Source organism: Lathyrus oleraceus, chromosome 6 (assembly GCF_024323335.1).
Source record: "Lathyrus oleraceus cultivar Zhongwan6 chromosome 6, CAAS_Psat_ZW6_1.0, whole genome shotgun sequence".
NCBI lineage: Eukaryota > Viridiplantae > Streptophyta > Magnoliopsida > Fabales > Fabaceae > Lathyrus > Lathyrus oleraceus.
Genome location: NC_066584.1, coordinates 506470248 through 506542336, shown reverse-complemented (window position 1 = coordinate 506542336; position 72089 = coordinate 506470248). Strand labels below are relative to the sequence as shown.

Here is a 72089-nt window from a genome sequence, read left to right as displayed (position 1 = left end):
TTGCTTCGGAATCCGACATTAGTATGGTGAAGCAATGACCTGTTGATCAATCATACTAAATCAACAATCGAGGTGTGTTTGACGGTCTGAAATTGGCGCATTAGGGTTGGTGACAGCGCAAGGGTTGTGCCGTCAGAGAGTTGTGAATTTAGGGCTTTTGGAACACGTCTGTTGACTATTTCAAAAGTTTTGTTATTTTGGCCGTGACGCTCGTGACAAGCTTGTAACGAGCGTAACATGATGGGCGTGACGGTCGTCACGTGCTTTGTGACGGTCGTCACATTCACAAGTCCAGAAAACTAGGCGTTTCTGTTTTTGGCCCTGTGACGGTCGTAACGTGATTTGTGTGACGGTCGTCACACTCACATTGCCTGTGACGGTCGTCACACGCCTGTGACGGTCGTCACACTCCCAGAGTCAAAATTTTGGGGTTTTTGTTTTGTGACTACGCAAGGGTTGTGTTGATGCAAAACAATGTCCATTTCAAATGAATTGTTCATTAAAATTTTGGACAGGGGCGTTGCCCCTCCAACCCCGCAAGGGCGCTGCCCCTTGACCCCGTCCGCTGATCGGGAACCCCCGGCTAACTCTGCGTAGTGTGATCGGTCGCCGAAATTTAATTTGGTTTTAATTAATTAAAGGAATTAAAATTAATAATAATAATAATAATAATGTGTTTGTTATTATTGCCTTGTTGTGATCAGTTATGGCCTTAGTTATCCTTCATTTTGTTTTGGGTTTGAAAATACGACCTGCGTGTCGTGCCTCTCCTTTTGATCTCTTAATGTAACTTCTTTTCTCATCTCAAATCCTCGTATGTAAAACGAGTTTCTTCTGGAATGTAATGTTATGAAGAAAGAGAAGATTTCAATATCAAAGGAGGACAACCTTGAAGATCTTGCTTGGAGAAGCTTAGAGAAGAATTCAATACTAAAGGAGGACAACCTTGAAGATCTTGCTTGGAGAAGCTTAGATCGTTATTAGGTTAGCTTAGGTTCTCTCATTGGCTTGGGAGAACAATTGCGCTAGGGGCCATAACTGTTTCATTGTGTTTGAATGTATGTTGATGCATGTGAATGTATGTTGATGCATGTGAGAGACGATTTATATGATAAATAAGCCGGTGAGATCACAACAATTACAATTCCATCAAATTAAATATTAAGTTTATGCTTTCCAAGTTTTAACACTCATCAAGACTAGTAATGGATAATGTAGGTTTCGCCTACGCGAGGTGCATGATCTATATATTAGTAAGGTGCGATGGGATAATTGTAATATCCAACTGTTAAAACAATTGGTCAAACTTAACTAAACAAATTAAAATAAGATTATATATATGTTTAGAAGCAAGAGTTGGGAATGATCCATATGATGGATTAGAATAAGGAGTTATTCACCCAACTGAAATTTTCGAGAGTTGTATGAGATACAACTGGAAGGAGTTCCTACCTAAATAACCTAGTTTTGTGTAATCCGCCTACGCGGACTTAGAACGAAGTGAAATATGGATCTCGACCCACTAGAAAATCTTCCAACGGGATTTTTCGAATCAAATGATGAGGGCCATTTGTTTTGAGTAAAATAGTGGGAGCATATTTGATTAAAGGCCTAATTAAATATGTCAATGATACTTATATTTTCTAAATCCTTATGTAGATAACCATGACAGCAAACACCTCTAATAACATCTTGCGATCAATCCTTGACAAGGAAAAATTGTCTGGGACAAATTTTCTGGATTGGCACCGAAACCTGAGGATTGTCCTCAAACATGATAAAAAGTTGTATGTCTCGGAGACACCTGTTCCTGAAGAGGAACCTCCTAGTTCTGCACCTAAGGCAGAAATAGATGCTTATAAGAAGCATGTCGATGATGCCAATGAAACTGCTTGTCTCATGCTGGCTACCATGAACTCAGAATTGCAAAAGCAACATGAGAACATGTCAACGTTCGATATGATCGAACACCTCAAGCTGCTCTATCAAGAGCAAGCAAGGCATGAGAGGTTTGAAGTTTCAAAAGCCCTTTTCCAAAGCAAGTTACCTGAGGGAGCCCCTGTAGGTCCCCATGTACTCAAGATGATTGGGTATGTGGAAAACCTTGAGAGATTGGGTTTTCCCCTCGAAAAGGAACTTGCGACTGATTTGATCTTGCAATCGTTGCCAGATAGTTTCAGTCAATTTGTCCTAAATTTCAATATGATTGATATGGAAAAATCTCTTCCTGAACTGCTCGCTATGTTAAGAACTGCCGAGCAGAATCTGAAGTCAAAAGGGAAGTCCATTCTGATGATCGGAAATGGAAAGAGACAGAACAAAAGGCCCACTAAGCAGGGTGATAAAGGGAAAGGCAAGGAAGTTGCCAAACCCAAACCCACCGTTGCTGCTTTAAAGCCTAGTGGAGGCATAGCAAAAGAAGGCACCTGCTTCCATTGCGGTAAGACCGGACACTGGAAGAGGAACTGCCCAAAGTACCTGGAAGATAAGAAGAATGGAGTAGAGACTTCAACTTCAGGTATTTTTGTTATTAAATAAATTTATCTACTTCTGCATCATGGGTATTAGATACTGGATGCGGTTCTCACATTTGTACATATGTGCAGGGGCTGAGAAGGAGTAGAGATTTGGCAAAAGGTGAAGTTGACCTACGAGTTGGCAATGGAGCAAAGGTTGCTACTTTAGCCGTAGGATCTTATGTATTGACTTTACCTAGTGGCTTTATAATTCAGTTAGAGAACTGTTATTATGTACCTGCAATTAGCAGGAATATTATTTCCATTTCTTGTTTGGACAAGTTTGGTTTTTCATTTATAATAAAGAACAATTGTTGCTCAATTTATTTGAATGATATATTCTATGCTACTGCACAAATGAGCAATGGACTGTATGTCCTTGATCTCGAAATGCCTATTAATAACATTAATACTAAAAGGGTGAAACCTAACGAGTTAAAACCGACTAGGTAAGAATATTAAAACTCTTCGATCAGATCGAGGTGATGAGTATTTAAGCCTAGAGTTTGATGACCATCTGAAAGAGTGTGGGATCCTATCCCAACTCACTCCTCCTGGAACACCCCAATGGAATGGTGTATCTGAGAGAAGAAATCGAACCCTGTTAGACATGGTCCGATCCATGATGAGTCACGCCGATCTTCCAAACTCCTTTTGGGGACATTGACAGCAGCTTACACACTTTAACCGTGTTCCATCCAAAAAGGTTGAGAAGACACCATATGAGATATGGAGTGGTAAGAAACCACATATGTCTTACATAAAGATTTGGGGTTGCGAGGTTTATGTGAAACGACAAATTTCAACTAAGCTTGAGCCCAAATCTGACAAATGCTTATTTGTGGGGTATCCTAAAGAAACAACAGGGTATTACTTCTACAATCCTTCTGAGGGCAAAGTGTTTGTCGCTCGAACTGGAGTTTTCCTAGAAAATAATTTTATTTCCAAAGGAACCAGTGGAAGGAAAGTAGAGCTTGAAGAAATTCAAGAATCACAAAGCATCGACACACCTATGGAGGAATTGGAGCAGGAAACACAAGTAGTTGTGTAAGAGCAACCTGCTCAAGTAGAACAAGACCAGCGTAGGTCAGGCAGGATACGTCACCTACCTGAGATATATCTGATCAAGGTGATGTATTACTCATGGATCAAGATGAGCTTGTGACCTACTCATGGAATCTTCGTTTTGATGAAACAGTAAAACAATATGGATTCATCAAGAACGAAGATGAGCCTTGTGTCTACAAGAAGGTTAGTGGGAGCATGATCGTATTCCTGGTATTATATGTAGATGACATATTACTTATTGGAAACGATATCCCTACCCTGCAACAAGCAAGGTCTTGGGTGGGGAAATGCTTATCTATGAAGGACCTAGGAGAAGCAGCCTATATATTAGGAATCAGAATCTATAGAGATAGATCATAAAATGCTTGGCCTAAGTCAGAGTACATAGACAAGGTGCTGAGACGCTTTAATATGAATGATTCCAATGGTTATGTGTTTTGCTGAAATGGTGGCACTGTGAGCTTGAAAATTTCAAAGTAAGATACAGTTGCTGATTCTACAACCGAGGCCGAGTATATTGCTGCCTCAAATGCAGAAAAGGGAGTTGTTTGGATCAAAAAGTTCATTAGTGAACTTGGCATAGTGCCTAGCATTGTGGATCTCATTGGTCTCTATTATGATAACAATGGTGCTATCACACAAGCTAAGGAGCCTAGATCTCACCGACGATCCAAACACATACTCAGGCGTTATCATCTCATTCGAGAGATAATAGATAAAGGAGATGTGAAAAATATGTAAAGTACCTACACTTGACAATATAGTTGACCCACTGACAAAGCCTCTTGCGCAGCAGAAGCATGATGACCATACTAGATCAATGGGCATACGGGGTATGCCTGATTGGCTCTAGTGCTAGTGGGAGATTGTTGGTGTAAGCCCTAGAGGCCAATACATTTTGGTACTTGTATCGAATAATAAAAGGCATTCTCTTTATTATGGTTGATTAATAAAGTCCCTGGAATAGATAGTCCGTTTAATGTATTAAGTGTGACTTAATCATGAGAACACATTAAACATAAGGACATTATTCCTAAAGTATCCGTAGTCGAGCTTTAGTGTGAAGTGGGATAACATTAAAGCATTAAGACTATTATGTTTGTGGACTGATGATTGTAACACCCCGATAATAATATGATAATTATTTAAATTAAGTTAATAATATATTTATTAATTTAATTAGATAATTGGATTATTATTATTATTATTTTTGGAATTATTGAATTATTATTATTATTATTGGGATAATAATAATTATTGGAAAATATATAAGTGTGAAATAAGGAAAAAGAATCCCATTTGGTAAAAAGAAAGTTTCACGTGAAACAGAGAAGCGATTGAGAAAGTGGAGAAAGGGCAAGCGGAAGAACCAGAGAGCAAAGGTTGGAGAAGAGAAGAGCTTGGAGCTTAAAGATTCGCCGGATTAACTCAGGTAAGGGGGGTTTATCGTCGTTTAATGGGTATTATGGGTTAGCATGTAATGGGTAGTGATAAGCCGTTGAATTGACCCTAATTGGGATTGTGAAATGCTGAAAAGTTGTGATGGATAAGTTGTGTTAAAACTGAAATTGAACCTGTATTTGAGTGTGTTGTAATTCCCCGAACGTAGAGCTTTTTACGGAATTGGAATCGGAGGTCCGGAAGTCCTCCAACGGCGGAAAATGCGGAGAATTCTGCATTCTGCTTTGTGTTAGCGCAGGAACTACTGTTTTGTCTACGTTAACCGGTTAACCCAGGGCGTTAACCGGTTAACACTGTTGCGAATTGTGAAATTACTACTGTTTTGTCTGCGTTAACCGGTTAACCCAGGGCGTTAACCGGTTAACACTGTTGCGTTTGCCAGAAAGTGTGTTTGTGCTGCGTTAACCGGTTAACCCAGGGCGTTAACCGGTTAACACTGTTGAAAAGTGAGAAAATTGACATTTTAATGTTGTGTACATAATTGATGTTTGGCCTATAGTAGCGTATGATGTGATAGGGATTAATTCCCGCTATTTTGAGCAGTATAGGTATTAGTAGAGTGTGCTAATACTGTGGTTAATTATTTGACATGATATGAGGTTTTGATACATATGTTAATGATGTATGATTATATGCATAATGTTGTGAATGTATATATTATGCATGTGTTGTGAATGGACTGTTTTATGGCTTAGAGTGTGAGCATAGGTCCATTGTGGATTATTGTTGTGATGTTGCATGGCTAGGTGATTAGCATGCATATTGTGGCCTTTAGGGTGGTAGCTAATTCCCATGGTGAGGAATTAGTGAGTTAGTCATTTTGGACTGTTGTTGATGTTGCATGCTAGGTGATTAGCGTGCATAGCATGGCCCATTTGGGGTGGTAGCTAATTCCCATGGTGAGGAATTAGTGAGTGAGTCACTAGGTCTCAAATGAGTGGGACTAATGGGCTTGGTAGCCGTGCCTGGATTTGGACGGTGAGGTGAACTATATGTTCACAAATAGTCGGTACCGCATGCATGAAGTCTCATTGCATAATTGATATATGGCGTATAATATGAATGGATGTATTCCAGTATTATACGTGTGTTGTGTGTTGTGTGTTGTGTGTTGTGTTGATGTTGAGTATGATTGAGTTGACATTGCTGTTACTGAATGTGTAATCTGATTTGGGTAATGAAATGTGTTATTTACTTCGCATTACATGATGTTTTATAATGCTTGTTATATCGATTGAGGAACTCACCCTTACAACTATTTTTCAGGTAACGAGCAATGAGTTGAGTAGAAGCTAATGCTTGGAGTCTAGTGTAGTCTCCTTAGTGGGTCGTGCTCTGATAGATGTAACATCGGGATGGGATGTTTTAACTTGTCCTAAATGTTTTATTGTTGGTTATGAACCATTTTACATGTAATGTTTTACATGATTGATGAGATTTCTATCCGTTGCGTTTTATGCAAATGCTTATGTTTTGAATTAATAAAAGAGCATGACCGTTATATTGGTAAATGGTGTGTAGTGTTTGTGTGTGACACCCTTAACTGCATAATTACTCTGAGTTTTATATGTTGTTTTAATTAAATATTTGGGGTATTTTAGAAGGGTGTTACATTAGTGGTATCAGAGCATAGTCGGTCGAGTCGAGTCGTAATTATTCTGTTTCCCCTGTACGGGATGGGTGTTGTGTAACCCTATCAGTACTTATTGTTTAGCTTGTTGGGTTTTCAGAATAGAGATGGCTGGAAGAGGTAGAGATGATGCTGTGATTGCTGAGGCTCTGTGTAACACCCTTCTAAAATACCCCAAAAATTAATTAAAATAATAAACATATAATCAGAGTAATAGTGCACCAAGGGTGTCACACAAACATTCCACACCATTTAAACAATATAACCATCATGCTCTTTTATTTAATTTAAATATAAAGTATTTGCACAATTACGCAGCGGATAGAGATCAACTCAATCATGCAAAACATGTAACATCACATGTAATTTAGTTCAACAACAACAACAATAATAGTCAAAGTGTTCCCGCCCGATGTTACATCTATCAGAGCATGACCCACTAGGGAGACTACACTAGACTCCAAGCATTTGCTTCTACTCAACTCATTTCTCGTTACCTGAAAAATAGTTGTAAGGGTGAGTTCCTCAATCAATATAATAAGCATTATAAAACAACATGTAATGCCAAGTAATTAACACATCAATCACCCTAATTGCAATACACATTCAGTAATAGCTCATTGGCTTAAACATCATACTCAACATCAATATACAATACCAGTATAATCTCAAATCATACTTACAACAACACAACACACGTATAATATTGGAACACATCCATTCATATTATACGCCATACATATTTTTATGCAATGAGACTCTACACATGCGGTACCGACTATTCTTGAACATATAGTTCAAGCTCACCGATCCCTCCAGATACGGCTACTAAGCTCACTAGTCCCACTCATTTGAGACCTAGTGACTCACTCACTAATTCCTCACCATGGGAATTAGCTACAGCCCCGAAGGCTAGACTATGCACACTAATCATCTAGTATGCAAACATCAACAACAAACCCACAATGGTTCACTCACTAATTCCTCACTATGGGAATTAGCTACAGCCCCGAAGGCTATGCCATGCATGCTAATCATCTAGCAATGCAACATCAACAATAATTCAAGAATAAACATATGCTCACACTCTGAGCCATACAACAGTCCATTCACACATACATGCATAATATATACATTCACAGCATCATGTACATCATTATACATCATCAATCTTTCATCACATAAGCATGTCAGATTATGCCAAACAACAACCACAATATTAGTACATTTCAATATTGCATATACTGCTCAAAACAGCGGGAATTTATCCCTATTACACCATAGGCAACATAGGCCAACCCTCAATTAGGTACACCACGTTTAAAAACAATAATTTTTCACTCTGCAACAGTGTTAACCGGTTAACGCCCTGGGTTAACCGGTTAACGCAGGCAAAACTCACTTTCTGGCAAAACGCAACAGTGTTAACCGGTTAACGCCCTGGGTTAACCGGTTAACGCAGGCAAAACAGCATCTTTTCACAATTCAAAACAGTGTTAACCGGTTAACACCCTGGGTTAACCGGTTAACGCAGACCAAACAACAATTCCTGCGCTAACACACGGCAGAATGCAGAATTCCGCCGTTGGAGGACTTCCGGACCTCCGATTCCGATTCCGTAAAAAGCTATACGATCGGGAAATCATTACTCACACAAATACCGATTTAATTTCAACTTTCAGCACAGTTCATCCAACAACATTTCAACATTTACAAATCCCAATTAGGGTCAAATTAACGGCTTATCACTACCCATGACATATTATCCCAAAATACCCATTAATCGACGATAAACCCCCCTTACCTTAACAATCCGGCGAATCTTTGAGCTTCAAGCCTTTCCGTTCTTCAACCTTTGCTCTTCAGCTCCTTTCTCCTCTTCTCTGCCCTTTTCCCTTTTCACGATTTTCTCTGTTTTCACGTGAAATGTTTTTACTCCCCATGGGGCTTTTTCCTTAATTCCAACTTATATATATTTTCCAAATAATAATTATTCCAAAATAATAATAATTCAAAAAAAATAATAATAATAATAAAATTTCCAATTATTTAATTAAATTAATAATTAAATTATTAACTCAATTCAAATAATTATTTTATTATTATCGGGGTGTTACAACTCTCCCCCACTAAAAGAGTTTTCGTCCTCAAAAACATACCTCAAGCGAACAACTCTGGATAAGACTCCTTCATCTTACTCTCCAGTTCCCAAGTCACGTTGCCACCTGCTGGTCCTCCCCAAGCTACCTTCACCAAGGCAATCTCTTTACCCCGCAACTGCTTCAACTCTCGATCCTCGATCCTCATAGGTGATGTTTCAACAGTCAGGTTATCTCTCACTTGTACATCATCTATTTGGACTACATGCGACGGATCATGAATGTACCTCCTCAACTGAGACACATGAAAAACTTCATGCAAATTCGCAAGCGACGGCGGTAAGGCGATACGATAGGCTACTTCTCCTATCCTCTCCAAAATCTGATAAGGACCAATAAATCGAGGTGTCAACTTCTTCGACTTCAAAGCTCGACCAACACCAGTTATCGGAGTGACGCGAAGAAACACATGCTCTCCCTCTTGGAACTCAAGTGACTTCCTCCTCTTATCGTGATAACTCTTCTGACGACTCTGAGCAATTCTCATCTTCTCCTGAATCATCTTAATCTTTTCCGTAGTTTGTTGAACAATCTCCGGTCCAACCACAGCACTCTCACCGGACTCATACCAACATAAAGGTGTCCGACATCTCCTACCATACAAAGCTTCAAACGGTGCCATACCAATGCTCGAATGAAAACTATTGTTGTAGGTGAACTCAATCAAAGGCAAATAACAATCCCAAGCACCTCCCTTTTCCAAAACACAAGCTCTCAAAAGATCCTCTAGTGACTGAATCGTCCTCTCAGTCTGACCATCAGTCTGCGGATGATATGCAGAACTCAGTCTCAGCTTAGTTCCCAAAGCCTTCTGCAAACCTTCCCAGAACTTCGATGTAAATCTAGGATCTCTGTCTGAAACAATACTCGACGGAATACCATGCAAACTTACAATCTTCTCGATATACAACTCGGCTAATCTCTCTAACGGATAATCCATTCTGATCGGAATGAAATGAGCCGATTTTGTCAATCTATCCACAATCACCCAAATAGCTTCAAAATTCCTACTTGTCCTCGGTAAACCAGAAACAAAATCCATACTGATACTATCCCACTTCCACTCTGGAATAGCCAACGGTTGCATTAATCCAGACGGCTTCTGATGCTCAATCTTCGACTTCTGACAAGTCAAACAAGAATAAACAAAACTCGCAATTTCTCTTTTCATTCCCGGCCACCAAAATAACTTCTTCAAATCATGATACATCTTCGTAGCTCCAGGATGAATACTTAAGCCACTACGATGTCCCTCCTCAAGAATACTCTTCTTAAGCTCAATAACATTCGGAATACACACCCGACTACCAAATTTCAAAACACCATTCTCATCAACTCTGAATTCACCACCTCGACCTTGATTCACTAAAGTCAACTTATCAACCAAAAGCATATCGGATTTCTGACCCTCTCTGATCTCCTCCAGAATACCACTCGTTAACTTCAACATTCCCAATTTAACACTGTTGTGAGTACTCTCACACACCAAACTCAAGTCTCTAAACTGCTCAATTAAATCCAATTCCTTAACCATTAACATAGACATATGTAATGATTTCCGACTCAATGCATCAGCCACTACATTTGCTTTACCCGGATGGTAATTCAAACCAAAATCATAATCCTTCAGAAACTCTAACCATCTCCTCTGTCTCATATTCAGCTCTTTCTGATCAAACAAATACTTTAAACTCTTATGGTCACTGAAAACCTCAAATCTTGATCCATACAAGTAATGCCTCCACAACTTCAAAACAAACACTACAGCTGCCAACTCTAAATCGTGCGTCGGATAGTTCCTTTCATGAACCCTCAGCTGTCTCGAAGCATAAGCTATAACCTGCTTATTCTGCATCAACACACCACCCAAACCCAACAATGAAGCATCACAGTAAACTTCAAATGGTTCCGACGAACTCGGTAACGTCAAAATAGGAGCAGTAGTCAACCTTCTCTTTAACTCTTGGAAACCTTCCTCACATTTTGAGTCCCAAACAAACGCTTGCCCCTTTCTAGTCAACATCGTCAACGGTAACGCCAACTTAGAAAATCCCTCAATGAACTTCCTATAATAACCAGCCAAACCAAGGAAACTTCGAATCTCGGCAACAGACTTCGGAGCTTCCCACTTAGATACCGCTTCTATCTTAGAAGGATCAACAGCAACACCACCTCTTGAAATCACATGACCAAGAAAACTAACTTCTTCTAACCAAAATTCACACTTAGACAGTTTAGCAAATAACTGCTTTTCTCGCAGCACTCCTAAAACCACTCTCAAATGCTCAGCATGCTCTTCTTCAGATTTTGAATACACCAAAATGTCATCAATAAACACCACAACAAACTGATCCAAGTACGGATGGAAAATCCTATTCATGTACTCCATAAATACTCCAGGCGCATTAGTCACACCAAAAGGCATTACAGAATACTCATAATGTCCATACCTCGTTCTGAAAGCAGTCTTCTGAATATCCTCAGTTTTCACACGTATCTGATGATACCCAGATCTCAAATCTATCTTGCTGAACACACTCGCACCAACCAACTGATCCATCAAATCATCAATCCTCGGCAAAGGATACCGATTCTTGATCGTCACTTTATTCAGTTGCCTGTAGTCCACACACAACCTCATAGTACCTTCCTTCTTCTTAACCAACAACACTGGTGCACCCCACGGTGACACACTTGGACGAATAAACTTCTTATCCAACAAATCTTCCAACTGACTTTTCAATTCAGCTAACTCAACAGCAGACATACGGTACGGAGCCATCGATATCGGTCTAGTACCAGGTACCAATTCAATCGAGAACTCAACTTCACGCTCTGGCGGTAACTCATTCACTTCTTCCGGAAACACATCAGGAAAGTCACACACCACTGCTAGATCACGAATCACCAGTTTATCTTTAGCCTCTAAAGTTGCCAACAGCATAAACAACTCTGCCCCATCTGCCACTTCCTCATTCACCTGCCTGGCTGATAGAAACAGACTCTGCCCTTCCTCAATCTCAGGAAATATCACCGTCTTATCAAAACAGTTGATATAAACTCGGTTAAACACCAACCAGTTCATACCCAAGATAACGTCAACCTGCACTAATGGAAGACACACAAGGTCTATCCCAAAATCTCTACCAAAAATATTCAAAGGACAACTCAAACAAACCGATGTAGTAGTCACTGAACCCTTTGCAGGAGTATCAATCACCATACTTCCACGCATCTCAGATATCTCTAACTTAAGCTTCACAGCACAATCCACAGATATAAAAGAATGAGTAGCACCTGTGTCAATAATAGCTATAAGAGGAAAGCCATTAATATAACACGTACCTCTGATCAAACGATCATCTGCAGAAGTCTCAGAACCTGATAGAGCAAAAACCTTGCCTCCTGACTGATTCTCCTTCTTCGGCTTAGGACACTGGGGACTGATATGACCCAACTCTCCACAGTTGAAACAAGTTACAGTCTTCAATCGGCACTCTGCAGCCAAGTGACCACCTTTCCCACACTTGAAACACTTCATCTCAGCACTGGTACACTCATGAACACGATGTCCAGCCCGACCACATCTATAACACTGAGCAGGAGCACTAGAGTCTCCCCCACTAGGCCTCTTCATCCCACTCTGCTTCTGAAAACCCTTGCCAGCTGCATACGGTTTTCCACGATCCATCTGATTCTTACCCTTCCTATCAACCCTCTGCTGATAGCTCTCTGCTCTAGCCTTGGAATCCTGTTCAAAAATTCTGCAACAGTCAACCAAGTCAGAAAACACCCTGATCCTCTGATATCCAATAGCTTGTTTGATCTCAGGACGCAACCCGTTCTCAAACTTCACACATTTCGAAAATTCTCCAGCAGCCTCATTATAGGGAGTATAGTACTTTGACAGCTCGGTGAACTTCGCAGCATACTCAGTAACCGACCTGTTACCCTGCTTCAATTCCAAAAACTCTATCTCTTTCTTTCCTCTGACATCTTCTGGAAAATACTTTCTCAGGAACCTTTCCCTGAACACAGTCCAAGTGATCTCAGTATTCCCAGCAGATTCCAACTCAGTGCGGGTAGCAACCCACCAATCATCAGCTTCCTCTGACAGCATATGTGTACCGAACCTGACCTTCTGGTTATTAGCACACTCAGTTACTCTGAAGATCCTCTCGATCTCCTTCAACCACTTCTGAGCACCATCTGGATCGTATGCTCCCTTGAACATTGGAGGATTGTTCTTCTGGAACTCACTCAGTTGACGAGCAGCTCCCATTCCTACAACATTTGGATTCCCTCCAAGTACTCCAGCCAGCATACCCAGAGCCTCAGCAATCGCAGCATCATCTCTACCTCTTCCAGCCATCTCTATTCTGAAAACCCAACAAACTAAAACAATAAGTACTGATAGGGTTACACAACACCTATCCCGTACGGGGAAAACAGAATAATTACGACTCGACACGACCGACTATGCTCTGATACCACTAATGTAACACCCTTCTAAAATACCCCAAAAATTAATTAAAATAATAAACATATAATCAGAGTAATAGTGCACCAAGGGTGTCACACAAACATTCCACACCATTTAAACAATATAACCATCATGCTCTTTTATTTAATTTAAATATAAAGTATTTGCACAATTACGCAGCGGATAGAGATCAACTCAATCATGCAAAACATGTAACATCACATGTAATTTAGTTCAACAACAACAACAATAATAGTCAAAGTGTTCCCGCCCGATGTTACATCTATCAGAGCATGACCCACTAGGGAGACTACACTAGACTCCAAGCATTTGCTTCTACTCAACTCATTTCTCGTTACCTGAAAAATAGTTGTAAGGGTGAGTTCCTCAATCAATATAATAAGCATTATAAAACAACATGTAATGCCAAGTAATTAACACATCAATCACCCTAATTGCAATACACATTCAGTAATAGCTCATTGGCTTAAACATCATACTCAACATCAATATACAATACCAGTATAATCTCAAATCATACTTACAACAACACAACACACGTATAATATTGGAACACATCCATTCATATTATACGCCATACATATTTTTATGCAATGAGACTCTACACATGCGGTACCGACTATTCTTGAACATATAGTTCAAGCTCACCGATCCCTCCAGATACGGCTACTAAGCTCACATGTCCCACTCATTTGAGACCTAGTGACTCACTCACTAATTCCTCACCATGGGAATTAGCTACAGCCCCGAAGGCTAGACTATGCACACTAATCATCTAGTATGCAAACATCAACAACAAACCCACAATGGTTCACTCACTAATTCCTCACTATGGGAATTAGCTACAGCCCCGAAGGCTATGCCATGCATGCTAATCATCTAGCAATGCAACATCAACAATAATTCAAGAATAAACATATGCTCACACTCTGAGCCATACAACAGTCCATTCACACATACATGCATAATATATACATTCACAGCATCATGTACATCATTATACATCATCAATCTTTCATCACATAAGCATGTCAGATTATGCCAAACAACAACCACAATATTAGTACATTTCAATATTGCATATACTGCTCAAAACAGCGGGAATTTATCCCTATTACACCATAGGCAACATAGGCCAACCCTCAATTAGGTACACCACGTTTAAAAACAATAATTTTTCACTCTGCAACAGTGTTAACCGGTTAACGCCCTGGGTTAACCGGTTAACGCAGGCAAAACTCACTTTCTGGCAAAACGCAACAGTGTTAACCGGTTAACGCCCTGGGTTAACCGGTTAACGCAGGCAAAACAGCATCTTTTCACAATTCAAAACAGTGTTAACCGGTTAACACCCTGGGTTAACCGGTTAACGCAGACCAAACAACAATTCCTGCGCTAACACACGGCAGAATGCAGAATTCCGCCGTTGGAGGACTTCCGGACCTCCGATTCCGATTCCGTAAAAAGCTATACGATCGGGAAATCATTACTCACACAAATACCGATTTAATTTCAACTTTCAGCACAGTTCATCCAACAACATTTCAACATTTACAAATCCCAATTAGGGTCAAATTAACGGCTTATCACTACCCATGACATATTATCCCAAAATACCCATTAATCGACGATAAACCCCCCTTACCTTAACAATCCGGCGAATCTTTGAGCTTCAAGCCTTTCCGTTCTTCAACCTTTGCTCTTCAGCTCCTTTCTCCTCTTCTCTGCCCTTTTCCCTTTTCACGATTTTCTCTGTTTTCACGTGAAATGTTTTTACTCCCCATGGGGCTTTTTCCTTAATTCCAACTTATATATATTTTCCAAATAATAATTATTCCAAAATAATAATAATTCAAAAAAAATAATAATAATAATAAAATTTCCAATTATTTAATTAAATTAATAATTAAATTATTAACTCAATTCAAATAATTATTTTATTATTATCGGGGTGTTACACTCTGGGTATGCTAGCTGGAGTACTTGGAGGGAATCTGAATGTTGTGGGAATGGGAGCTGCTCGTCAACTGAGTGAGTTCCAGAAGAACAATCCTCCAATGTTCAAGGGAGCATACGATCCAGATGGCGCTCAGAAGTGGTTGAAGGAGATAGAGAGGATCTTCCGAGTGACTGAGTGTGCCGATAACCAGAAGGTCCGGTTCGGTACGCATATGCTGTCAGAGGAAGCTGATGATTGGTGGGTTGCTACCCGCACTGAGTTGGAATCTGCTGGGAATACTGAGATCACTTGGGCTGTGTTCAGAGAGAGATTCCTGAGGAAGTACTTTCCAGAGGATGTCAGAGGAAAGAAAGAGATAGAGTTTTTGGAATTGAAGCAGGGTAACAGGTCTGTTACTGAGTATGCTGCTAAGTTCACAGAGTTGTCGAAGTATTATACTCCCTATAATGAGGCTGCTGGAGAATTTTCGAAATGTGTGAAGTTTGAGAACGGGTTGCGTCCCGAGATCAAGCAGGCTATTGGGTATCAGCGGATTAGAGTGTTTTCTGATTTGGTTGACTGTTGCAGAATTTTTGAGCAGGATACCAAAGCCAGAGCGGAGAGCTATCAGCAGAGGGTTGATAGGAAAGGCAAGAATCAGAATGATCGTGGGAAACCGTATGCAGCTGGCAAAGGTTTCCAGAGACAGAGTGGGATGAAGAGGCCTAGTGGGGGAGACTCCAGTGCCCCTGCTAAGTGTTACAGATGTGGTCAAGCTGGACATCGTATCCATGAGTGTACCAGTAATGAGAAGAAGTGTTTTAAGTGTGGAAAAGGTGGTCATTTGGCTGCAGAGTGCCGGTCGAAGACTGTGACTTGTTTCAACTGTGGAGAAGTGGGTCATATCAGTCCACAGTGTCCTAAGCCGAAGAAAGAGAATCAGTCGGGAGGCAAGGTCTTTGCTTTATCAGGTTCTGAGACTACTGCAGATGATCGTTTGATCCGAGGTACGTGTTATATTAATGGCTTTCCTCTTGTAGCTATTATTGACACAGGTGCGACTCATTCCTTTATATCTTTGGATTGTGCTATGAAACTTAAGTTAGAGATATCTGAGATGCATGGAAGTATGGTGATTGATACTCCTGCGAAGGGTTCAGTGACTACTACTTCAGTTTGTTTAAATTGTCCTTTGAGTATTTTTGGTAGAGACTTTGGGATGGACCTAGTGTGTCTTCCATTAGTGCATATTGATGTTATTCTGGGTATGAACTGGTTGGTGTGTAACCGAGTTTATATCAACTGTTTTGATAAGACTGTGATCTTTCCTGAGATTGAGGAAGGTAAGGATTTGTTTCTATCAGCAAGGCAGGTGAATGAGGAAGTAGTAGGTGGGGCAGAGTTGTTTATGCTGTTAGCGACTTTGGAGGCTAAAGATAAACTGGTGATTGGCGATCTAGCCGTGGTGGGTGATTTTCCTGATGTGTTTCCTGAAGAAGTGAATGAATTACCGGCAGAGCGTGAAATTGAGTTCTCGATTGATTTGGTACCTGGTACTAGGCCGATATCGATGGCTCCGTACCGTATGTCTGCTGTTGAGTTAACTGAATTGAAGAGTCAGTTGGAAGATCTGTTGGATAAGAAATTTATTCGTCCGAGTGTGTCACCGTGGGGTGCACCAGTGTTATTGGTTAAGAAGAAAGAAGGTATTATGAGGTTGTGTGTGGACTACAGGCAACTAAATAAAGTGACGATCAAGAATCGGTATCCTTTGCCGAGGATTGATGATTTGATGGATCAGTTGGTTGGTGCGAGTGTGTTCAGCAAAATAGATTTGAGATCTGGGTATCATCAGATACGTGTGAAAACTGAGGATATTCAGAAGACTGCTTTCAGAACAAGGTATGGACATTATGAGTATTCTGTAATGCCTTTTGGTGTGACTAATGCACCTGGAGTATTCATGGAGTATATGAATAGGATTTTCCATCCGTACCTAGACAAGTTTGTTGTGGTGTTTATTGATGATATTTTGGTGTATTCGAAATCTGAAGAAGAGCATGCTGAGCATTTGAGAGTGGTTTTAGAAGTTCTACGGGAAAAGAAGTTATTTGCTAAATTGTCCAAGTGTGAATTTTGGTTAGAAGAGGTTAGTTTTCTTGGTCATGTGATTTCAAGAGGTGCTGTTGTTGTTGATCCTTCTAAGATAGAAGCGGTATCTAAGTGGGAAGCTCCGAAGTCTGTTGCTGAGATTCGAAGTTTCCTTGGATTGGCTGGTTACTATAGGAAATTCATTGAGGGATTTTCTAAGTTGGCGTTATCGTTGACGATGTTGACTAGAAAGGGGCAAGCATTTGTTTGGGACTCAAAATGTGAAGAAGGTTTCCAAGAGTTAAAGAGAAGGTTAACCACTGCTCCTATTCTGATATTACCGAGTTCGTCGGAACCATTTGAGGTTTACTGTGATGCTTCATTGTTGGGTTTGGGTGGTGTGTTGATGCAGAATAAGCAGGTTATAGCTTATGCTTCGAGACAACTGAGGGTTCATGAGAGGAACTATCCGACGCACGATTTAGAGTTGGCAGCTGTGGTATTTGTTCTGAAGTTATGGAGGCATTACTTGTACGGGGTCAAGATTTGAGGTTTTCAGTGACCATAAAAGTTTAAAGTATTTGTTTGATCAGAAAGAGCTGAATATGAGACAGAGGAGATGGTTAGAGTTTTTGAAGGATTATGACTTTGGTTTGAATTACCATCCGGGTAAAGCAAACGTAGTGGCTGATGCATTGAGTCGGAAATCATTACATATGTCTATGTTAATGGTTAAGGAATTGGATTTAATTGAGCAGTTTAGAGACTTGAGTTTGGTGTGTGAGAGTACTCATAATAGTGTTAAATTGGGAATGTTGAAGTTAACGAGTGGTATTTTGGATGAGATTAGAGAGGGTCAGAAATCCGATGTGCTTTTGGTTGATAAGTTGACTCTAGTGAATCAAGGTCAAGGTGGTGAATTCAGAGTTGATAAGAATGGTGTTTTGAAATTTGGTAATCGGGTGTGTATTCCGGATGTTACCGAGCTTAAGAAGAGTATTCTTGAGGAAGGACATCGTAGTGGCCTGAGTATTCATCCTGGGGCTACGAAGATGTACCATGATTTGAAAAATTTATTTTGGTGGCCGGGAATGAAAAGAGAGATTGCGAGTTTTGTTTATTCTTGTTTGACTTGTCAGAAGTCAAAGATTGAGCATCAGAAGCCGTCTGGGCTAATGCAACCGTTGGCTATTCCAGAGTGGAAGTGGGATAGTATCAGTATGGATTTTGTTTCTGGTTTACCGAGGACGATTAAGAATTTTGAAGCTATTTGGGTGATTGTAAATAAATTGACGAAATCGGCTCATTTCATTCCGATCAGAATGGATTATCCGTTAGAGAGATTGGCCGAGTTGTATATTGAGAAAATTGTAAGTTTGCATGGTATTCCGTCGAGTATTGTTTCGGACAGAGATCCTAGATTTACATTGAAGTTCTGGGAAGGTTTGCAGAGGGCTTTGGGAACTAAGCTGAGATTGAGTTCTGCATATCATCCGCAGACTGATGGTCAGACTGAGAGGACGATTCAGTCACTAGAGGATCTTTTGAGGACTTGTGTTTTGGAAAAAGGAGGTGCTTGGGATGGTTATTTGCCTTTGATTGAGTTTACCTACAACAATAGTTTTCATTCGAGCATTGGTATGGCACCGTTTGAAGCTTTGTATGGTAGGAGATGTCGGACACCTTTATGTTGGTATGAGTCCGGTGAGAGTGCTGTGGTTGGACCGGAGATTGTTCAACAAACCACGGAAAAGATTAAGATGATTCAGGAGAAGATGAGAATTGCTCAGAGTCGTCAGAAGAGTTATCATGACAAGAGGAGGAAGTCACTTGAATATCAAGAGGGAGATCATGTGTTTCTTCGTGTTACTCCGATAACTGGGGTTGGTCGAGCTTTGAAGTCGAAAAAGTTGACACCTCGATTTATTGGTCCTTATCAGATTTTGGAGAGGATAGGGGAAGTAGCCTATCGTATCGCTTTACCGCCGTCGCTTGCGAATTTGCATGAGGTTTTTCATGTGTCTCAGTTGAGGAGGTACATTCATGATCCGTCGCATGTAGTCCAAGTAGATGATGTACAGGTGAGAGATAACCTGACTGTTGAAACATCGCCTATGAGGATCGAGGATCGAGAGTTGAAGCAGTTGCGGGGTAAAGAGATTGCCTTGGTGAAGGTAGCTTGGGGAGGACCAGCAGGTGGCAATGTGACTTGGGAACTGGAGAGTCAGATGAAGGAGTCTTATCCGGAGTTATTCGCTTGAGGTATGTTTTCGAGGACGAAAACTCTTTTAGTGGGGGAGAGTTGTAACACCCCGATAATAATATGATAATTATTTAAATTAAGTTAATAATATATTTATTAATTTAATTAGATAATTGGATTATTATTATTATTATTATTTTTGGAATTATTGAATTATTATTATTATTATTGGGATAATAATAATTATTGGAAAATATATAAGTGTGAAATAAGGAAAAAGAATCCCATTTGGTAAAAAGAAAGTTTCACGTGAAACAGAGAAGCGATTGAGAAAGTGGAGAAAGGGCAAGCGGAAGAACCAGAGAGCAAAGGTTGGAGAAGAGAAGAGCTTGGAGCTTAAAGATTCGTCGGATTAACTCAGGTAAGGGGGGTTTATCGTCGTTTAATGGGTATTATGGGTTAGCATGTAATGGGTAGTGATAAGCCGTTGAATTGACCCTAATTGGGATTGTGAAATGCTGAAAAGTTGTGATGGATAAGTTATGTTAAAACTGAAATTGAACCTGTATTTGAGTGTGTTGTAATTCCCCGAACGTAGAGCTTTTTACGGAATTGGAATCGGAGGTCCGGAAGTCCTCCAACGGCGGAAAATGCGGAGAATTCTGCATTCTGCTTTGTGTTAGCGCAGGAACTACTGTTTTGTCTGCGTTAACCGGTTAACCCAGGGCGTTAACCGGTTAACACTGTTGCGAATTGTGAAATTACTACTGTTTTGTTTGCGTTAACCGGTTAACCCAGGGCGTTAACCGGTTAACACTGTTGCGTTTGCCAGAAAGTGTGTTTGTGCTGCGTTAACCGGTTAACCCAGGGCGTTAACCGGTTAACACTGTTGAAAAGTGAGAAAATTGACATTTTAATGTTGTGTACATAATTGATGTTTGGCCTATAGTAGCGTATGATGTGATAGGGATTAATTCCCGCTATTTTGAGCAGTATAGATATTAGTAGAGTGTGCTAATACTGTGGTTAATTATTTGACATGATATGAGGTTTTGATACATATGTTGATGATGTATGATTATATGCATAATGTTGTGAATGTATATATTATGCATGTGTTGTGAATGGACTGTTTTATGGCTTAGAGTGTGAGCATAGGTCCATTGTGGATTATTATTGTGATGTTGCATGGCTAGGTGATTAGCATGCATATTGTGGCCTTTAGGGTGGTAGCTAATTCCCATGGTGAGGAATTAGTGAGTTAGTCATTTTGGACTGTTGTTGATGTTGCATGCTAGGTGATTAGCGTGCATAGCATGGCCCATTTGGGGTGGTAGCTAATTCCCATGGTGAGGAATTAGTGAGTGAGTCACTAGGTCTCAAATGAGTGGGACTAGTGGGCTTGGTAGCCGTGCCTGGATTTGGACGGTGAGGTGAACTATATGTTCACAAATAGTCGGTACCGCATGCATGGAGTCTCATTGCATAATTGATATATGGCGTATAATATGAATGGATGTATTCCAGTATTATACGTGTGTTGTGTGTTGTGTGTTGTGTGTTGTGTTGATGTTGAGTATGATTGAGTTGACATTGCTGTTACTGAATGTGTAATCTGATTTGGGTAATGAAATGTGTTATTTACTTCGCATTACATGATGTTTTATAATGCTTGTTATATCGATTGAGGAACTCACCCTTACAACTATTTTTCAGGTAACGAGCAATGAGTTAAGTAGAAGCTAATGCTTGGAGTCTAGTGTAGTCTCCTTAGTGGGTCGTGCTCTGATAGATGTAACATCGGGATGGGATGTTTTAACTTGTCCTAAATGTTTTATTGTTGGTTATGAACCATTTTACATGTAATGTTTTACATGATTGATGAGATTTCTATCTGTTGCGTTTTATGCAAATGCTTATGTTTTGAATTAATAAAAGAGCATGACCGTTATATTGGTAAATGGTGTGTAGTGTTTGTGTGTGACACCCTTAACTGCATAATTACTCTGAGTTTTATATGTTGTTTTAATTAAATATTTGGGGTATTTTATAAGGGTGTTACAATGATCACATCTCATGGATCATGGATAAAGAGTTATCAAGTCTTAAACATAGGTATGAATATTAGGAGTAATATTTATACCGGATTGACCCGCTATGAGAATACTATATAGAAAGTTATGCAAGGTGTCATAAGTTATTCTCATGGTGATAATAGTGTATTCCACTCTTCGACCTGAAACCACTATGGATCCTAGATGTAGAGTTGAGTGCTTTATTGCTGATCCAACGTTGTCCGTAACTGGATAACCATAAAGACAGTTGATGGGTACTCCACAAAGCATGCTGAGGGACATGAGTGACCTAGATGAAATTTGCTCATCCTGCATAACAGGATAAATGTCTATGGGCCCAATATTGAACTGGACAAGGATGACACGGTCTATGCCTTGTGTTCAATATAGACATAAGGGCAAAGGGGTAATTATACACATAAGTATTATCACAGAAGGAATTGTCAGATCACATGACATTTTCGTGTCTTGGGTAGCAGTGATGTGTTGCTAGATACCGCTCACTGTTTATTATGTTAAATGTGTGATTTAATATAATTGCCAACGTCACGAAAACCTACAGGGTCACACACAAAGGACGGATTGATGAGAGATAGAGTAACTAAGGAATACCGTAAGGTACAGTGCCCTTAAGTGAGTTATAGAACATCGTAAGGTACGGTGTACTTGAGTAGAATACGAAATATGGTAAGGTGCCATGGGCTTAAGTGATTTTGGGCATATTATAAGATATGGGCTAAAATACACTTAAGTGGGCTTTTTAGCTTAAAGCCCACACAAGTGGTTCTATAAATAGAACCCTTGTGCAGAAGCAAAGTTTTGCGGTTGCATTATTTTCGTTTTCTCTCACTCTCTCACTCTCACTCAAAGCCTTCATTCGTACCAGCTAGCACTGAGATTGAAGGAACCCGTTCATGTGGACTGAGTAGAGACGTTGTCATCGTTCAACGTTCGTGATCGCTTCGTGGATCTGCATCAAAGGTTTTGATCGTCACAAGAGATCTGCACCAAAGGTTTCAACCGTCACAAGAGGTAAATATTCTATCACTGATCATGACCATTCGTAAGGATCTCTAAAGGAGAAAATTTTAATTTCCGCTGCGTTTTGGACCGCAATTCTCCTTCAGAGCCACATTCAGTGTTACAATTGTCAAAAGCATGATCATTATTCTCATGATTGTCCAGAAAAGCAGAAGAATTAGGAAATTGATGTAAAGTTGGCGAAATATGAAGAAAAAAAGATATCGTTGATGGTTACAATGATAGGTGAAGAGAGATTCAAGAACCAGTGGTTCTTAGACTCAGGATGCTCATCACACATGTCTGGAAGAAGAGATTAGTTTATCAACATAAAACCCTCAATGAAGAACATGATGAAATTTACAAATGATAATACTCTAGCAGCCGAAGGTGTTGGTGATGTTCTGATTATGAGAAAAGATGGAAAGAGGTCAGTAATTTCAAATGTGTTGTACATATCAGGCATGAAGAGCAGTTTGCTCAACATAGGCCAGTTGGTCGAAAATAACTACACGGTGCGATCAAAGATAAGATGATCAGAGTTCTCAACTCAAATGAAAGGTTGATCTTGAAGGCTCCAATGTATTAGAATAGAGCCTTCAAGATTGAGCTTAATGTGATGGAGCATAAGTGTCTTACAACAACAACCAAGAAAGATGAATGAATATGGCATTATAGACTTGGCCATCTCAATTTCAAAGACATCAAAGATTTCAAAAGAATAAATATGGTTTCAGGATTACCTGAAATCGACATTCCAAACAAAGTGTGTGAAGAATATGTGCAGGCAAAGAAACACAAGAACAATTTAAGTAAGGATGCAGAAAGCAGGTCGAAGGCAATTCTTGAAGTCATATACTCTGATGTATGTGGTCCTATCCAGGTGGATTTGGTTGGAGGTAATAGATATTTTATTACATCCATAGATGATTTTAGTCGAAAACTGTGGGCTTACCTGATCAAGAAGAAAAATGAAGTGATTGAGGCATTTGCCAAGTTTAAATTTATGGTCGAAAGACAAAGTGGTCGAAAGCTCAAGATTTCGAGGACTGATGGTGGTGGAGAATATGTGTCGAAAGACTTCGATGCATTATGTGTGAAAGAAGGGATTATGCATGAGGTGGTGCCACCCTATACTCCATAGGAGAATGGAGTTGCAGAAACGAAGAATAGAACCATCATAAATATGGTGAGAAGTATGTTGAAAGACAAGCATCTACTCAAAGAATTATGGGGAGAAGATGTGTCGACTGCGATATATATCCTGAACAGATGTCCGACAAAGAATCTATAAGGAATCACGCTAGAAGAATGTTGGTCTGATGTCAAGCCTAACTTGAGTCATTTGAAGGAGTTTGGATTTATAGCACATAGACATGTGCCAGATCAGTTGAGAAGAAAACTTGATGACAAGTCGAGTCAGATGATCTTGATAAGATATCATTTGACTGAAGGATACAAGTTGTTCGACCCAGTGAATAAGCAAGTGGTGATCAGTAGGGACGTGATCATAAATGAGCTTAAGGAATGGGATTAGACTGGAAAAAATAAGAAGGATTCAATGAGAATCTTATATGATGAACCGGCTAGTGAAGTCGAAAAACAAGTTCAACAAGAAGTCAGACGTGAAGCAAGCCCAAGCAGACCTCAAAGAATAAGACACATGTCTATAAGGTTGCAAAAATGTGTGATTACATAAGATAATATAGTAAATGAAGAAGGTGAGCTAGTACACTATGCTTTCTACGCAAATGTTAAACTAGTCAATGCAACTGAGGCATTGAAATATTTGAAGTGAGTGAAAGCAATGAACGAAGAACTGAAGTCAATCGAAGTCAATAACACTCGGTCACTTGTCGAATTGCCCCAAGACAAGAAGGAAATCAATGTGAAATGGGTATGCAAGGTGAAGTTGATCCCAGAGGAGAAGTGATTCGACACAAGGCGAGACTTGTGGCGAAAGGATTTCTTCAGAAAGAAGGAATCGACTTCGAGGAAGTTTTTGCATCTATTGCTAGGATCGAAATAATCAGGTTGGTTGTTGGTCTAACAAACATGAACAACTGACAGATGTGTCAAATGGGAAGCTATAAAGTTTTCCATCATGATTTCCAAGTTGGATTTTCTAGGGGTATTATTGTTAGGATTCTGTTTCTGATATCCTGGAGATATAGATGGGGCTTGATTTGGAGACTGTCCAGGTGCGTATAAAGCATTATTACTCTTATATGAAAAGTTTGGATGGTTCTTCCAATTTGGGTTATAGGTATTCGAATAGGGGCTTCCTTGAGCATAGTTTACTTGCTCTGCTTGGATTCCAGTCAAGAGTTGACATTCCGCAGGAGTGTGGCCTTGGATTCCGCAGACCTCGCAATTCTGAGTTATAACAACCACGGCTGCTGGAGGCGATACGTTTAAACTTTCAATCTTCTGGACCAAAGCATCCACTTTTGCATTGACGTGATCAAGGTTACTTATCTCGTACATGCCAGTTTTCGGTTGAGGTTTTTCCACATTCGTTCGTTCGGTTCCCCACTGATAGTGGTTTTGGGCCATGCTCTCGATAAGCTGGTAAGCATCAGCATAAGGTTTGTTCATTAGTGCACCACCTGCAGCGGCGTCTATTGTTAACCTTGTATTGTATAAGAGACCATTATAAAATGTGTGAATTACTAACCAGTCTTCCAAACCATGGTGTGGGCAAAGTCTCATCATGTCTTTGTATCTTTCCCATGCTTCGAAAAGAGACTCGTTGTCTTTCTGTTTAAACCCGTTTATCTGGGCTCTTAACATAGCTGTTTTGCTTGGCGGAAAATATCGGGCAAGAAAAACTTTCTTCAACTCGTTCCATGTGGTGACTGAGTTGGAGGGAAGATATTGAAGCCATCTTCTAGCGCTATCTCTTAATGAGAAAGGAAAAAGACGAAGTCGAATTGCCTCTGAAGTGACACCATTAGCTTTAACAGTATCAGCGTATTGAACAAATACGGATAAATGAAGGTTTGGATCTTCGGTAAGATTTCCAGAGAATTGGTTCTGTTGCACAGCCTGCAACAACGAAGGTTTAAGTTCAAAGTTGTTTGCTTCGATTGCGGGCGGAGCAATACTTGAATGCGGTTCATCTTGCGATGGAGCGGCGTAATCTCTAAGAGCACGAGCTGGTTCTGCCATCTCGGTTAAAGAAGGAAAATCTTTGAGATCAGGAAGGTCTATAGGAGGGAGATTGTTTTCAGCACGATATTCCCGAATTCGTCGTAAGACTCGGAGATATAGTTCGATATCGTTGATTCGTAAATAGAGCGGTTCGCCTTGAGAGCGAGTGCGTGGCATACAAATCAACGAAAGAAAGAAAATAGAAGAAAAAGAAACCTTAGTCTCTACAGCGTAACGGAAGAGTTACGATATCGATTGAATAAAAGTCCCCGGCAACGGCGCCAAAAACTTGATCGCTCGACTGGGTGAGTCGAGAATGGGATACAAACTGCAAGTGCACAGTTCTATCGCGTAGTTTTAAAAGATATCGATCCCACAGGGACTTATGAATCGATATACCGTTATCTAAGGTTACTACGTAAATCTAAGGTGAAAATGTTTGATTGTTTGGGGAAAAGCTAAGAGCTAAACTAATATCTAGATTAAATATTAATAAAACGGATATCGGTATGTAGTTCGTCAAAACTAGGGAATCAAGTCTTTGTCGGTTTCTTGGTTTTAAAATGAATCGTTTCGGTTAACTTTATTGGTTAAAGGTTCTATCTCAAACTCTCGCTCTGTTGAATAAACCATGATTTTATATTAATGTTGCTGTCACTTATAATTAAGTCAAAAACCATATTTTGAAAACAATAAAGTTGCAGAAACTCTTTTTAAGAAAATACTGACCGTTTTAAACACCCTTATCTCAAACTCTCGCTCTGTTGACTTAGGTTATATAATTAAATCCAAATGCTTAACTCTCGTCCTCACATTCAATCTTTAAAAATACTTTTTGGAAAAGGTCAGAATTTAATTAACTCTAAAACTTGCTCTCGCCCTGATCTAGAATTAATGCCTAACTTACACTGTCCAGTTAAAATCTCAAACTCTCGCTCTATTGATTTTAACTTCTTTATGTCTTTTACTTTTGTAAAAAATCTTGTTATTAAACCTGTAAGTTGAGACCATAAAAAGATTGATTTTGATTTTAAGTTTAGATAGACCGACTCAGTCTCGATCCCTTATTCTGCTTACTTTACATACCGATACCTAGGCAAATTAGCCAGACATGCTAAATAAATAAGAATTTATATCATGCATAAACAGACTCATTCCAGGCAGGCAATATGAATAAACAATAGAATAAAACATTAAAAATTAAATAACAATTAAAGAACCTGAATGCGTAATACAATGGTCTTGAACACTCCACCACAAGCCGGTAGGATTTGTTCTTGGATTCTTCAATTAGACAGTAAATTAAATCAAGGAAATAAAACTGGAATATAACGTAAGGTTAATTCCGGTATAAAGTTGCACAATAGTTTCCGGTGTAGAAACTATTATGCGAAAAATATCTAAAAGCTAAAACTGGAAAGGTAAATTTGCAAGGGAAAAAGAATGTAAAGCTTGCAAAAGAAATAAATAAAATAAACAATGCTAAGCGCTGGAAAGGAAGAAAAATAAGCAAAGGCGTGAAAAGAAAATTTGGCAGAGCTTCGGCAAACTGGGCGTGCAAAAACTGAGAGTTTTTTAGGTTTGTGAGATGGCTATTTATAATAGCCTTGGTAACTGCATTGCGTTTCCTACGAGTCTTCAGCATGGCTAAATACACGGCTTGGGAATAGGACACGAAGTCCTCAACGTTACTTCCATTCTTCTGAGAGCGTAACTTGCGCCAAAAAGCTAGTGGACTGGTGTGACGCTCGTCACACCATGTGTGACGTCCGTCACAAGAGTGCTTTTAGTGTGACGCTCGTCACACTCCTTGTGACGCCCGTCACAGGGACAACGTGCGCCTTCTTTGGGCTGGGCTTGGTCTTGGTTATTTGTTTCCTTTTTATTGCTTTTTACACCTCCTTTTCTTCCCTTTTTCACTTTTGCTTCAAAATGGGTACCTGATGTAAATAGAAAAGAAATACTGCATAATATCTGATAAAATGGGATAAATTAAAGTAAATGATAATATAATCTAATTAAATTAAGTCTTAAAATGTGATATAATTTCGTGTTATCAAACTCCCCCATACTTAAATCTTTGCTTGTCCTCAAGCAACATTCAGTATAGAACTTGTTAAAAGTTTTAGCCAGATGAAATTTCAAAGCACACATCAATTCGTACTAGGTCGCGAATGGATTTTTGTTTAGGAGGATTTGAGTTTAATCTTGACATCAACAACTACCGTTACAACTTAGATAACCTTACCTTATGCAAATCAGTTCAAGTACCCTATGATAGCTATCCTGGTTCCTTTAGTCTTATTTTACCCGTTTTCATTCTAGCGAAATCACATTAAGCCCTTTATCTTTTCGCGCACATAGTGGAGTAACCGGTTAGTGATTATGATCCGCTTTTAGCTAGAAGTTCTGGTACATAAGTCGGATAACTTCATTATTCAGTCCATTGCAAATTGCGGGGGATCGAACCGTAGTCCGCCCTACCAAGTTCAGTACCAGATTCCTACTGAACCAACTCATAATGGGTCTTTCGTATTGTGCTTTTGCATGATCTGCAACCTTTAGATTAAATGATCTGGTAAGGATCACCTAATTTAATTAGTGCATTTCTTGATATATTTATATATTTTAGGTTACTTTGGGGATCATTCACTTATATTCATCGGCTCTCCACGTAGTTTGCTATTAAGATGGTGCTGACTTCTGTATAAACTACTTGGGGTTGCCATAGAACTAAAAGTTCAAGGAATCGGTATAATAGGTACTTTTATCCTGATCTAACATATTGAGGTTCTCAGAGCGTTGTTATGGTAATGATTTTTGTTTTGATTTCACTCAAATTTTATAGAGTAAGCAACCTTTATACTTATTGGGTGTGTTAAAAATTTTTTTGTTATGGCTCAAGAAAATTGAGGGGAATAGATAATAGAAAATTTTTCACACTTAGGAACTTAACTTAAAATAAATTTTTTTTTTTTTTGTTTGTTTAAAAAAAAGGGAAATAACGATGAAAGGGAGAGTACATAATTGAAAAAATGAGAATGGAAAGAATATTGTTTCCCCCCCATACTTAAACTAAACATTGTCCTCAATGTTTTAAGGAAATGAAATACAAGATGGAAAGGAAAAAGAAAATAACAACTAAGGCTGCCTTCCGCCTCTGGTTCTTGGACCTGGTGATCTTTGACGTATGTCTAAGTTGTCGAACCTGCTGAACAATTCAGTAAACCGCTGGTCGGTTATGGCATTCCGAGCATCCTGTTGCTGTTGCATTTGACGCATCATCTGCATCATTTCTGCATTCTGTGTCTGCATACCATCGATAGCATCCATAATGTCGTCGTTGGTCGCAGGCCTTCTTCGTCGACGACGTTGGGAGGATGGGCCGGCTGCATTTCTGGAAGGGTTGAGCGGGACTGATTGTTGTGTAGGAGGATGATCACCTTGTTCCATTTCTTCAAACTCATCTGTTAGTGGGTTTGTTTGTAAAGGCTCGGTGGTTTCAGGAGCGTTTAGATCATAGAGGTGGCGGTCGGAGTTTGTGACATCAGTTAGGGCGATATTTGGCAGAACAACGCTTGGGACAGCCTGGTTGTTCACCATAAGGTAATAGCCTCCGCCTACTCTGTTTTTAATCAGGCGGCTGGAGCGGCAATAGCTGATATCCATAGACAGGGGAGGTAGGGATTCTAAAGTTTGGAGTCTATCCCCTAGGTTCAGGCCAAGTGCTATGGAGGTTATTAATCCGCCAATTATAAAGGGTTGCCGGCCTCTAGCACATAAGGTGCGGATATGATGAAAGAGAAAGGAGGCGGCGTTTACCTGGGCTTGCGGTTCGAAGACGCACTGGAGGAAAAATAACTCCTTTGAGTTGACCTTGCTGTTGTTTGGTCTACCAAAAACTGTGTTTTGCAAGATACGGAGAAAATAACGGATGGTGGGGTTATGGATGTGGGAGAGAAGGAGTTCTTCCCAGTTGTAGGTCTCTATACCGGAAATTTTCTTAAAAAGGTCAAAAACGCCAACTGTGTTCCAGTTTAGGTCGGGAGGGATTCTGGGGTAGACTTGGCCTTCTGTGGTAAATTGTAGCATGGTACTCAATTGGTTTTGGGTTAGAGAGTACTCGGTGTTAAACATGCGGAAGGTTGCGGTACCGGTCAGAAATTCACCCTCACCGGCGGGAGTGGTGTAGTCGTAAGAACTTAGGAATTCTAAGGTTAGGGAAGGGTAGGTGGGTTGGTTATGAGTGCAAAGGAAGGTTAAATCGGCTTTACGGAGCATCCACTCGATACCTTGGAGTAAGCCTAATTGTTGTAAACAAGTTAAATCGAGGTACCTGGTGGAAGCGACGCCTCGCTGCTGGAAGCGCTCGAATTGCTCTTGCTGATAGTTGTCATCTCCGGATCGGAAGATGATATTTCCGAAATTTTGATTTCCCGCCATTGTGATGAATTTTTGAAGGGATGATTTGGAAAGAAAAAGAAATGTATATTTGATATGAGAGAATTGTTTTGTGGTGAATGAAGGAAGTTTTGGTAGGTATTTATAGGAGAAGGATTGGAAGATAGAAAGAAAAAGTGGTTGAAAAGTAATTAAGTGTGGTAAATGAAAAATGAATGGGGAATGTAAAAAGGTAAGGGGTGTAACGTTCGTCTCCAACGGCTCCCTAACGTTCACATGTCTGAGGGGCGTTACGCTCGTCACAAGGCTGTGACGCTCGTAACAGGCGTTTTGCGTGCCGTTCGTCATGGAGTGTGTGACGCTCGTCACATAGTCCTTTTTGGCAAGGCTCCAGTAGCGCTTCGCAGAATTACTTTGGTAACGTATTTTAATGTTTCATTTTGCTTATGATCAGTTTTAGGCTGCAATTTTAATGTATTGTGCACGCTTACTTGCTTTGTATAATAATAATAGTAGGTAACAACAGTAGAGCATAATAGCCACTGCATAATAAAATTAACTAAACAGCTTCAATAAAAATGATCATAATGTATTACAGTGAAAGAAAACAATGAAATGAAATAGAAATAAACATGAATTCAAATAGCATTAATGAAAAACCTAGCCTAAAACTAAATAACTTAGAGAGAAATAACTAAATTCCATCTATCTTCGGATCTCTGGCCGGAGGAGTAAAAGAGTTAACATGATGCCGTAACATACGTAACTGACTTGCCGTGCTGCTCATGTATTCTAGGATTTCAAGTCTGAAGTTATGGAAATCTTCCCTGAGGGCGTCTTGTTCTGACATCAAGGCTTCAATGACGGTTTTAATATCTGTTCCTGGTATATGATGTCGGAGATCAGGCATGACTGATTCTTCGGTCAGGGCAGGCTGAGGAGGAGGATCAATATCATAGTAGCCGGAAGGAGTCTGAGGGTCAGATTCAGCAAGAGAGATATGGTCAACATAGTGCTCATAGTCATCACAAATCTCATAATCCTGGATGGATCCAGTGGATCCAGCAGGAGTTGGGGTTTCATTCAGGTTATAGAGCCAGTTCCTTTGGTTGTGAACACTAGTTCTAGGATCGGGCATGGTGAATAGGCAGAGAACCTGGTTATCAATAATAAGCTCAAACTCATCAGACCCTATGTTTGCTATAAACATAGTGTTGAAGAGGAAAGGTATACTCATAGTAGTAATGCCACAAAAAGGGCTAAGGTCAAGCATAGGCTGACGTAGTCCAATAGCATTACCTATCATAGTGATCAAACCGCCTATTCTAATGGGTGCTCGCTCATCCTGGATAAGGTGGTCCAAATTAGCTAACATAAAAGTAGCACCGTTTACTGGACGGTTCTGGGAAGCACAAAATATGATGAAGAGTTCATCACGTGAAACTGAAGTACTATTTGGCTTTTTCCCAAATAAAGTGTGGGTCAGGATCTTATGGAAATAGCGAAAAGCCGGGTTATGTATGTTTCCAGAGAGAAACTCATGTTCTTCGGGCTCATCATTTCCAGTCAGCTTACCCCAAAAATGTTCAAGCTCTCTATATTCAAAAAGTTCTTCCTGGCTTACAGTGAATGTATCAACGGAGGTAGGAAAACCCAAAAGGTTGGTGAAGTCTCTAATATTAAATTGGTATTCCATATTGAACATTCTGAACTGGATAAAACCTCTGCTAATTCCTTTTCCATGGCTAGGTAGATAGATTAATGAACTAAGGAATTCTAATGTGAGTCTCCGGTAGGTGGTGAAATGTCTCAGGATAGGGGAGGTCTCCCATCCTATCTGATTCAGCAAAAACAGGACACTCTGTCTCAGTCCAAGGGCAGTCATAGCCCAATCATCAGCATATAAACTAGGTAGCATCTCTCTAGCGGCTAGTTCTTCAAACTTTTGTTTCTGAGCCATTCCTCTGAACTTGATACCCATACGATCAGAATGTCCCATCTGGTTAGTGTTAGCTAGAGAAAAGAAACATGAGTTTAAGTCAGGATTTGGCCAAATGCCGAAAGAAGAAAAGAATTATTATTATTATATATATATATATTTTTTTTCTTTTTGAATAAATCAATAATGAATACTAAATAGAAATTAAAAGAATAATTAAGAGAAAAATAGGGAAATGATAATAATAATAAAATAATAAAATAACAAATTAATTTTGTGGGTTGTCTCCCACTAAGCGCTTTGTTTAAATGTCGCAAGCTCGACAAAGAAACTGTTAAATATAGTCTATGAGTCCTGGGGGCGTTTCGTCTAAGTGTAGAATTTGCGAATCCTCGTTGGTTTCCGCATAGTGATAATGTTTCAGACGTTGCCCGTTTACGGTGAACGGTTCTGTAGATTGTCCTTTTATTTCTACCGCTCCACTGGGAAAGATTTTAGTAATATGGAAAGGTCCTGACCATCTGGATCGTAGTTTTCCCGGGAATAACTTTAGTCTAGAGTTAAATAAAAGTACTGCGTCGCCTTGCTTGAAGATTTTCCTTGATATACGCTTGTCATGCCATTGTTTTGTTCTTTCTTTATAGATTTTGGCATTTTCATAGGCATCTCTTCTGAGTTCCTCTAATTCGTTTATGTCAAGGATTCTCTTTTCACCGGCGGCTTTATAATTCAAATTTAAATTTCTAATAGCCCAATAGGCTTTATGTTCTAATTCTACCGGGAGGTGACAGGATTTTCCATAAATGAGCTTAAATGGGGTCGTCCCTATGGGAGTTTTATAAGCAGTTCGGTATGCCCACAAAGCTTCTGGTAATTTCAATGACCAATCTTTCCTTGAAGTGGCGACCGTTTTTTCTAGTATTTGCTTGATTTCTCTGTTAGATACTTCCACTTGTCCACTGGTTTGAGGGTGGTAAGGTGTTGATATCCTATGTCTCACTCCATATTTAAGTAGTAGTTTTTCGAGTACCTTGGATATAAAGTGTGATCCACCATCACTGACTACTATTCTTGGGATGCCAAATCTCGGAAATATTATATTTTTAAAGAGTCTAGTTACTACTCGGGTGTCATTTGTTGGAGAAGCTATAGCTTCGATCCATTTTGATACGTAGTCAACTGCCACGAGTATGTATTTGTTACCGAAAGAGGATGGAAAGGGTCCCATGAAGTCTATCCCCCACACGTCAAAAATCTCTACTTCCAAAATACCTTTTTGTGGCATCTCGTCACGTCTAGATATGTTTCCCGTGCGTTGACATCTGTCACACTCCTTAATAGCCGCATGTACGTCCTTCCATATAGTCGGCCAATAAAAACCAGCTTGTAGGATTTTAGAGCAGGTCTTGGATGTACTTGTGTGTCCACCATAAGGCGCAGAGTGACAGTGTTGGATTATATTTTCTATCTCTTCTTCGGGTATACATCGACGGAAAATACCATCGGGGCCTCTTTTGAAAAGTAAGGGATAATCCCAGTAATAGTGTTTTATGTCGTGGAAGAATCGTTTCTTCTGCTGGTAAGATAAAGTAGGTGGAACTATTCCGGCAGCTAAATAATTGACTAGATCAGCGTACCATGGTATGACAGATATAGCTAAGGTGGTTTCTACTTGCATGTCGGAGTTGTTCTCTTCCAAAGTAGCTATGAGTTTATCATACGAGAAATCATCATTAATGGATGTTCTTTCTGGTTCAAGGTTCTCAAGTCTAGAGAGGTGGTCTGCTACTACGTTTTCAGTTCCTTTCTTGTCCTTGATTTCTAAGTCGAATTCTTGTAGTAACAAGATCCATCTTAGGAGTCTAGGTTTAGCGTCCTTTTTTGTTAAAAGGTACCTGATAGCAGCGTGATCAGTGTAAACTATTATTTTGGCTCCCACCAGGTAAGAACAAAATTTATCTAGCGCAAATACCACTGCTAGGAGTTCTTTCTCGGTTGTGGCATAATTCATCTGTGCTTCATCCAGGGTTCTGCTAGCGTAATATATAACGTGAAGCTTTTTATCCTTTCTTTGTCCCAAAACAGCACCTACAGCATAATCACTGGCATCGCACATTATTTCGAATGGTTCATTCCAGTCTGGTGTCTGCATAATGGGTGCGGAGATCAATGCTTGTTTAAGAGTTTGAAATGCTTTTAAACAGTTATCGTCGAATATGAATTCAACATCTTTCATCAACAGTCCGGTTAAGGGTTTAGTTATCTTAGAGAAGTCTTTGATGAATCGTCGGTAAAAACCAGCGTGTCCTAAAAAGCTTCGTACTTCTCTCACGGTTCTTGGGGGTTGAAGATTTTCGATTACCTCTATTTTGGCTTTGTCTACTTCAATTCCTCTGTTCGAGATGATGTGTCCTAAAACAATTCCTTCTTGTACCATAAAGTGGCACTTTTCCCAATTAAGTACTAAGTTTACTTTTACACATCGTTCAAGAACTCTTTCCAGGTTTTCAAGGCATTCTTCGAAATTTTGTCCGTATACAGAAAAGTCATCCATAAATACTTCCATGATGTTTTCGAGAAAGTCGGCGAATATTGCCATCATGCATCTTTGAAAAGTTGCAGGGGCATTACACAGACCAAACGGCATTCGTCTATACGCGAAGGTACCAAAAGGGCATGTGAATGTTGTCTTTTCTTGGTCATCAGGGTGAATTGGTATTTGAAAGAAGCCTGAATAACCGTCTAAATAACAGAAATGTGAATGTTTAGCTAATCGTTCTAACATTTGGTCAATGAATGGTAAAGGGAAATGATCTTTTCGGGTTGCTTTGTTTAGTTTCCTATAATCAATGCACATTCTCCATCCCGATTCGATTCGTTTAGTTATAGTTTCTCCTTTTTCGTTTTCAATAACGGTTATGCCTCCTTTCTTTGGTACAACGTGTACAGGACTAACCCATTTGCTATCAGATATAGGATATATAATACCTGCTTCTAATAACTTGGTTATTTCTTTCTTTACTACCTCACTTAGGATCGGATTTAGTCTTCTCTGGTGTTCCCTAGAGGTTTTACAGTCTTCTTCTAACATGATGCGGTGCATACAAATAGAAGGGCTTATTCCTTTGAGATCGGTGATGTGGTATCCTAGTGCGGTTGGATATTTTCTTAAGATATGTAGGAGTTTTTCTGTCTCGAGTCTTCCTAGATCTGCATTAACTATCACAGGTCGTTCAAGTTCTAAGTCTAGGAATTCATATCTCAGATTTTTGGGAAGTGTTTTCAAATCAGGTGTTGGTTTGTTAAGACACTGCGTAGGGTCCGGTGTTATTGCTAGGCATTGTTTAGATTTGTCCTCTAAAAGATAGTCTGATGATTTGTCTTCTCCTGACTCTGCTTCTTTTATGCATTCATCGATGATATCCATGAAGTAACATGTATCTTCTATTGCAGGTGCTTTCAAGAATTGGGAAAGAATGAATTCAATTTTCTCTTCACCTACTTCGAAGGTGAGTCGTCCTCGTTTTACGTCTATGATTGCACCGGCAGTTGCTAAGAATGGTCTTCCTAGTATAATAGGTGTCGTATCATCTTCTCTAATGTCCATAATTGTGAAGTCAGTGGGAATGTAAAACTGACCTATGCGTACGGGAACGTTTTCAAGGATTCCTACAGGATATTTGATGGAACGATCTGCTAATTGCACAGACATTTTGGTCGGTCTTAATTCTCCCATTTCCAGTTTCTTACATATGGATAAAGGCATAACGCTAATTCCGGCTCCTAAATCGCATAAGGCTTTGTCGATGACAAATTTTCCTATGTGACAGGGTATAGAGAAGCTACCCGGATCCTTGAGTTTAGGAGGCATGTTTTGGATTATAGCGCTACATTCGGCAGGGAGTGTAACGGTTTCGCTATCCTCAAGTTTCCTTTTATTAGATAGAATTTCTTTTAAGAATTTAGCATATGAGGGCATCTGCGTGATAGCTTCGGTAAACGGAATTGTAACGTTTAATTGTTTAAGGAGATCAACAAATTTTCTAAATTGGCCTACCTCTTTGGTTTTAACAAGCCTTTGAGGGTAAGGTATAGGTGGTTTGTAAGGTGGTGGAGGTACATAAGGTTCACTCTTTTCTAGGGTTTCCTTATTACTCTCTTCCTTTTCCTTAGGTTCACTTTCCTCAGTAGATTTCTTAGGGTTTTGGTTTTCTATCCTTGGGTCAGACGGTCCTTCCACTTCCGTTCCACTTCTCAATATAATTGCATGAGCTTGGCTTCTCGGATTGGGTTGGGGCTGTCCAGGGAATGTACCAGTTGGTGCAGCAGTAGGTGCTTGTTGTTGAGCTACTTGAGATATTTGCGTTTCCAGCATTTTGTTATGGGTAGCCAGGGCATCTACTTTGCTTGCTAGTTGTTTAAGTTGTTCGCCAGTGTGTATGTTCTGGTTTAAGAAATCTTTATTGGTTTGTTGTTGGGAAGCTATAAAGTTTTCCATCATGATTTCCAAGTTGGATTTTCTAGGGGTATTATTGTTAGGATTCTGTTTCTGATATCCTGGAGATATAGATGGGGCTTGATTTGGAGACTGTCCAGGTGCGTATAAAGCATTATTACTCTTATATGAAAAGTTTGGATGGTTCTTCCAATTTGGGTTATAGGTATTCGAATAGGGGCTTCCTTGAGCATAGTTTACTTGCTCTGCTTGGATTCCAGTCAAGAGTTGACATTCCGCAGGAGTGTGGCCTTGGATTCCGCAGACCTCGCAATTCTGAGTTATAGCAACCACGGCTGCTGGAGGCGATACGTTTAAACTTTCAATCTTCTGGACCAAAGCATCCACTTTTGCATTGACGTGATCAAGGTTACTTATCTCGTACATGCCAGTTTTCGGTTGAGGTTTTTCCACATTCGTTCGTTCGGTTCCCCACTGATAGTGGTTTTGGGCCATGCTCTCGATAAGCTGGTAAGCATCAGCATAAGGTTTGTTCATTAGTGCACCACCTGCAGCGGCGTCTATTGTTAACCTTGTATTGTATAAGAGACCATTATAAAATGTGTGAATTACTAACCAGTCTTCCAAACCATGGTGTGGGCAAAGTCTCATCATGTCTTTGTATCTTTCCCATGCTTCGAAAAGAGACTCGTTGTCTTTCTGTTTAAACCCATTTATCTGGGCTCTTAACATAGCTGTTTTGCTTGGCGGAAAATATCGGGCAAGAAAAACTTTCTTCAACTCGTTCCATGTGGTGACTGAGTTGGAGGGAAGAGATTGAAGCCATCTTCTAGCGCTATCTCTTAATGAGAAAGGAAAAAGACGAAGTCGAATTGCCTCTGAAGTGACACCATTAGCTTTAACAGTATCAGCGTATTGAACAAATACGGATAAATGAAGGTTTGGATCTTCGGTAAGATTTCCAGAGAATTGGTTCTGTTGCACATCCTGCAACAACGAAGGTTTAAGTTCAAAGTTGTTTGCTTCGATTGCGGGTGGAACAATACTTGAATGCGGTTCATCTTGCGATGGAGCGGCGTAATCTCTAAGAGCACGAGCTGGTTCTGCCATCTCGGTTAAAGAAAGAAAATCTTTGAGATCAGGAAGGTCTATAGGAGGGAGATTGTTTTCTGCACGATATTCCCGAATTCGTCGTAAGACTCGGAGATATAGTTCGATATCGTTGATTCGTAAATAGAGCGGTTCGCCTTGAGAGCGAGTGCGTGGCATACAAATCAACGAAAGAAAGAAAATAGAAGAAAAAGAAACCTTAGTCTCTACAGCGTAACGGAAGAGTTACGATATCGATTGAATAAAAGTCCCCGGCAACGGCGCCAAAAACTTGATCGCTCGACTGGGTGAGTCGAGAATGGGATACAAACTGCAAGTGCACAGTTCTATCGCGTAGTTTTAAAAGATATCGATCCCACAGGGACTTATGAATCGATATACCGTTATCTAAGGTTACTACGTAAATCTAAGGTGAAAATGTTTGATTGTTTGGGGAAAAGCTAAGAGCTAAACTAATATCTAGATTAAATATTAATAAAACGGATATCGGTATGTAGTTCGTCAAAACTAGGGAATCAAGTCTTTGTCGGTTTCTTGGTTTTAAAATGAATCGTTTCGGTTAACTTTATTGGTTAAAGGTTCTATCTCAAACTCTCGCTCTGTTGAATAAACCATGATTTTATATTAATGTTGCTGTCACTTATAATTAAGTCAAAAACCATATTTTGAAAACAATAAAGTTGCAGAAACTCTTTTTAAGAAAATACTGACCGTTTTAAACACCCTTATCTCAAACTCTCGCTCTGTTGACTTAGGTTATATAATTAAATCCAAATGCTTAACTCTCGTCCTCACATTCAATCTTTAAAAATACTTTTTGGAAAAGGTCAGAATTTAATTAACTCTAAAACTTGCTCTCGCCCTGATCTAGAATTAATGCCTAACTTACACTGTCCAGTTAAAATCTCAAACTCTCGCTCTATTGATTTTAACTTCTTTATGTCTTTTACTTTTGTAAAAAATCTTGTTATTAAACCTGTAAGTTGAGACCATAAAAAGATTGATTTTGATTTTAAGTTTAGATAGACCGACTCAGTCTCGATCCCTTATTCTGCTTACTTTACATACCGATACCTAGGCAAATTAGCCAGACATGCTAAATAAATAAGAATTTATATCATGCATAAACAGACTCATTCCAGGCAGGCAATATGAATAAACAATAGAATAAAACATTAAAAATTAAATAACAATTAAAGAACCTGAATGCGTAATACAATGGTCTTGAACACTCCACCACAAGCCGGTAGGATTTGTTCTTGGATTCTTCAATTAGACAGTAAATTAAATCAAGGAAATAAAACTGGAATATAACGTAAGGTTAATTCCGGTATAAAGTTGCACAATAGTTTCCGGTGTAGAAACTATTATGCGAAAAATATCTAAAAGCTAAAACTGGAAAGGTAAATTTGCAAGGGAAAAAGAATGTAAAGCTTGCAAAAGAAATAAATAAAATAAACAATGCTAAGCGCTGGAAAGGAAAAATAAGCAAAGGCGTGAAAAGAAAATTTGGCAGAGCTTCGGCAAACTGGGCGTGCAAAAACTGAGAGTTTTTTAGGTTTGTGAGATGGCTATTTATAATAGCCTTGGTAACTGCATTGCGTTTCCTACGAGTCTTCAGCATGGCTAAATACACGGCTTGGGAATAGGACACGAAGTCCTCAACGTTACTTCCATTCTTCTGAGAGCGTAACTTGCGCCAAAAAGCTAGTGGACTGGTGTGACGCTCGTCACACCATGTGTGACGTCCGTCACAAGAGTGCTTTTAGTGTGACGCTCGTCACACTCCTTGTGACGCCCGTCACAGGGACAACGTGCGCCTTCTTTGGGCTGGGCTTGGTCTTGGTTATTTGTTTCCTTTTTATTGCTTTTTACACCTCCTTTTCTTCCCTTTTTCACTTTTGCTTCAAAATGGGTACCTGATGTAAATAGAAAAGAAATACTGCATAATATCTGATAAAATGGGATAAATTAAAGTAAATGATAATATAATCTAATTAAATTAAGTCTTAAAATGTGATATAATTTCGTGTTATCAACCAACTGGGTTTATGAAGCAAGACGAAGAAAGAAAGGTGTACAAGCTGCATAAAGCCCTGTACGGACTTAAACAAGCTCTAAGAGCTCGGAATAAGAAGATAAATGGCTTTCTAAAGGAGAAGGAATTTGTGAAGTGCACAACTGAACATGGAGTATATGTAAGAAGAAGAAAGAGTGAATTACTTATACTATATCTTTATGTCGATGACTTATTAATAATATGCAGCTGTAAGAAAAAGATTGAAGACTTCAAAGGTGATCTTAACAAGGAATTCAAAATGTCAGATTTGGGTGACATTTCATATTTCCTTGGCATCGACTTCTACAAGAGTGGTAAAGGTTTGATGATGCATCAAAGAAGGTATGCATGCGAAATACTCAAGAGATTTGAGATGCAAGATTGCAACCTAACTTTGACTCCAGCTGAGACCAAATTACAACTGTTGAAAGATTCATATGAAGATGACGTCGACCCAATCCAATATAAAAGAATGATTGGGTCACTTAGATGCCTTTGTCCTAGAAGGCATGGCTTAGCATACAATGTAGGTATGGTGAGTAGATTCATGCAGAAGCCAAATATGTCACATTTAGCAGCGACGAAAGGATACTAAGGCATCTGAAAGGAACTCTCAACTATGACATTTTGTTTCCTGCAGCTGATGAAGGAACAAAATGCAAACTAGTGGGATACACTGACTCAAGTTAGTGTAGTGATGTTGAGGATCGAAAATCTACAACTGGCTATTTGTTTTTGCTAGGTGGTGCACTTGTTGCTTGGAGTTCGAGAAAGGAGCTAATAGTGACATTATCGTCATGCGAAATACAATACATAGTTGCTTTCCTTTGTGCATGTCAAGTAACGTGGATGATGAATATGGTCGAAGAGATAACAACGAAGAGTCATGGAGCAATTACCATGAAGATCAATAGCATGTCAGTTACCAATCTGACAAAGAATCCGATAACACATGGTCGAAGCAAGCACATCGAAACGAGGTTCCATTATCTTCGAGAGCAAGTAGCAGATGTGAAGATGACTTTGGAACACTGCAGAAATGAGAATCAGATTGCATACATAATGATGAAGGAAGTGTAGGTCGAAGTGTTCAGAAGACTAAGAGCTATGATGAATGCAGATAGCTTAGGCACAATAAATTCAGTGGCGTGTTGAATTGTAATTCCTTATGTCAAAGCAGGTTGCTCGACAGAACAAGGATGTGTCGAATAACCTAGTGTGTCAAGTTGTATTAGTGTGTTGAAATGTCGAAGCATATTGCTTCACACAAGATTTCGACTCATGCATATCTTTAGTAGTGTTAACTATTTTGGACTTTTATAATTTTGGGTTTTGGCTTAGGGTGTAAGCTAACCTAAATCTATAAATAGAGGGAGTAACCCCTGTTCTTATAGATAACTCATAATATTGTATTCATAGAATTTTTCAGTTGCAAAGTGAATAAATAAGTTTTCCACGGGTTGTGGACAGAGAGAAAACTATACAAAAAATATTATTCCTATTCTCTAACGTTCTTTTCTTTCTTTCTCAATCGTTCTTTTCCTTTCATTGTCATTGTGTGGTTGAAAACAACCTTGTTCATCAAGATTGATAGAAATTCTCCATAGGTTGTGGTGGATTTCCAACATCTAACATAGGCACAATCAACAAATTAAATTGAACATAAAGTTAAACAACTACAAAAATTCCACACACTATTGAAGAAAGAACAAAGAACAAAAGAATGACTATACCAAGCACATCCATATCCAAATAAAGGAAGAAAGAAAAAATCCCACCAACGTAAAAAACCCGAAACAACAATAACAAAATACTCAAAAGTGTTTCCGCAAAATGCCAACCAAAAAGAGCAAATAGATCATTGAGCATGTTATCTATAAAGAACAAACAAAAACCATAAATATGAGTGTGATTTCAAAACATAAACCCTCATTTTTTAGCGTGTTAGATGTGACACTAGTAATAGATCCTTAACTGAGTTGAATCATTACCTGAACAACAAACAAAAATCACAAATCTGAGTGTGATTTCAAAAAATAAAAAAGAACCATATACCAATCTAGAGAAAAACGAGAACTATAATGTAAAAAAGCAATAAGGAAGACTGTAAATGAACAATGAAGGTTATTATTTGTTGTGTCTTCAACGTGATTCATCTCTCTTCAACAATCTTCGTCGTTCCTCTTCAACGATTTTGCAACCATGAAAACTTGCAAAATCAAAACAAGATGGTAAAAGATTAAGAAAATGTTATACGAATAAGAAAATCAATGGTGAAAAACGATTCAGATTGAAGATTTATAATGGAAAAATGATTCTGAGGGTTTCCTAGGGTTTATAGAGAAAGAGAGAAAATGAAATGATAAAAATTAAAAATCAATAGAACTTAACGATTTATTTTGAAAAAACCAAAAAAAGTATGCGAGAATATCCAATTAGTTTGCCACATTAGCCGAATTTAATGATTTTTGATAAAATTTGACAAAAATGACCAAATCGACTAACAAAAGTGTACTTAAGGGACTAATTTGTATCGTTTTTTAGATAAATGACTAACTTATAACGTTTTTTTTAGATAAATGACTAAAGCGAAACATTAAATAAAGTTAAAAGATTAAAACATGTGTTAAAGCCAATTTTATATTTTAATTACGCCTACAAAAAGGGAGGAGACAAACAATACATTTGAGTCTTATATATAAATATAAATAAGTTATTAATATTTACAAATATATATATATATATATATATATATATATATATATATATATATATATATATATATATATATATATATATATATATATATATATATATATATATATATATATATATAAATAAATAAAAGTGAAGATCAATTTATTACAAAAATAAATTATTTTAATTTATTCTAAATTATAACTTTTAAATTAAACTTAATTTAATGATAAATTAATATCTTTATCTAATTAACCATTAGATTAGATTCAATTTAAATGTTATGATTTGAAGTTATATATATATATATATATATATATATATATATATATATATATATATATATATATATATATATATATATATATATATATATAAAATAGATTAATTAAAAAATACTTACTAATATTTGAATTAAACACATAAAGTTAAATTTTTAATTTGTATGATTACATTTGTGTCAATTATCATAATTTTATAACTGTAATTAATTTTTGACAAGTTTTGAAGAATAAACCGAGCCGAGTGAAAGTTGACTCCATCCAATTTTAAAGTCTAATTATGTTTATCTATTCCATATGAAACCAGTATTTTGTATCCTATATCTATTCATCTCTCATTGAGTTGCAAAGCTGGTGGATTTTAGGTCCTATGTGGGTATGTGTCAACTCAGTCTTGTTTGATGAAATGCCTTAAAGAAATTTCATATTAAGTTTATTTTCTGGGCATTTTTTTCATATGTAGTTTATATTTCGAGTTGAAACTTGATATAATCCACCAGTTTAGTTTGGTTCAGAGATTGGAATGATTTATGGGTTTAGTTTTAGGGTTTCAACCAAGAGGTGTTGTTTTTCTTTACCTTCCTCAGTTGCACTGCAATTTGAAAAGGAGGCATATTACATGTTTGATTAAATGTCTTTAGAGTGTATTCATTCTCATATTCCGTGTGTCATACTAGGCTGTTTGATTTAAGCTAATTCTTTAAGATGTTTTAATTGATTGTGGTTTTGATTTTTGACATCCTGTTTATGTTGATTTCGTTAGGTGTTGCTCGGATGATACATACACTAAACGTGTTTGACCTGCTGGTGTGAACTGTGACAAGACAGATATACCTGTAAATGCTTGGTGGGTCACTGTCTTGTAAAACTGCAAATATAAATGGAACTCTGCTCTACCTTCTTGGTAAATGCAGATCAATGCTTGAGCTGAAGAAGCTTCATGCTATTGGGATCTCTTTTGGTTTATCTCATGAAGACTCATTTATCTACAAAATCCTTTCGTTTTCTGCTCTGTCCAATTCAGGCGACATTGATTATTCCTACCGGGTTTTCTCCCAGCTTTCCAGTCCAACAATTTTTAGCTGGAATACAATCATAAGAGGCTATTCAAATAGCAATAATCCAATCCGTTCCCTATTTATTTTTCTAAAGATGCTGCGACACGGGGTTGCACCGGACTACTTAACATACCCATTTCTCGTGAAGGCCTCAGCACGCCTTTCAAAACAGGAAAGTGGTGTATCTGTGCATGCCCAAATTATAAAAACTGGGCACGAGTCTGATAGATTTATCCAAAATTCTTTGATTCACATGTATGCTTCTTGTGGGAATATTATGTGGGCTCATAAAATATTTGATAGTATTCAGGGAAAAAATTTGGTTTCATGGAATTCCATGTTAGATGGCTATGCCAAGTGTGGGGAGATGGCTTTGGCTCAGAAAGTTTTTGAGTCAATGCAGGAGAGGGATGTTCGGTCATGGAGCTCTTTGATTGATGGTTATGTGAAGGATGGGGAGTACAGGGAAGCCATGGCTGTCTTTGAAAAGATGCGGGCTGTTGGTCCCAAAGCCAATGAAGTGACTATGGTGAGTGTCTTGTCTGCTTGTGCACATCTTGGTGCTCTAGAAAAGGGAAGAATGATGCACAAGTATATTGTTGACAATTGTTTACCAATGACAATGGTCTTACAAACCTCTCTTGTGGACATGTATGCTAAATGTGGGGCAATAGAGGAGGCTTTGCTTGTATTTCGTGGCGTCTCAAAGAGTCAAACTGACGTGTTCATTTGGAATGCAATGATCGGAGGTCTTGCAACACATGGGTTAGTGGAAGAATCTCTTAAATTGTTTAAGGAAATGCAAATGGTCGGCATCCGATCTGATGAGATCACATACCTCTGCTTGTTGGCTGCCTGTGCCCATGGAGGACAAGTTAAAGAAGCATGGTACTTCTTTGAGAGCCTTGTTAAATGTGGCATGACACCTACAAGTGAGCACTATGCTTGCATGGTAGATGTGCTGGCGCGTGCAGGTCAATTAACCACTGCATACCAATTTATTTGTCAAATGCCCATAGAACCAACAGCTTCCATGTTAGGTGCTCTTTTTAGTGGGTGTATTAACCATAGAAATTTAGATCTTGCAGAAACAGTTGGGAGGAAGCTTATTGAGCTAGATCCAAACAATGATGGAAGATATATTGGTTTGTCAAATGTATATGCAGTTGTCAAACGTTGGGATGATGCAAAGAGCATGAGAGAAGCCATGGAAAGAAGAGGAGTGAAAAAATCACCTGGGTTTAGTTTTGTTGAAATATCTGGGATCCTTCATAGATTTATTGCCCATGATAAAACACACCCCGATTCAGATGAAACTTATTCTATGCTACATTTTGTTGTCTGTCAAATGAGACATGGTTGTCGCCAAGACAATCAGGAGGAGAATTTGTTGAATGATACATCAATAGAAGACGATTTGATTCTCTTTTGAGTAGATTGCGTTAAAGTTTGTAGCAGTTAACATTTGTTGTGGAAGAGTTATTGCACAAGACCTGGATTTCAATGTAAGTTAACAAAATCCTTTTGGTTTCTGTGTCAAGTTATATGTCTTCATATTTTAATGCAGTTTAGAAATCCATGCAACATGTCGGTTACAGGCTTACGGAATGTAACTACCATTTTTGAAAGCAAGTTTGTACACTCTAACAAGTAATAACTAGATAAAAGCCTGAAAAACTTGATGGTTCTGGAATTGTTGGCAGTTTGAAATTAAGAATTTACATCAAAGGAGATTAGCCTCTTTCCTACTCCAAACTGATGGGCATCAATTGAAACAATGGTTCTTATTATTCAAATGTGGTAGAAAATATCTTAGTTGAAACTAATAGGCATCCATTGATTTGATCCCTGGCCTTTCATACCAGAAAACTCAGAAAGGTATTGCTAGGAGAATTAACTATGACTAGCAAATATTGTTAGGTGCCTCTATATATATCCTTGCATCACAAATCTGATGTTGATGTCTTTAGTTCTGTTGGAGATGCCTATCTAATTTGATAGAATCTACATATGGTATTGATTGTAGTAAATTAAAATTAAAATCATACTAGTATTATCGAGGGCTGTCCATTATGCTTTTGAAATGAAAATATTCAAAATACCTTATACAGTTATACCATTCCACATTCTTTTGTGAAACAACTTTTGTACAGCAGTTTTTTTTTTGTAGAAATATAAAAATTAAACGAAGAGTTTACACTCATGTTGCAGAGTATAGTACATCAATTGTTCATTCATGTTGTGATTGGTGGAATTATCATTGACATTCTACATCTTGATTTCCTTGTGTATCCTTCATGACACATTGCTCTTGCTCAATACTTTTTCCCCATAAAAGAATATACATGCCAACAATAACCAAGGCAGATCCTGCAATACTGCTTAATAGCAGTTAGGGATTCATTAAGAGCAATGAAGAAAGAAAAGGTGTGAAAATCATAGAAGATGAAAAAAGAAATCAACCTTCCCAAGTATATTTCCTCCTTTAGTATTGAGAAATCGAGAACAGCTACAAATATTTGTAAAAGAGGGGTAAATGCTGCCGTAAAAACTGGACCCCTTTGTTTGACACACCATGACATTGCCACATAGCACAAGCCTGATCCTACCATTCCCTAGGATCACATAAATAACAATTTTGAGTTCACGATTTCTATATTTAGTCATGAACTTCACAAATAGTTTTGAAAAGGATTTGAATTTGCTGCAGTCACAAACTCAAGCAGTCAGCACATGGGTGGCAGTTCAATCGAGATCAGACGATGCAGAAAGCAAAGAATTGATATTTTTTGTAACTCTAAAATATCATGCTTTAAATCTGGCTATCCAATCTTGATCCAACGACCACGATGTCCTGGCTGCGTGAAATCGTGAGATTTTTGACCGCACCCAAATCCTTTTGAAAACCTTGTACATGATGTGTGTATTTCATTGCAAAGAGCATACTTACAGAATATATTACACACACTATTTCTAGCTTTCCTTTGAGGATCCATGAGGCATTGTTTCCCTTGATGACCAAAGTTAATATTGTTGATTGAATAGTAGCAAAAAGTGACAAAATAGCAGTGCTAGAGTATTGATATGGATACTTTTTGCTAATCTTTGCTTGTATGACAAACCATGAAGACCACAAAAGGCAACCTGCAGTCAGAAGTATTGAACCTATAATCCATTTCTCCAACTTCGCACTTGGTGACACACTTGTATATCTATTTTCTAGGTGTTGAGATTGTGAGTTGTTTAAGGGAATTCCTTTATAAAGGGCTAATACCAAAACTCCACCAATGCACACAATAGCTCCCAAGGTTTTGGCTTTACCACTCTTGCTTTTCAAGTTCACCTTCTCTATCCTAGAAAAGTTTGAAACCGAAAGGTAATTAATTGAAAGCTTATTGTAGTTATATTAATACCACAATCAAGTAATTATGTCTTTTTGTTTAACTTACCCAAATGGAAGTGACATGATGAATGTAAATACAGGCACCATGTTGAGGAATGCACATGAGAATGTAGCAGATGTATACTCAAGTCCAAGAAGAAACAGGTATTGGGGAAGTGTTACTCTGAAAGGCATTCATAGAATGTTATTTAGTCGATAACTATAGTATTAGCACAGAACTATAAGTGTGTTCTTTTGTCCCGAAAACTCATACCCGACAAGAGCAGATAGAAAAAGGAGACATATTATGTGAGCCTCCAGTTTGTGTTTCCTGTATAAAGAAATTGAAAACTGCTTCAATATGGCCAAACAAGTTATAAATAAGTTGTACCAAACACCCAAGGGTTCTTACCCTTCATAGAACCATGCAATAGGTGTCATGAAGATGAATGAAATTGCTTGTCGATATGTTACAATTGACATGTAGTCCATTCCTTCATTGAGAACCATTTTAAGAAGTAAATTGACAAAAGCAAGAGCTAAGTTAACTATAATCAAGGTAGTAACTGGCTTGCACAATACATGGCATTGCATCATGATCAATTTCCTCTTTCAAATTTGTAGTTTCTTGTTAGTTTTGGAAGGAATGGTTTGATGCATGTTGTCTTCTTTAATATATAGAGGAGTTATTAACCTTATAGGAGATATGAGAGAAGAACCAACATTATTAACATTCCTTCATCACATCAACACTTTTGAGAGATTCTACTTGGTGACTCCTTTAGCCATATTTTTCTCATTCGCTTATTATTCCCTTGCTTGAATTGAGCTTACTGAAATAAACAAGTGCTAATAAAATCACGTTTTACATATTATATCTACCTTCCTCAATTGATATCAGAATACCTATCTTCTTTTATGAATGAATATAATCCAAAGTAATGAAAGGATGTTACTATCTTAGAACCATTAGCTTCTTATTCTTTTGACGAAATTTCCAAGTGGTAGTGACTTGTATGCATCATTAGAAATTAGAAAGTAGAGACATATATCACATTCTTGTCTCCAACTCCTTTAGGTAACTGGGAATCTGTTTCCATGCTTTAATTGGAACCTCAGTTAATTACTATTTATTAGTTTTATATTACTTCTAAGGACAACATGTCAAATCTGGGCAGAAGAGAAAAGTTAGTAGAAAGTTGAAAGGTTCTCTTTGAATGGAATGCAAATTATTGGCATGGAAAATATGGTAAAATGTATTTAGTGGTTAAATGTAAAGGAGTGAGTATGCATATTAGCTCATAAAACTGTATTTGATTGTCAAAATAATCTTCAGAAATTAATTCCCAAAATTGTAAAATATAGGCCAAAATATTATAGTGATTTTTATCGTTAGAGATTATGACGTGTCACAATAATACGGGGCTTATATATGTTGATCTCACATCAATATCATTTTATTTAAGATTAATTTAAATTTAAAATTTAAGCCTTTAAGACTATACTTAAATAGATGGACTAGAATAGTGCAGAGCAAAATGAAACATGATGAAAATGAAGTGGAGCAGATTGTGTGTCTAATTTTTATAAACTAGATGGGTTTGAACATGACAAATTAGTTCATACCATTGCGTAGATCCTAAATCGAATGGAATAAACATTGAATAAACATTGAACGATTGGATGGATTGGATGGAATATGATGAATTTTATCATGTTCCATTTCCATTCTGTTCTATCCATTATTTGCAAATTCAAATAATAAAATCTTATTATTTATTACTTCATTCTATTTCATTTCATCTCATATCACCAATCCAAACATACATTAAGAGATTAGTTTATGAGTAGTAATTAGTCCCTATCTTGGACAAAGTTACTCTGATCATTTCAATTTTTTTTATCAATTATTGCAAATTTCGTGTTATTTTTTTTTAATATAAATATCAGGCAACTAGAACTTTGAAGTTTATAAATACGGGGTAACTAGGACTTTGAAGTCGAGGGTTCGACTCTCATCAATACATATTTTTGGTTTTTAGTGTTTTATTTATAAAAATATAGAGTTGAGACTAGACATGTCAGTAAAATCTTTACTCGCGTGTACTCGTCTAAACTCAACTCATGTTTGGTTCGAAAACCCTCTTCGATTGAGTTTGAGTTTGAATTCAAACTTTTTCGATTTTAAAAATGAGAATGAGATAGATAATTGAAATACTAGTATCTACCCGAACTCGACCCTAAATTCGGCTTAGTTGATAATTTAGAATATTTTTTAAAATTAAAAATATTAACTGCTTGATTAATAAATTGATTTTTTAAATTTTCTTTTATTATTTAAAATATATGTGAAAATTTTAGGATTATTTTAATTTATTATTTTTAATGTATGTTAATCTCAATCAGAGTTATGGGTAAATTACAGATTTAAAGAAATTGACTATTTTAACTTAGTGCAATGAGCAAAATTTTACCCTCAAATTTTTATAAAAATTTTAATTAAATCAAATGTCATTTCATCAATTGGAATAAAAACGTAGTCATAGAATGTTAAATGGAAATGCCAATATGCATTAAAGTGTTTTCTCGCCTCATGCACAATTGACAAGGTAGAAGACATATTCAAGAAGGTAAGCGATTACGATTATTTCCTTTTATTCTAATAAATGGTAAAAGATGTTCGGGAGTTTCGGGAAGACGCGAGCATCAATGAGACTAATGCTTCAGGATCATAAAAGAGGGAGACACCGTATTTCAACAAAAAATCTTAAGGTGTTAGATAAATGAGTTATCTCTCTTATAAATCCAACATTCTACTCATTCATAGACAATGTAAGATTTTAACCACTCACACTTGCACCAAACATTCTCTCCCACAAGTATGAGTCCCCCATATCCTATAACAGGATTGTCGCCACCAGGGTTTCCGGAGTGAGGGAACTGGACAGACTGAACAAATGAATTGTCCCCCACAAAGAGGGGAAGGCAATATCAGAAGAGTCATCACCAGATTTTATTGGTGTGCCTCAATCGGAGAGACGAGGGGAAATAATCAATAAAACCCTCGAAAAAGATACGCGCACGAGAAGCGCTAAGAAAGGGATAAGGAATCGGTCTTGTAACCGAGATTTGGGTTCAGAAGTCAATTACGTAAGGAAAATGTATTAGCACTCCTCACGTCCATGGTACTCCGTGGGAACCATTTGGGTTGTTTACGTACACGGGGATTTATCTCATTATTGTTTTATTTTCAAAAGAATATGCGTGAAAGAGAGGGGTTTTGTTTTTTTATTATTGTGCTCGCCAAGGATTATGACTCTTGTGCCTACGTATCACTCATCGGAGATGAGGAATCAGAGCTTCGTAGTTCAGAGTAGAAAATATTTGTGTGTTGATTGATTTTACCTTTGAGAAAAGAGTTTTCGGAGTGATGCCCTAAGGCACAAAAATTAGGTTTGATGGGTTGTGTTGATTTTACCTTGAACAAGGGTTTATGAAAAGAATGTTTGTGATTAGATTGCACTAAAGTCTAGGGGCGGATGTGAATATTCTAGACAACAAGTCAAACGTCTTGCGTTCAAAATAATCAGAGTCAGGATAGGAATGCTCATATCTCACTCATTCTCCACCACTTAAGGCTTGTGGTGCACAATACTAATCGTAGTTATTAAGTGTTTTGGATTTGATTAGGAAAAAGTCATTTGACATTGAATCAAGGGTTTGTTTATTTGATTAAGAAATTTGGCTTATGCAACATGAATGCAAAGTAACCAACAAGAAAGTAAAGAGTCTCATTGTAAGGTAGCTCAAGAGAAAGCCTTGCGTGTGCAAAAGTGACCTAAACTAAAGAAAGGATAATGGTCTTACAAACATGTCCCCCTAAGATGGGGCCATGATGCCATTCTTACAACAGGTATGTAAGTACAAATGAAACGCAAAGTTTGAAACAAAGTATCACAAAAAGGGTAATGGAAAAGGCGTCAAAGCAAAGGTCCTAGGATGAGATCCTCTAAGTCCAAGTGGCTTACGTGCAATGAATTGTTTTTGGTCTTATAATTTTATCATGTTTTCTGGTTTTTAAGTCTATGATAACAATAAGGTAAAGAAAAATAATAAACATGCATGATGAAGTTTATACAATGATGATGATAATGGGTACTTAAATGTAAATGACATAAAAGTAAATAACAATGAAATAATAACAATGATAATAATAACAAAAGGTTAGTAATAATCAAAAGTTAGTAAAGTTAGGTTAAGTTATGGACAAGACATAATATTAACAAGGTAATAATGGTTAGTGTATGGTATAAACAAGTTAGTAAGGTGTTAGTGGGTTAGTATAAACCAAGTGAAACAACAATGTATCAGATGAAATCACAAGTTAACAAGTGCACAAGTGAAACTTCATCCACAAGTCAAATGATCCAATTTATTTGAAGTAGGGGCAACTTATCCAGGCTTCAAAGTACCATGGATGAACACTTAATCATCCAATGATAGATTTGAAGTATGGAAGGTTTTAATCAACCCTAAACCAAACAAGTCATGACCTAAGTAGATTTCATTAGTCCATAAGTTCAAGATTTCACAAGTCCACCAAAAATAATTCAAATGACTTGAAATAAAATAAAATAAAATACTAGAGGAAAAAATAACACGAGTCTATGTTGGACATATTCCAGAATGATAAAAATGAAAGGGTTAAAAAATAAATCAAAATGGAAAGAAAATGAGGAAAATAAATGAATAAAAATAACACAAGTGAAAAATAAATAAGAATTTGCACACACTAAGGGTTGAACCCCTGACCTTAGGGTCACGTGGGGACCAACCCCCTCTCCCACTGGGCCACAAGCTCGATGGTGATAAGAAACAAACCTAAACAATAAAATAACAATACAACAGTTAAAAAGAAAACGCGTGTTAGCCAACCAATCACAGTGGGACACAATTTCTTTTTGAATTTAAATTTCGCGCTAAGTAACGACCTCAGTGTCGTCTTCAACCTTGAGATTTTTGAAAATCAAAACTTGTAAATACTCAAATTCAATCAGTTTTTTTATGTGGAATCACGTTACATGAACATAAACAAATCATTCTCCACACTCATGAGCCATTAATTGGCTCTGAGTGTGGAGTTTTCTCTCACGAACCAGAAAGATGAACTTTACCTAATTTAAAAATTAAATTCTAGATACTGAGTAATCAAAGCTGGAAACCTAGGGGAAATGATCAGAAGATCATTTAAGGGAGATGGTAACTTGCTTGGATGATGGGGATGAAGAAAACTACCTAATTAGAAACAACTCAGGGAGGATTTCCGATGGTATGACTCGACTCAGGTGAGGCTTGGGGAAGGGGAGTTAGGTGGTTGGAAAGTTTGTATGATGGTTGGTGAAGGTTTTTGGGTGGTTATTTGAAGCTAGGATGAAAAAGGTTGGGTTGACTTTGGTCAAAGTTGACGAAAAAGTCAATGGTTGACAAAAGTCAACAATTGGTCATCACTTTTTTTTTTGTATTTTTCCCATGTAATGAATGGAATTGACATAAATCAAATTGGATTGACTTTGAAATGAATCTTATACTTGTATGATCTTGAATTTGATATTTGATCATGAATTTGAACTTGAACTAAATGATCATGACTTAAAATGGATATGACCTAATTATGAATAAGCTTGAACATATTTGAAATGACTTGAATAAAATCAAAACAAATACCACAAAGGAAAAATGAAAGAAAGTCATAAAGTCTCTAGCAAGGCCAATAGAATGTTATGCACTAGGTCATAAACAAAACCATGGTCCAAGCAAAGATATCACAACCATGACAGATGAATAAATGGAAGTAGATGAGGTTTGTGAGGTCAAGAACTTATGCTAGCACCAATGAACTCAAACACAAATGAATGGGACCATAACCAAGGCAATAACATGAATGAGAGGTTTGAGTGAAGCACACACACACAAATAACTAGGGTTATGAGGCCATGAATGAAAACGAGACCATATTAGGGTTTTGGTGGCTTGAGGCATGCCCTAATGAAGTCTAGAGCTTCCTTGGTCATCAGGTGAAAAGCCAAGTCACAAGGTACACTGAGACGATATCCCCCTTGATTACGGCTCATATGAGGCACATCCCCCAAACAACCTTTAAATGAATCAAGATGCTTTACAAATAAGTCTTCCATGTGTGAGTCCTCAATTAGGGTTTTATTAGCCAAGACAAGGCCCAAATGACATCCACAGATTCCCAAGACCATATCACCAAGAAAATAGGGTTTGAAAGGCCTGAGGAGTGCCATGATGAGATATTATTGGATCCATAACCTCAAATATCAAGTCATTAGGGTTTTGTATCCCCTACCACTAGATGAACACCCAAGCTGAGCCTATAGGGTTTCATCCACTCCAAAGCCCTGGTTCTACAAGCCAATAACTTTAAACCCACAATGATCAACCACCAGATATGAATGCATTACTGATGCATATGCATGAAGCATAAATATATGCAAGATTATTCTCAACTTAAGGATTGAATGAAAAGATGAAAAGGGGAGGTCAGATTTTGGGGTACAACAGTTGCCCCTCTTTAATCTTCTTGAACCTGAATACAAGAATTACAGAAGCTTTTTAAGTATTCAAGGTAGAAGAGGATTAAATACTAACGTATCCAGAAAATTTCCCGTTGGGAATGGTCATACTGTCGAGGTACACATATGTTTTTGATATCCGGTGGGGGAGTTGCAGATGGAAAGTATGATACGCATGTTGCATAATGTATGCTTTATTTTCATGGTGCATGAGTGTTTATATGGTCAGATGGATGTCATTCACGGGGTATGGTTCTTTGGTATGGAGGGAACTCCGACTCGTCATCAATTATACCAAAGAAACTGATGTTGTGAAGTCAAGGGGTTGACATTGCTGCTAAGGATCCATCCGACCCTGCTGAGGATCATAAGGATACATGATCTAACCGGGCAATCATCAAGACATTTGTAGGTGTTCAAACAAACTTTCAAACTACCAATCATCCTTTTTTTAAGCTCTTCGAAAGTTTACAACAATCCATAAGGTTTTCTTTTAATGTAGCTTTTATTATTCCCCTAGATTTTGAAGCATTATGTGATAAGAATACATCAGTTATTTCGTAAGCAAAATGCAGGAGAAACAAAATCGATTGATAAAAGAAACTGGATTTTATTGATCATGAACAAAACTGTATATATGATGTGTATAAAGATGCAAACATCCTTAAAGAGGACCTCGCAAAAATTGAGAAAATAAAAAGAAATGACGATGAGAAATATTTTTGTATTTTTCCATTGATTACAACATTGACCGTTATCCAATGTAGGATCTGAATTCCAATACCTTGCTTTGATCGACGATGATTGAATTGATCTTTGATCGTCTGAGATCTAGCTTGTAATATAGTAGGCTCAAGGAACATAGTCAATGCCTTTATCCCTAACTTTTTCCTGGACATTTTCTATTCTTTTCGTCCACCGGGATGCTCTTTTTGCCTAAGCCGCCCTTTCGGGTTTTCGACTTATCAAGCTTTATATTTTTATTTGATCCCTAACTTTTGCATGGACAATTCATTTTTTGGTCCATCGGGATATCCATTTTGTGAAGATTAATCTAGCGGACTTTTATCATCATTTCTTTTTAGGCATGATATTTTTTGACTATGTCTGCATTCACTGGCGATGACAAGTCTTCCCCATCCATTGTTGTGAGGATTAGGGCTCCACCTGAGAAAGCCTTCTTAATGACAAAAGGTCCTTCATAGTTGGGAGTCCATTTGCCCTGGGGATCTGAGTGAATAGCAGAATACCGTTTGAGCACGAGTTCTCCTGACCGATACTCACGAGGAAGAACTTTCTTATCAAAACCTCGTTTGAGGCGTCTCTTGTACAACTGACCATGGCAAATAGCCGTCAAACACTTTTCTTCAATCAGATTCAGCTGGGCATACTGAGATTGAACCCATTCAACTTCATCAAGATCAACCTCCATGATGACCCTGAGTGAAGGAATCTCAACTTCAATTGGTAGAACAACTTTCATCCCATACACTAATGAATACGGAGTTGCCCTAGTGGATGTACGAACTGAGGTCCTGTAAGCGTGCAGAGAAAAATGTAGCATCTCATGCTAATTCTTATATGTCTTGACCATTTTCTAGACGATTCTCTTGATATTCTTATTAGCTACTTCTACGACACCATTCATCTTGGGCCGGTATGGTGAAGAGTTGTGGTGCTCGATCTTAAATTCTTCGCACAACTCCTTCATCATATTGCTTGCTAAGGGTTATCCCCTTTTGGCTTGTAATTCCACTTCCTTATCCTTTGCTCTGCTGATATGGTTTTGACTTTTAACTATTTTGGGAAATTTTTTGCTTTTTAACTTTGGTTCGGAGTGCTTCACATGTGACTTAGTACACGTCATTTTGGCTTGCAGATGTATCTTGTAATGTTTGCAGCAATGTTTAAGGTCAATTGGGATTGAAACAAACAAGTTTAGGAACTTAATGCATGACAATTACAAAATCTATCTAATGTGCACACCATGATGAAACCCTGACTTTGAATTTGGACCAATTAAAATTAGCTAGCGCATTATGCATGAAACTTAGGCCAATTAATCTTTCCTATAGACATGTTTGAATTATTAAAAAAATTAAGTTGATTTTATTTTATTTCATTTTGGAGTACTTTTGGAAAAACTATTCATATTAATTAAAATTCTCATCTTTTGTAATTTTATATTTAGAACATTTTGAAGAATTCTCACCAGATTGGGTTTTCATTGAGTTCTTCTTTCTCATTTAACCTAGCAAAGCCGTCACCACCGTAATTCAACCACGCGCCGCTACTTCCACAGAAATTCTTCAGGTTTTTCTCTCCACATTTTTTATTTCAATTTTTTTTCACTATACCTAGTCCCAATCTCCACGATGGCAGCTACTTACGCCGTTTTGTTATCGTTAAACGAATCCGAGGCAGCCGCGACACTGATGCGCTGTTGCCGGAAATGGCCGCTCTCCTCCACACCGCCGCAATCGCGCCACTATTAACTGCAATTAACTACCTAGGGTTTAGGATTATCCATACCAATCACAGTTTTCTAATGCTGCATAAATTTGATAGTTTATAAGATCTTTCTTCGTTTCTTGCATTATATCCGATCCTGTTATGCGTAAATTATATTCTGATTTCAACTTTGATTATATTGCAAAACAGATATGGTTATTCCACCTCCGGTAAGGCCTCCAAGGATTACAAATTTTCTCAAACCCTATGTTTTGAAGATGCATTTCACCAATAAGTATGTCACTGCTCAAGTCATCCACACTCCAACTGCTACCGTAGCTTCTTCCGCGAGCTCACAGGAGAAAGCGTTAAGATCAACCTTGGAAACTACTCGGGATGTTGCTGCAGCTGCGAAGATCGGGAAGTTACTTGCAGAGCGGCTTTCGCTTAAGGACATTCCTGCTGTTTCTGTTCACTTCAAGAGAGAACAGCGGTATCACGGAAAGGTAAAAGCTGTTATTGATTCTCTAAGGGATGCTGGTGTTAAGCTGCTTTGAGTTGTGATTTTTATGTGTTTTGTTGTATATTGAAGAGATCGTCTTTGCAAATGAAGAATATGAAGAATGAGATGTTTTGTATTAGTATTTTGGTAGAAAATAAGATAACCGATGTTAAACTCGAGCTGCTTGTGTTTCTTTTTATCATCACACTATTGAGTTGCTCAAACATATTTTACTAAAACTCAATTTAACAATGTTAACAAGATACAAGATGATTGTTGTTTTGGTCTACCTCATGAAACCATAGTCCTGCTGGGTTTATGGCAATCTTTGGTGTGGTTGTTTGTGTTGTGTTGAAAAGTGATAAGGTGACAATTTAGTTCGACTGCCATCTAGTGAATGATGTTTAGGAGATAATATTGTGTTAGTTTTATGTATGGAGTCAAACAACTCTTGTTAGAACATCACTTTTTTTTTTGCGTGTGTTTGGTTCCGGAGACATTTTTATTAATGAAATGGCATCACTTGTTTATTTGAGAATGAAGAATATGAAGAATGAGATGTTTTATATTATTTTGGTAGAAAATAAGATCATTGAATATTAAACCCGAGCTGCTTGTGTTTCTTTTTAACAATGTTATAGAAGATGGTTGTTGTTTTGGTCTCATGGTGTTTCTCTACCTCATATGAAACCATAGTGATGGATTTATGGCAATCTTTGGAGGGGTTGGTTGAGTTGAAAAGTGATGAGGTAACAATTTAGTTTGACTGTCAAGAGAGTGAATGATTTAGGAGATAATGTTTTTTAGTTTTATGTATGGAGTTAAACAATTCTTGTTAGATAATCACTTTTTTCAACTAGTAATCCAGTTTCTTTTATCATAGCCTACCGTGCACCTTGGAGATTGTTACTCTAATGAAATGGCAGTATATCAGTAGAGCATCACTTGTTTATTTGGTTACTAGAAATACGCCACTAGATTGTCGTGCTAATATGCTGCCTTGCTGGGGCTTGTGTTTACTTTATTCCATGTTTTCTTTTATTAATTCTGGATTGAAAATCACCTTGATTACTTTCCAGTTTATAACTATGGTTAGATGTCAAATGGAAGTAAGGATTTTAATTTGTGTAACTCAGGAATAGGAATTAAGTGTGGGGGTTGAAGTGGAAAAGGAAGCTTTGTAGGGTATGGGAATTGAGAAAATTGATTTTGATTTTGGGGATATCATGGAAGAAATGAAACTCAGCTCTATGGATGAAATTGATTTTGATTTTTAAATTTTTTTAAAATCAACACATTTTAAGGAAAAATATTCACCAGCCATTGATTACAATGAAGAAGTTCATGTTAGCAACTCGAAGCAATTTACATAAGTCATTAAATATGTGTTTGGTTCTGTGGTAAAGAAATCTGATTGACTTTAAAAGAATGTAAAGTGATTTACGTTTAAATAAATTGTTCTTAAAAAAATTGAACACTAAATTCTTTGCGTAAGAATCTCGTTTAAAGTTGTAAGTTATAAAATTATATTTTCAAATATAATTAATTCTGAAAAGTATAATCAATTCTATTAGTGTTTACACAACAATCTCTAGCCTTTCTATATATGTTTATTTGTAGGACCGGCTACACGCATGGTTTTGTTGGTGGGGTGTTTGGAATGTTGGTGGGGTATGGTAATCTTAAAATCAAATCTACATATCCAAAATAACGCACGTTAAATACTTTATATACCAAACATATCACAACACTTTATATACCAAACATATCACAAATTGAGGTAGATAATGTAGTTTACTTTAACCTTTACACAATGGAAAAATGGCATCTTGTATATAGAAAAATCCAAAATATCGCGTGTTAAATACTTTATATACCAAACATATCACAAATTGAGGTAGATAATGTAGTTTACTTTAACCTTTATACAATGGAAAAAATGGCATCTTGTACATAGAAAAATGGTAGAATACACAGCCAACTAAGGTAAACGAAGGGAAACAAAATGGGACATAGCGGAGTGAATATATTACAAGATGAGAGTTTAAACTTTTGATCGTATATTAAAGTGCAGACAAAACAGATATGTCCAACGAATTGAATATGTGTGACCACCTCTAAGATAATGTAACGATTGAAAATTTTAAATAAATTCAAGGACATTTTACTTAAATTTGAGTATAATAGAAAATATTATGGAATATGTTGAAGAATAATGATATTTGGTTAGAGTTTAATAATATTTAAATGTTATAATATTTTAAAAAAAAGTAGAGAAGCTTTATATTTACTAATTTTTAAAAGTTCGTGTTCTTTTTAAAAATAAAAATAAAAGAATATTAAAGGATGAGATTGTTAAAATTGACTATTAATTAAAATTAAATTATATTTGAAATTTTTTGATGAGAGAGGGGAATGATATGTTTGTGTCGTGAATCACACAAAAGAGAAAGGTCTGAAAGTTTAAGAGGAGAAAAATGATTTTAAGATATTTTTTGAAAGTTTGGAATAGAGAGGATAGAGAACTTTGAAAAATATTTTTTTTTTCTAATAAAATTTATAGAGAAATCTTTAATATTTTTTTGAAAATAGTTTTTGTATAAAATAATAAAATAATATTTATTATTAAAATATTTTAAATTTTTGTAATACAATAACAACAAAAGTTATATTTGAGTAATATATATTAGGGTTCCAAAATTTTTCAAAATCCTCTTAAAATAGTATTTTTTAGTTCTTCCAAATTAGGAGAATATTGATGTTTGCATAAAAAAATCCTACAAAACCATCCCCACATAAATCCTTCTATTTCCCCCCTCTAAACTCCTAAAAAAAGCCTAAGGGGTTTTAGTGTGGGAGAGTGTTTTAAAAGAATATGACCACAAATCCAATTTGAAAACCAAGGCGAACCGAAGTTGTATTAAAAATATTAGAGGCACAGTTTCACATTTTAAGTGATTGCTGGCATGATCTTGTCGCTTCCAAGCAAAAATATATTTAGTGTTTACAATAGATCAAAAGAGGTGACTACAATCATAAAAACACATGATCTTTGATTCATGCATTGATATTGCATCTAGTCATAATCTTCTTGAATAATCTAAAGAAGGATCCCAAATTAATCAAGGTGTAATACTAAATCTTCGATGGACAATAGATATTCAACAATATTGAACATGATTAAAATTCAAATACATTTCAATTGCATTTAGTGAATGATTGCAAGCCCTAATGAACTTGATTTGGTAAGATTGTAAAGGTAATTGTGCATTTCCTCCAAAATTTGCCATGAATAGTGGTGGACAACCATTTTTATAAGCAACAAGCCTTAAATGGTTGATAAAAGTCAATTTTATAGAATAGTTTTGTTGCTTCAATTCTTCCCAAGTTGGATTTATTTTGTTGCCAACACAATAATATATCAACCTCTTATAAATATTTAGTGGAATATTAGACAACAAACAATTGATAACATCTTTTATCGCCAGGTTTAATTGAGAGTGGGTGTGAAATAGTGAAAAAAACACTAAGGATTTGTATAGTCATTTTGAGTGAATTGATTTGTAAAATTTATTGGAAATTCACCAAAATCTTGGAGAATTTTGCTGTACAATTGATAATGAAAGAGGAAACGAAAAGATGAATTGGGGAAGAAAGGAAATTAGAGTTTTAGAGAAAAGGGAAAGAGGATGAATATATCTATAGAGTTTCTCTTTGCACTTCAAACTGAAACTTTTATTCAGATATGCAACTGCATTCTCTCTTATTTCAAACAATATGAGTTACTCCCTATTTATAGGCAGAGTTTGCTTGCTCACCATGCAAAACTCCAACTAACCTAATTCAACTAAAATTACAAAGTAAGCTTAAGTCAAAATCTCTATCGAGTAACATGCTTCGACATAAATGTTTCGACATTTCCTTGTCTCTGCTGAGCAACCTGCTTCGACACAAGGAATTACAATTGAACACACCACCTAATTCATTATGTCTAAGCTATCTACATTCATCATAAACCTTAATTTCTTGAACACTTCGACTAGTACGCCTTTCGTTATAATGTCTGCTATCTGATTCTCAGTTCTGCAGTGTTCCAGATTCATCTTCCCTTTTGCAACTTTCTCTCGAAGATAATAAAACCTCATTTCAATGTGCTTTCTTCGTTCATGTGCTATCAGATTCTTCGCTAGATTGATAGCAGACATGTTATCAATGTTCATGGTAATCGTTCCAGGATTCTTCCCTATAATCTCTTCGACCAAATTCACCATCCACGCTGCTTGACATTCATAGAGAGAAGTAGCTATGTATTCTGCTTCACATGACAACACTGCCTCTACGGGTTCCTTTCTTGAACTCTGTCGCGGCTGGAAAGTTTACAGAATTGCCACCATCTTTTATTCGTTCCTAAAGAACAGAGAAATAATGATAAGATCTAATGTTAAGGGTGAGAAACTAAGACCCGGGAGTTGATTAAGTAAGGGGAAGATATAAGGAACCTCTCACTTTCATTATACTCAATGGGATCCTCCTCTACTTCTAGGGTTGCTATGTTTTCTATGGCATGTTTGCTTATATTATTTGTTAATTGCTTAATTACTTATTTATAAGGGATTAAGTTATTATTAAGAGAAAAGTGATTGATTTAATTACAAAAGGGACCAAAAAAAGTTTTATATTTAAATTGTACTCGCTAGAGTGTTACAACTCTATGGCTACGTACTTTCAAATGTTATTAGGGATCAAAGTACCGTAGTCCGGCTAGAAAATATTTGTTTTGTTTGATTTGATTTAGAAATTAGATTAGATGTTATGTATACATAATTGTTTTATCCAAATAAGAAAAATATTAAACAAATTGAATATGAAAAGAGATTAATGTTATATTTTATATCCATTAACCCTAACTATTAATCTTAATTTAGACTAAATGAAACCCTACACTTATTATAGAAATTAAGCATATTTCTATCCTAAAATCATCCTAATTAATCCTAATTAATATTAAATAATTAATATATATTTTTTCTCGTTTTCATTTATATTATAAGGGGAATATTATAATAAAACTAATTATCAATTTAAATAAACCAAATAAGCCTAATTATGCTTAATTATTCTAACAAATTCAATCTTAACCTAATCCTAAATATTAATTGAACACTTAATTATAAATAACATAATTAATCCTAATATTGTATTATTATTTTTTATTTTTTGCTATTATCATAAGATGAATAGGATGATTAACCTCTAAATTATTTTTATTAACCTAACTAGTACTAATCATACTAATCAATTATTTATCTATTAATTAATAATCCTAAGTAATAATAGAAAACAAAATAAAACAAATAAAATTAGCTAAATCACGGGAATATACCTAACTGTAGAATCAATGAGCTAGAGGTTTGGGGGTGTGAAAATCAATGGGAGAGAACCAAGAAACTTTGAGGCCCACGTGCAGAATGAGAAGGTCCATGGAGAGAGAGTCAAAAGTTGACTCTCTCTGGATCCTCTGATCAAAATCAGATGGGTTGCATAACGTTTGATCTTAGCCTTGGATTAAGATAACTGAACAAAGTATGACAAAAGGAAGGTTGTGATTGAGAGTAAACAATGGAACACTGTAAGTGCACATGTATCTGGACTGGTCAAGGTCATCAGATTGATTGACTGTGGGGAGGCTACTTGTTGGTGATGTGGCAGAGCCCGAGGGAGTATATAAAATTAAGCTCCCTCAGAACTCTCCCATTTTCAACTTCTCTTTCTCTCTCTTCGCCCCCTTCTCTCAATCTTCTCTCAATCTTCTCTCTTCGCTTCACCCCCTCTTTCCAGAAACCACCCCAAACCACCGTATAAAACCCAGCTCCGGTTGAACTTCAACCGAAGAATTCATACCTTCATCTAAATTCCAGAGACACTTATCCCACCTTCAACTCCTAGGTTCCCCAAATGAACCCTAAACATTGGTTTCTTACGAACCATAACCAGACCTTCAAACCTTCAATCCACTTTCCAAGAAACTTCAACCTAACTCAGAAACCCTCATAAGAACCCTAACCCTAAGATGAATCATAGGATTCTTCTGATGAACCCTAACCCCTTCCTGAAGAACCCTAACCCTAAAACGATGAATATTCATCTTCTACCTCAACCAAACCCTAACCCTGCCCAGATCTTACATCCCCCTACCTAGATCCACACCAAACCTTGGTCGATCCATAAATCGACACTCCCTGAACCCCAATCAAACCTCCAAATTTCTAAAATCAAATCAATAATTTTCAACCCTAACCCTAAACCCCCTTTTAGTTTACCTTAACCTCTCCCCAAAATAAACCTTAAACAACTACCACAATAAAAAACAAGCAAGCAAGTACAATAATACAAGTCAGAGGCTATATTATGAAGAAAAATGGAGACCAACCTACGGAATAGAGGAGTATCTCAGTCAACAAGGTAACTACTTTGATCTTTTCTTCTTTTCCTCTGAATATGTCTGTCCTGACTGCTTCTCTTCCTTCCTCAAACTACTTCTTTCTTTCTTTTTTTGCTTTTGGGAGATTGCATAAGCAATTGGTCCTTAGGGTTGGATTTTTTCTCCTATTTTCATATGAATTTCCTATGTATTTATAGATTTAGGTTAGATTTTAGGTCATTAATCTGATTGATAATTTTCTTAGAAAATATTCAATTTGATTGCCTTGTAATTGATTGCAGATTGAGATTGTGTTTGGGACTTGATTAGGTTGAGATTTGATCTGATTTAGGGTTTTTGAAGTCTGGTGTATTTGGTCCAATTTACTTGTGAAAATTCAATATTTGATGTATCTTGTAATAGAAATGGAAGATTTGATTCACTGATGTTTCGTATTTTGGATTCAAATTTTTTTTTTTATTCTGCGCAAACATTAGGCTTTCCGAAGAGAAATTGGGCCTGAGACCTTTGGCTTAATCTAATAAACACTTTGACCAACTTCACACAAAAAATATTTTAATAAAAAATAATATCTAACACAACTAACTCTAACAACAAAATTAACAATTAAATTTAACCAATAATACCATTAATAACTTAATAATCAAATACAAATAAATTTTAACTAATAGAAATAATATTAATCAATACCTAATTAATAATATTAGTCTATAATATAATTTAATAAAAAAAACTATAACACAGCTACAAGATAATGCGTAATAATTAATTCCAGTAATAACAATCAATATCTTAAATAATACAATACTAATAGTAGGATTTAATAATTAAATCTAATTAAATATTACTAATAAAATATATTAGACTAACCATAGAACCTAATATGAATGAATTAAATTATATTAATAATAGATATTGTTTTCCAAAAACTCTTTCTAACAAATTAATTCTAACTAGATAAAGCTATAATATTTTCCTAAAAATTATTAAATCAAACTATGTCTAAAAAAACTGCTATTATAATGTTTACAAAAATTAATAAAATATGTCATTTTAACTAGCTAAATTAAAACTATATATTAGACTTAAATAAGGTCTAAAGTCATCTCTTAAAAGAAAGTCAAAATGATCCTCTTTGATTTTTTAGGTCATTGGGGATATCAGATGGCTGATGAGCTCTGATTCTGTTAGTAGTCTAAATTCTAAGTCAGATGAAAAGGAAAAGAAATATGATCAAAATTTGGGATACGACAGCTGCCCCTATTTAATCAGTTTCAAACTGGTATGATGATGACGGTGAACCTTCATCCTCTCGAGGAAGAGATGATTAAATATAGAGAGGGATCCTAATTTTGACTGTGGAGTTAGTAGATTATGGGGATGAGCAAGGATTGACCAATCCTTGATGCTCTGTTGGTACCCAAACCAACTTTTGATGTAACCCTGATAATACCATGTTGATTAGTTTCATCCCATCTGAGTCAAACTTGCATACGATTCCCATAATCACATGAATTGGGTAGAACTCTGACAATCCTCCGGTCGTTGCAATCCATATGATCATCCTAACATTTTATAACTTTGGTAGGACTTTGGCGATCCGCCATTCGTTGCAATTCCTATGATCATTTGATCATTTTAAAATCTTGGTAGGACTCTGACGATCCTCCGATCGTTGCAATTCCTATGACCATCTAATCATTTTGGAATCTTGATAGGACTCTGACAATCCTCCGATCGTATACAATTGCTATGATCATCCAATCATTTGGATTCTTGGCAGGACTCTGACAATCCTCCAGTCGTTGCAATTCCTATGATCAAGCGATCGTTTGGAATCTTGGTAGGACTCTGACGATCCTCCGGTCATTGTAATTCCTATGATAAACCAATCGTTTAGAATCTTTGTAGGACTCTGACGATCCTTCGATCGTTGCGATTCCTATAATCATCCGATCATTTGGAATTTTGGTAGGACTCTGACGATCCTCCTGTCGCTGAAATTCCTATGATCAACTGATCATTTGGAATCTTGGTTGATGATCCTCCAGTCGTTGCAATTCCTATGATCAATCGATCATTTGGAATCTCGGTATGGCTCTGACGATCCTTTGGTCGTTGTGATTCCTATGATCATCTGGTCATTTAAAATCTTAGTAGGACTCTGACGATCCCCCGGTCGTTGCAATTCCTATAATCATCCGATCATTTAGAATCTTGGCAGGACTCTGACGATCCTCCGGTCATTGTTTGATGAAACCCTATATATTTGATGGAACTTATCATGTGTGTGGGATAGGTTACCAAGCTGGAGATGTGAGAGATGAACACCTGCTCACTGGTTGATAACGATCATTCATGATGACCGATTTATTGGATATGTTTTTGTGAAGACTCCCAGTGAGTAAGCTTGCTGGGGAAATCCTTTGTTGAAAGGTGTTCGTGGAAATTTTACTTAATGGGAAGGCCAAAAGTATCCCGACTTGGGGATATGTACTGGTGTAGCTGGGGATTGGACTTCTGAGAGCGGTCACAAATCATATGTTATATTTATGTATGCATGTTTGTATGCATGCATGTTTTAAGACGATGTATGTCGTTTATGCATGATGCATTATTTGGGTTGACGCCTCTTTTATAGTATGTGCATGAATATATGTAAGCGTGGAAACTGGTGTCTTTGTGTCATTCCGACTCTCTGACCTTTTGGGACTCTGATATGTTCATGGAATGGGCACCGATGCTCTTGATATTTGGGACTACGCCGTCCTATTTAAGTTATGATTGTTGATTTGAGACCTCGTGACTTGCTTGGGATATAGTGTCGGAAGACTACGGTCCCTTTGATGTTTTGAGATCAAAGTAAAATACATTTTTGAAAGATTTTCATTATACCCAATGTTTCAATGTATTATTAAAAATATAAATAACATTTTGTAATCAAGCAAAAAGAATGAAGAATAAGGTCTGAGGAAACCAAATCTTTATTTATTGAATTTAACACGTGAATGGGCAATAGTATATAAGAAAATAATTCCTGCAAGAGGAGATTACTGAGAACTGATAAAGAAAAAAAGAAAATGGCAATGAAAACAGATTTATTCATGTTCCCATTGAACCCGACTCATGCTATTATTCCTAGTTCTTCGAGGTGACAATACTTTGCTTCTGACGACGATGATTGAATTGATTTCTCCCATTTGAGTTTCTGTTGTAGTAGGGCTCAAAGCAGTCATATGCCTTCTGGATATCCCTACTTTTTTCCTAGACCGCTCTTTTCGAGTCTTAGTCCACCAGGATGATATACCTTTTTTCTGCCTAAGTCGCCCTTTTGGGTTTTCGACTTATTGAGTTTTATTTTTTATACAAGTCCCTAATTTTTGTCTGGATTTCTCTTTCAAGTTTTCAATTTGCCAAGATGCCCTAATTTTTGCCTAAGTCGCCATTTTGGGTTTTTGACTTAGCGGGATTTTATCCTCTTTTTCTAGGCATAGTATTTCTTGACTACGTTGGAGTTTATAGGTCATGGTAACTCCTCTCCGTCCATGGTTGTGAGAACTAAGGCTCCGCCAGGTAAAACCTTATTAACGCCATATGACCCTTCGTAGTTTGGGGTCCATTTTCCACATGGATTTTTGTGGATGGGTAATATCTTCTTGAGCACTAGGTCGCCTTCTTCGAACTGACGAGGACGAACTTTCTTATCGAACGCTTTCTTGAGCCTCCACTGATATAATTGCACGTGACATATTGCTGCCATGCGTTTCTCTTCTATGAGGTTTAGTTGGGCAAATCTTGTTTGTATCCATTCTGCCTCATCCAATTTAGTTTCCATCAGGACCCTTAATGAGGGGATCTCAACTTCGATAGGGAGTACTACCTCTGTACCATATACCAGGGAGAAATGGGTTGCTCCTGTCGAAGTCCAAATTGAAGTTCTATAGCCATGCAATGCGAAAGTGAACATATCGTGCCAATCTTTATAGGTTTTCACCATCTTCTGGATAATCTTTTTGATATTCTTGTTGGCTTCTTCTACTGCGTCGTTCATCTTTGGTCGGTAACGTGATGAGTTATGGTGTTCAATTTTAAAACTTTTGCATAACTCGTCCATTACTTTGTTGTTTAGATTCAGACCATTATCAGTGATAATTTTATTAGGAACACCGTAGCGAAAAATTATCTCCTTCTTGATGAACCGTGCAATCACTTGTCTCGTCACGTTGGTGTAAGAAGCAACTTCTACCCACTTGGTTAAGTAATCGATAACAACTAGAATGAATCAATTCTCGTTTACAGGTTTTGGCTCGATAATCTCAATTATGTCTATACCCCATATGGAGAAAGGCCATGAAGCAGTCAGGACATTCAAGGGAGTAGGTGACACGTGTACTTTATCTGCATAGATATGACACTTGTGACATTTCTTGATGTATTTGAAGCAATCAGACTCCATAGTCAACCAATAATACCCTTCTCTAAGAATTTTCTTAGCCATTGTATACCCATTGGTGTGAGTGTCAAAGGATCCTTCATGAATCTCTTTGATAAGCATGTCTGCTTCATATCCATCCATGCATCTGAGCAAGACCATGTTGTGATTTCTTTTTTAAATTACATCACCATTGAGGGAGAATTGGGATGGCAGTCTTCTGAGTGTATTCTTATCTCCACTTGAAGCATTTACAAGGTACTCTTGTTTGTGAAGGAACTGTTTAATGTCTTAAAAAAACAAGGTTTATCATTTGCTCCCGCTTCGACTGCTACACAATATGTTGGCTCCTCCATGCATTGAATCCTTATAGAAGTTGCTTCATTGTTCCACTTAACTTTAAACATGGATGATAAAGTGGCCACGGGTCTTCTAGTTGCCTCTCTTCTCGAGGAATATAATGGAAAGTGATCTCACCAAAGTAGGTGATCCTCTTCCAGACATGGTCTCGATGCCCGATTAACTTAGCATTATGTGTCCCCCATTCTCCTTTGATTTGATTGATAACGAGAGCATAATCCCCATTCTTAGGCCGACGACTTCATCGAGTCCTAGGATGCATGCCTCATACTCTGTCATGTTATTATTGCAGGTAAAACATAACCTAGTTGTGAAGGGAATATGGTAATCTGTTGGAGAAGTAATGACAACCCTGATTCCATGTCCTTCTGCGTTTGAGGCACAGTCGAATATAAGTTTCCATCGTGATCCAGGTTCAGGTCCTTTGTTGGGACCTGGGGTCTCACAATCCTTTATCACCATAACATCTTCGTTCGGGAAGTCAAACTGTATAGTTTGATAATCTTCCATTGGCTGATGAGCGAGATGATCTGCTAACACACTTCCTTTGATATCTTTTTGTGTGACATATTGGATGTCATACTTAGTCAATAACATCTTCCATCAGATTATTATTCTAGTTATTGCCGGATTTTCGAAAATATATTTGATAGGGTCCATCCTAGATATCAACAGAGTGGTATGATACACCATGTATTGTCTCAGACGCCGAGCAGCCCAAACTAGAGCGCAACAAGTTTTCTCCAAGAGTGAATATCGTGATTCACAATCAGTGAATTTCTTACTCAAGTAGTAGATTGCATGTCCTTTCTTCTGATCTCATCTTGTTTCCCTAACATACAACCAATTGAACCGTCGAGTACTGTTAGATACATTATGAGTGGTATTCCTGGAACTGGTGGTATTAGTACATGCAGTTCTTGCTAATATTCTTTGATTCGGTCGAAGGCCTTTTGACAACCTTCATTCCACTTGATGGCTTGGCCTTTTCTGAGTAACTTGAAGATTGGTTCACAAGTGGCCGTAAGATGCGATATGAATCTAGCAATGTAGTTTAATCTCCCAAAAAATCCATGAACCTATTTTTTAGGAACAACTTCGATCCCTCTCTAACTGACTATGAACCCTAATAATTTCCCTGATCTTACCCCAAAGGTGAATTTTGCGGGATTCATACGTAACTTGAACTTCCTCAGGCGATCACACAGCTTTTCTAAGTTGGCTATATGATCTTCTTCAGTCTGTAATTTGACAATCATATCATCAACATATACCTCTATCTCTTTATGAAGCATGTCATGGAAGAGAGTCATCATTGCCCTTTGGTACGTTGCCCCAACATTCTTCAATCCGAAAGGCATTACCTTGTAATAGAAGGTGCCCCAGGGAGTGATAAAACATGGTTTTCTCCATGTTTGTGGGAGCTATCTTTATCTGGTTATAACCGGAGAATCCATCAATGAATGAGAAGATCGAGAATTAAGCGGTGTTATATACCAACACGTCAATGTATAGCAGAGGGAAGTCTTCTTTAGGACTAGCTCTATTCAGATCTCGGTAGTCCACACACATTTTGACTTTTCTGTCTTTCTTCAGAACTGGCACGATGTTAGCAACCCATTATGGATATTTTGCAATGGCTAAGAACCCTGCATCAAGCTGCTTTCTGAATTCCTCTTTGATTTTTAGTGACATGTATGGTCTAGTCCTCCTCAATTCTACTTGAATGGAGGACACTCTGGTATGAGCGGTAGCTTGTGTACGACGATGTTTGTGTCTAGTTGTAGCACCTCAAATTTCCACCTCCCATTTTGTACATACATTTTCATGATTAGGTCATTAACATTACATTGTCCACTGCATAGCATTGCATTGTCCATTGGCCCAAGTGCAATTCATCAGACAAGATTAGGTCAACTGGTCAGAAGATCCAGTCAAACAAGCAAGCATGTGCAATTTCTATTGAAGCAAAGCCCTAGGGTTGGTTCAACAAGTTCATATGACCTAGGGATCATTTTGAAGTGGTTTGGCCAAAGATTGGATGATCAAAGCTCAACAGTCAAGCTGAATTTCATCTGAAACCCTAGAAAGTCAACTATGGTCAAACTGTGCCTGAATTCATGGATTTGAAGGTGGGAGATGGTTTGAAAGGCCTCATTCATGTCCATACAAGTCTCATTTGACATTTCAAAGATCAAGATTGAAGAATTTGAGGTCAGATGAAAAATTTCCAAAAATAGTAAGTGACCTGTAATTTCAAACTGCCAAAAATGGAAAGGTCTTCTCCTCAAATTTACATCATCATACAAGCTTCAAATGGAATTTTGTCCAACATGAAAGTTGAAGATCTTGCCCTCACCTGTCCAAAAAGTCCAAGAACATGAATTTCTCATGTGTGGTTGGCAAGTTATGATCGAATCATTGTCAAGAAATTTTGAACTTCAAAGTGGGATAACTTTCACACCATTTGGCCAAATTGAGTGAGGTTTTTTGGAGCATTTCACATTTGACATGAGCTATCATAATCCTTCATCACATTTCATCAAAAATCATCATACAAAAAGTCCATTTTTCAAGTGACTTGAATTTAAAAAGGGAGGGAAAAAGTAACTTTCAAAACTAAGCATTTTCCATGCATTCCAAGCTTGGCAATTGGTTTTAAATCACATTTGGAGTGTGTTTGGACAGGGTTTCGTGCACTGTAGCAAGGCATTGCATACATGAGGTTATTTTGGCCAATTACACATAAACTTGCATTTTCACTAATTACCAAGGCTTTTGGCTAATTGAGATTAACAAAGTGGATTAACAGCTCATATATATTCCTAATCCTAACTGAATCCATCATTAACACTTCATTCATCTCAAATCTAGATCCAAAAGTGCAAATTCTCTCAACTTTTGTTCTTCATTTTTCTGCAAATTCTCCAAGAACATTGCATTGGATCTTCATTGCTCAAGCATTCTCAAGCACTGTTGAGGAAGATTGAAGCCAGGATCTTCCATTTTCGAGCCAAATTTGGAACTGTTACATTGAACATCATCCATGGCAGCTGCATATTTGAGCTAGATCGTGCAAGCTGAACTCCAAATTCTTCATCCATTGCATCATATAGGAGCTAAGGATCATCTGTTTTTGCCTTTGAAGACTTGAAAGCTACGATTCCATCACTGCTCTTCAATTAAGGTTGGAATTCGATCCTCGCAATTCTTGAAATTATGATATGCTTTTGATAGATCTTTCCATGCTGAACATGCTGCACTTTGAATCGTTGATTTTCGTTGAGAATTGTGAAAGTTATGTCGATTTTAAGTTTGAGATGTGAGATTTCTTTTGCTCGATCCGTGCTTGATAGGAAGAATTAGGATAAATCAATGTTATATTGTTGGTGTGCATGCAAAGATGAATCGAATGGTGTATCGTTTGTTGAATTCTGGAACAAAAGTTCATCGCCTGGAAATTTCATGAAGAACATATGAAGAACCTAGGGTTTTAGTCTCCAGATTTTCCTAGATCCGTGCTGAGCCGTGTTTGCATGTATTCCGTGGTTTTTCGCCCATGAAGCCAATCGCGCCTTGCCACCTCATAAAATGAAACGCGGCGTTTCATCATTTCAGCATCTTATTTACGCTTTTGCCATTATATCACATTTAATCCATTATTTCATTTTTCTTTTCCAATTTTAATTTCATTTCACATGCTGATCTTCCAAAAATCATAAGTCAACGAATATTTGTCCAAATAATGTGGGATTTTTTGCATAATGTTCCTCATGATCTCTAGTTTTTTATGGTGATTTTTCCAGAATTTATGCACGTGTGGATTTTTAAATTGCCTAGGGTTTATTCATGTATGTCCAATTTGTACCTTCCATGCCATTTTGCTTGTGAAATGATGATGCTTAATCCAATGAGGCTGAAATTTTTTGTGCTTAATCTAGACACTTTTAGGGATTTTTTGGTATAGAGTTTGTGATTTTATCATTCTGGTTGATGAGATATGATTTTTTGAATAGAGATTTGATTTGGTTCATTTATCTTATGCCAATTCTGTTTTATGGTTGCTTGAAGTTGATGCATGATTTGGTGCCTTGTATGAGCTTG

General features: G+C 37.4%; 3 protein-coding genes, 1 non-coding gene and 1 pseudogene across 8 annotated transcripts; 4 read left to right on the top strand and 1 right to left on the bottom strand.

The window, feature by feature from the left end:
* The first annotated feature begins 25352 nt into the window (after positions 1-25352).
* On the top strand, positions 25353-25452 carry LOC127099139 (uncharacterized; annotated as a pseudogene).
* An 11788-nt stretch (positions 25453-37240) lies between these two features.
* LOC127098839 (small nucleolar RNA R71) lies at positions 37241-37347 on the top strand. The gene has a single exon (XR_007793527.1). It is a non-coding gene; the product is annotated as a small nucleolar RNA R71 (small nucleolar RNA).
* Positions 37348-42993: 5646 nt separating this feature from the next.
* LOC127092995 (pentatricopeptide repeat-containing protein At5g08305) lies at positions 42994-47682 on the top strand. Of its 5 annotated transcripts, none has more exons than XR_007792371.1 (4): positions 42994-43138; positions 43526-45325; positions 47044-47196; positions 47304-47682. XR_007792371.1 is itself a non-coding variant. In XM_051031885.1 (2 exons), exon 2 carries the CDS (start codon positions 43603-43605, stop codon positions 45250-45252), a length of 1650 nt encoding a protein of 549 aa, XP_050887842.1. In that variant the 5' UTR covers positions 42994-43138; positions 43526-43602; the 3' UTR covers positions 45253-45360. The 5 variants fall into 5 exon arrangements, 1 of the variants encoding a protein (XP_050887842.1); XR_007792370.1 differs by having other exon boundaries at positions 46950-47196; XR_007792373.1 differs by lacking the exon at positions 42994-43138 and adding an exon at positions 43153-43323 and having other exon boundaries at positions 46950-47196.
* LOC127092996 (WAT1-related protein At3g30340) lies at positions 45524-47799 on the bottom strand. The gene is made up of 6 exons (XM_051031886.1): positions 47615-47799; positions 47477-47533; positions 47270-47386; positions 46771-47173; positions 46284-46435; positions 45524-46198 (listed from the first exon to the last, which is right to left on the bottom strand). Exons 1-6 carry the CDS (start codon positions 47797-47799, stop codon positions 46078-46080), a joined length of 1035 nt encoding a protein of 344 aa, XP_050887843.1. The 3' UTR covers positions 45524-46077.
* A 7944-nt stretch (positions 47800-55743) lies between these two features.
* Positions 55744-56930, top strand: LOC127093413 (uncharacterized). Its single transcript, XM_051032334.1, has 2 exons — positions 55744-56111; positions 56460-56930. Exon 2 carries the CDS (start codon positions 56462-56464, stop codon positions 56804-56806), a length of 345 nt encoding a protein of 114 aa, XP_050888291.1. The 5' UTR covers positions 55744-56111; positions 56460-56461; the 3' UTR covers positions 56807-56930.
* Positions 56931-72089: the final 15159 nt, after the last annotated feature.

What these genes read in the sequence shown, in the direction of transcription:
- LOC127092995 (XM_051031885.1), top strand. Translation starts at nt 43,603, where the DNA reads ATGCTTGGTGGGTCACTGTCTTGTAAAACTGCAAATATAAATGGAACT.
- LOC127092996 (XM_051031886.1), bottom strand. Translation starts at nt 47,799, where the DNA reads ATGATGCAATGCCATGTATTGTGCAAGCCAGTTACTACCTTGATTATA. An exon ending in ATCATGTCACTTCCATTTGG is followed by an intron (nt 47,174 to 47,269) that starts GTAAGTTAAACA and finishes AAACTTTTCTAG; the next exon opens with GATAGAGAAGGTGAACTTGA. An exon ending in TAGTGTGTGTAATATATTCT is followed by an intron (nt 46,436 to 46,770) that starts GTAAGTATGCTC and finishes ATGTGATCCTAG; the next exon opens with GGAATGGTAGGATCAGGCTT.
- LOC127093413 (XM_051032334.1), top strand. Translation starts at nt 56,462, where the DNA reads ATGGTTATTCCACCTCCGGTAAGGCCTCCAAGGATTACAAATTTTCTC.